The sequence below is a fragment of the Haliotis cracherodii genome, unplaced genomic scaffold (assembly GCF_022045235.1).
Source record: "Haliotis cracherodii isolate W230 unplaced genomic scaffold, xgHalCrac1.p SCAF_1, whole genome shotgun sequence".
NCBI classification, from domain to species: Eukaryota; Metazoa; Mollusca; class Gastropoda; order Lepetellida; family Haliotidae; genus Haliotis; species Haliotis cracherodii.
The window spans coordinates 39269406-39335976 of NW_027266264.1; the positions used below are offsets into that span (position 1 = coordinate 39269406).

General features: G+C 40.4%; 1 protein-coding gene across 16 annotated transcripts; it reads left to right on the forward strand.

Moving 5' to 3' along the window:
• The first annotated feature begins 21550 nt into the window (after window positions 1–21550).
• Window positions 21551–53746, forward strand: LOC139477707 (tropomyosin). Of its 16 annotated transcripts, none has more exons than XM_071260203.1 (9): window positions 21551–21847; window positions 22745–22870; window positions 34233–34366; window positions 38596–38713; window positions 40821–40891; window positions 45141–45216; window positions 47241–47303; window positions 47793–47862; window positions 52521–53746. In XM_071260203.1, exons 1-9 carry the CDS (start codon window positions 21734–21736, stop codon window positions 52601–52603), a joined length of 855 nt encoding a protein of 284 aa, XP_071116304.1. In that variant the 5' UTR covers window positions 21551–21733; the 3' UTR covers window positions 52604–53746. The 16 variants fall into 16 exon arrangements, with proteins under 16 accessions (XP_071116304.1, XP_071116297.1, XP_071116288.1 ...); XM_071260196.1 differs by lacking the exon at window positions 38596–38713 and adding an exon at window positions 38131–38248 and having other exon boundaries at window positions 21557–21847; XM_071260187.1 differs by lacking the exon at window positions 45141–45216 and adding an exon at window positions 45290–45365 and having other exon boundaries at window positions 21557–21847.
• The last annotated feature ends 12825 nt before the right edge of the window (window positions 53747–66571 follow it).

The window sequence follows — 66571 nt, forward strand, 5'->3', positions numbered from 1 at the left end:
TGAGGCTCCGCACAGTGATTGATATCTCACACTCACGTCAACAATTTCGAAGGATATTAGAGACTCTGTTTCGTTGGATTTCGTTGACACTCCTGACTAACATTAATGGTGACCAAACTTGAAGCGTGTGTATTATTCCAGGTACCGATCTGCATGGCTCGGTGCAACAAGTCCCCCACCTCCCCCCCTCACCCCCCAACCCCCCACCACCACCACCCCTCCCCCGTCACCACCCCCATCCCACCCAAACTCAACCCCCCTCCCCCAGTGGGTGTGAGTATCGAGGGGTTGGTGGATGGTCGCTGCATGGACAGTATGTTGAGCAGTTCTACTCAGTTAAGCGTGCTACAGTCGCGACCGGCAACCTTCTGCGGTCACCAGCGTGCAGTTACTCCGCGCTCCGTGTGATTAGCCTTGTGCATGCACTACTTTCAATGCGAGCACCACGCTGATCTATGAACACATAGACGACTCGTGTTTTCAATACTCACTACCTGGGATGTGCAATATAACCAGCGAGACTATACAAAGACCCTCTATATAGACTCCCTGGAGAGAGAGAGGGGGGCGGGGGGGTTGGGGGGGGGATGCTGTGATTGAACAGCGCATCCCGAATGCTGTTGTGTATGGCTTGTTTGGCAATTGTTTCACTGACGGAAAAGTATGCTACCTCTCATTGCAAAGAGTTGTGTCCCCTCTTATGCCAGGGAGACAAAGCGAAACCATGTAGGAGAACAATCCGTGTCGTGTGATTATTTTGTGAGTTTACATATCTATGCCGAGATGCAGCCTCCGTCTGTTCATGATGTTTATATGCGTCTTCTAGCTGTACCTGGTACATTCTGTAGGCGCACTAGCAGGGCGTCGGGAGCAACTTAGTGCATGTGACATTGCCAACACAATGTGATGTTGTGTGATGCTGTGTGATGTGTGATGTTGTGTGATGTGTGATGCTATGTGTTGTGTGATGCTATGTGTTGTCTGATGTTGTGTGTTGTGTGATGCTGTGTGTTGTGTGACGCTGTGTGTTGTGTGATGCTGTGTGTTGTGTGATGCTGTGTGATGTGTGATGCTGTGTGATGTGTGATGCTATGTGTTGTGTGATGCTGTGTGTTGTGTGATGCTGTGTTGTGTGATGCTGTGTGTTGTGTGATGCTGTGTGTTGTGTGATGCTGTGTGTTGGTGATGCTGCGTCATGATTTGCAACGCTGTGTGATGATGTGAGATCCTGTGTGATGTGTGTTTATGTGTGATGCTGTGTGTTGTGTGATACTGTCTGGTGCCGTGTGATGTCTGATGCTGTCTGATGCCGTGTGATGTGTGATGTCTGATGCTGTGTGATGTGTGATGCTGCGTCATGATTTGCAACGCTGTGTGATGATGTGAGATCCTGTGTGATGTGTGTTTATGTGTGATGCTGTGAGATCATGTGTGATGTTTGGTGATGCGTGATGCTGCATCATGATTTGCGATGCTGTGTGATGTGTGTCGATATGTGAAGCTGCGTCATGATTTGCAATGCTGTGTGGTGCTGTGTGATGCTGTGTGATGTGTGATGCTGCGTGATGTGTGATGCTGTCTGACTGGTAATGCTGTGTGACGTGTGGTGATGTGTGATGCTGTCTGATGCTGTCTGATGGGTGATGCTGTGTGGTGCATGCTGTTGTGTGATGCTGTGTGATGTGTGGTGATGCTGTCTGATGGGTGATGCTGTGTGGTGTTGTGTGATGTTTGGTGATGTGTGATGCTGTGTGATATTGTGTGATGTGTGGCGATATGTGATGCTGCGTCATGATTTGCAATGCTGTGTGGTGCTGTGTGATGCTGTGATGATGTGTGATGTGTGATGCTGCGTGATGTGTGATGCTGTCTGATTGGTAATGCTGTGTGACGTGTGGTGATGTGTGATGCTGTCTGATGCTGTCTGATGGGTGATGCTGCGTGATGTGTGCTGTTGTGTGATGCTGTGTGATGTGTGGTGATGTGTGGTGATGCTGTCTGATGGGTGATGCTGTGTGGTGTTGTGTGATGTTTGGTGATGTGTGATGCTGTGTGATATTGTGTGATGAGTGGCGATATGTGATGCTGCGTCATGATTTGCAATGCTGTGTGGTGCTGTGTGATGTGTGATGCTGTGTGATGTGTGATGCTGCGTGATGTGTGATGCTGTCTGATTGGTAATGCTGTGTGACGTGTGGTGATGTGTGATGCTGTCTGATGGGTGATGCTGTGTGGTGTGTGATGCTGTGTGATGTGTGGTGATGTGTGATGTGTGGTGATGCTGTCTGATGGGTGATGCTGTGTGGTGTTGTGTGATGTTTGGTGATGTGTGATGCTGTGTGATATTGTGTGATGTGTGGCGATATGTGATGCTGCGTCATGATTTGCAATGCTGTGTGGTGCTGTTTGATGCTGTGTGATGTGTGATGCTGTCTGATGGGTAATGCTGTCTGATGGGTGGTGTGTGATGCCGCGTGATCAGTGCTGTTGTGTGATTCTGGGTGATGTGTGGTGATGTCTGATGTGTGGTGATACTGTCTGATGGGTGATGCTGTGTGGTGTTGTGTGATGTTTGGTGATGATGTGTGACGCTGCGGGATGTGTGATGTTGTGCGATATGTTATGCTGTTTGATCTGTAATGCTGTGTGACGTGTGATTTTGTGTGATGACGTGTGATGGTGTGTGATGAGTGATGATGTTTTATGCTGTCTGATGATATTTGATGATATGTCATGATGTGTGATCCTGTGTGATGATGTGTGACTATGTGTGATACTGCGGAATGATGTGTGATGTGTGATGATGTGCGATGTGTGATTATGTGTGTCTACTCGAGTACCACACATCCTGAGTACCGACTGAACATTCAACATTCAACGTCTCCTTGTGGAATACATTGTGTCTATGTCGAGAGAAATTCAGCAAGGTCAGCGGCCTGTGGGCGTGGCTGGGCAAAATTATGCGTGCGTGCGTGCATGCGTAAAAGTGGAATCATAATCAAATCAAATTAATGAATCGAATAGATCAAACGAACTGACACAAATTTCTATATGTCCTGCATTGTTGTATCTGGCTATATTTGAAGATACAACGATACAGTAATACAGTATTAACCGCTATAGTTAATAAACAAACAAGGCATACAAGCAAGGTCTTTAAAGGAAAAAAAGACATTTTTCTCTCTCATATCAGCGCACATATACTGAAACAACAAAAGTTCCTGTGACATTGAATAAGATTTAATGCAAAGTTATGTTTTTTACCAAATCTGAAACAATTTCGGTTTGCAACAGATAAAAGATTCCTGGTTTAATTTGCCATACTGACTTCAGAAAATGCGTGATTTCATTAAAAAAAACATGAACATGCCAAAATGTCAATTTACAAATAATTGGCGTGTTTGTCGACCTCTGGTTGCGATGCAAGCAACACATCTTCGTCTCATGGAATGGACCAGGCGTCGCACAAAGTCCTGTGGGATATCTGTCCATATATGCTGGAGCAAGTTTCGAAGTTCCTGGAGTGTCTGTGGAACACGTGGTTGAGGTCGAAGGCGCCGATCCATCTCATCCCACATGTGCTCGATTGGTGAGAGATCAGAGGGGCGAGCGGGCCAGGGGATGACATTCACGTTGTTTTGTTAAAGAGAATCCTGAACAAGTCGAGCAATATGAGGTCGGGCTTTGAAAGGTAATGCCTGGGCCATGACGACGCAAAAACGGTAGAACAACAGGGTCTTCTGTCTTGCTGTAATCCCACCCCATTCCATAACGCTGCTGCCCTCGAACCGATCTTCTTCCGTGACACAATGATTGACGTAACGTTCACCTCGACGTCGGTACACTCGAATCCGTCCATCGCTGTGACTGAGGTGAAAACGAGACTCGTCAGTGAACAGAACTTGTCCCCACTGCATGGCCGTCCAGCGTAGACGCTGTCTGCACCACTGTAGACGTGCTTGATGGTGGTTTCCTGTCAAAATGGGACGTCTGGTGGGTCTTCTGGCGACAATCCCTTAACTCTGAGGCGACGACGTACGGTTTGTGAAGATTCGTCAAAGGCCAGGGATACTTCTTGCAGTCACTGTTTCTGGCTGGAATCGATTTCGTAAGAGTGTTGTTCGAATCCAGTTGTCTTGTCTATTATTGGTTACGCGTGGCCTGCCACTCCGAGGATGGTTTCTGACTGCATTCGTCTGTTGCCAACGTTGCCAACGTGAACGTTAAACTGTCTTGCAACATCACGTTCACTCGATCCTGCTTCAAGCATACCAATGGCTCGCAGACGCTCATTTTCGGATAGGCGTGGCATTTCGTAATGTTGAATAATTACGTAATTTTGTTGTTTTTCTGAGTGGTTGTCAGCACGATGCTAAACAATGCATATGGAATCCCGTTCACGCACATGTTTTTATACCCATTCTTGGGTAGTGAAATGCATGGGGCTTGCATAAAAGTCAACTTTCGCATGGAATGTATGCTTTTCTGTAGCAGTTGTGTTTTTGTGACTTGATTCCATACATGTACTACAATATTGAAAACCAAACTTTACTTGTTTGAAAAGTACACTAAAATATTGGTGTCACAGGAACTTTTGTTGTTGTGTATAAATGGAACTTAACTTCCCTCCGACTTGACCCGGGTGGTCAAATCTAATTAAAACAAACCGGATGTATCATAAAATACAGTATTTAATCTACCCCAATACTACTTTTATAAGACCATAACAAATTGTATTTATAACGAACTCTTTCAATCGTTAAAAGAGAGCCATTTCTGCACTTCACTCGCGACATAGTCCCTATCACAAATGTTTGGTGACTTGGTCCGGGCGGTCAAAATCAACTTAAACTTCACCCAAAAAATATTATCAACTGTTTCTACAGCTGTAGAATTGTTTCATATTTTCATAAATACTACCTTGTAATGTCAAAGTACAAAGTATTTTAAACGAACTCGTCCCTAAAGTGATGCCATTTTCCCCTCTACTCATAATCATAACATAATCTCTTTTAGAAGTTGTGATAATTTTTGTAACCCTCAAGTGGACCCGCTTGTTTTATACTTCCGGAAAAATATTACTAAGTTTCATAAAAATTATAATAAAAATAGATTTATTCTGAAGTTAAATATTACAGCTTCAATAAATATTCATGAATACATCACCTCGACTTTAAGGTGGTGATTCATAATTTGTACGTGCATGTTAGTACATGGCGCAAAATTTGGATGGGAGCATGAAATTCACACCCGGGTTTTTTTTAACGTGAACAGCACACAATGATTGTTTAGTTATCAGATGTTCATAAAACCACTTTTGTTTGACCATATGTAACGCTGACGGAATGCCATGGCCTCCTGAAAATCAACGTGAACGCGCCGTGGCTATGCTGCAAACAGGAAATGCGTAAAACGAAGTTGCCAGGCTTTTAATGTTCATCAAAACACAATATCATCTCTTTGGAGAAGTTATCTACAGAAGGGCAACACTCATGACTCACCACTGACCGGTCGTCCACTATGGAATCGATACCAAATTGCCACATTAACAGCTCGGACTATTCATGGGTTTGGACCAATTAGTTGTGAGTACGGTTTTACGCCGCTTTTAACAATATTCCAGCAATATCACGGCGGGGAACACCAGTAATGGGCTTTACATATTGCACCCGTATCGGGAATCGAACCCTGGTCTTCGGCGTGACGAGCAAACGCTTTAACCACAAGGCTACCCTACCGCCCCATCACCGAAGGAGCACAACATCCGGCCATCGATACGCACAATTTTTGCTTCCACGTCAGTTTGGTTAAGAAAGCATGTGAAGTTAGGAAGACAATTTAAGGATGGGACAAGGATCACAGATGAGTCCGTTTCAATCTGCACAGCTCCGATGGTCTTGCATGGATCTACATGCGTTCAGATGAACATTATAGCGACGCTTGCGTTACTCAACGTTGCCAGTGTGGAGGTGGAAATATCATGGTTAGGGGTGCCACACGACTCATGGGAGAACACAACTCTACACTGTTAATGGCAAGTTGAATGGCGTACGCATTTGGGACGACATCGTTCGAGATCATGTTTTAACCTCTGTGCAATTGTAGTAATATCACGTCACAGCAGAATAATGGCCAAGGACAGGGTGTGTGATTTGGCTGGTTCACCCGGTAGAAACACGGACTGCACAAGCGGCAATCGGGAGATTTCAAATCAGTCTTGACTTGGTCGTAGTTGAGAAAGATAGACTCCGGGAGTAAGGTCGATGACATTATGTCACTGCAGGAGGCTTTATACGAGGGCTGGTCAAAACGTTCTAAACCTAACAAACAAAACCAACAATTGTGAAAGTGTTATTAATTTTAATTTAAAACATAATCTCACTGCTTTCCAATACACCTCTCATATCAGTAGTTAAGCTTTTCAATTCCAGTCAGGAAGGAATTTTCTGAAGCAACCCTGAAAAAACCTTTTTCGGCAGCTCTGAGGTCATCGTCGTCGTCATAGCACTTTCCATGAACGTGTTCTTTTAGCTTAGGAAACAGGTGGATATCACTTGGTGCCAGATCTGGCGGGAATGGAGGGTGAAAATCACCCTTTGCATCCAAGAATACAGTGACCATAACTTTCTTCACTGATCTTGAAGACTTGAATGGTGCCATTCCATGGATTAACGTTTTGACTCGGGATCATAGTGGTTGACCAATGATTCATCTACAGTTACTAATCACCTCCCCAACTTGTCTCTGGCAATGTCAGTTCTTTTTTCCTTAAGATCAAAATTTAGAAACTTTGGCTCTCAAGGAGCAGATATCTTATTCATCTGTAAATGTTCATAATAGTTTCAATGGATCAAGGCTTGTTCTCCCAGTATTAAATATAGCTGTCCAACGCTTAACACTGGAATAGCTCGGGAACCTAACCCCATACACTTGCGGCACAAAGTTGAAAGTTAGACAGGCTTAGAACTTACTTTTCGACCAGCCCTCGTATTGATAGGGAGGTTTAAGGTGAATTATGTTTAGTTTCTGCCCCTACTAGGTTGTAATAATTATAGTACTAATTATGTATAGTTTCAGATCCCAGTAGGTTATAGTAGATCTAGTATTGATAATGTATAGTTTCTGATGCAAATAGGTTGTAGTAGATCTAGTATTGATAATGTATAGTTTCTGATGCCGGTAGGTTGTAGTAGATCTAGTATTGATAATGTATAGTTTCTGATGCCGGTAGGTTGTAGTAGATCTAGTATTGATAATGTATAGTTTCTGATGCAAATAGGTTGTAGTAGATCTAGTATTGATAATGTAAAGTTTCTGATGCCGGTAGGTTGTAATAGATCTAGTATTGATCATGTATAGTTTCTGATGCCGGTAGGTTGTAATAGATCTAGTATTGATAATGTATAGTTTTTGATGCAAATAGGTTGTAATAGATATAGTATTGATAATGTATAGTTTCTGATGCAAATAGGTTGTAGTAGATCTAGTATTGATAATGTAAAGTTTCTGATGCCGGTAGGTTGTAATAGATCTAGTATTGATCATGTATAGTTTCTGATGCCGGTAGGTTGTAATAGATCTAGTATTGATAATGTAAAGTTTCTGATGCCGGTACGTTGTAATAGATCTAGTATTGATCATGTATAGTTTCTGATGCCGGTAGGTTGTAGTAGATCTAGTATTGATAATGTATAGTTTCTGATGCAAATAGGTTGTAGTAGATCTAGTATTGATAATGTATAGTTTCTGATGCAAATAGGTTGTAGTAGATCTAGTATTGATAATGTATAGTTTCTGATTCCAGAAGGTTGTAATAGATCTAGTATTGATAATGTATAGTTTCTGATGCCGATAGGTTGTAATAGATCTAGTATTGATAATGTAAAGTTTCTGATGCAAATATGTTGTAGTAGATCTAGTATTGATAATGGATAGTGTCTGATGCCGGTAGGTTGTAGTAGATCTAGTATTGATAATGTAAAGTTTCTGATGCCGGTACGTTGTAATAGATCTAGTATTGATAATGTATAGTTTCTGATGTCTGTAGGTTGTAATAGATCTAGTATTGATAATATATAGTTTCTGACCCCAGTGGGTTGTAATTCGATAATGTATTAATCAATTGATATTGTTGGATTTCTGACACAGATCATGGAAGGTGTTTTGATATAGTAGTAGCATATCCGCTTGTTAAAGTGAGGCCCTTTTCGTCCATGCTTGGTCTCTCCAAGGAGTGTTTGTCAGAGACACCAGAAACAGTTAAGGTAAGAGAGACATACGGTAGTATCAGTCCAGTGACACCAGAAACAGTTAAGGTAAGAGAGACATACGGTAGTATCATTCACGTGACACCAGAAAAAGTCAGTGTAAGAGAGATGTGCGGTAGTATCAGTCACGTGATACCAGAAACAGTAAGCCTAAGAGAGATATATGGTAGTATCAGTCACGTGACACCAGAAACAGTCAGTGTAAGAGAGATATGCAGTAGTATCAGTCACGTGACACCAAAAACAGTGAGGGTAAGAGAGATATGTGGTACAATCAGTCACGTGACGCCAGAAACAGTCAGTGTAAGAGAGATATACGGTAGTATCAGTCACGTGACACCAGAAACAGTCAGTGTAAGAGATATATACGGTAGTATCAGTCACGTGACACCAGAAACATTTAGGGTAAGAGAGACATACGGTAGTATCAGTCACGTGACATTAGAACAAAGTCAGATATACGGTAGTGTAAGTCACGTGACATCAGAACTTCGTCATATATACGGTGGTATAAGTCACGTGACATTAGAACCTAGTCAGATATACGGTAGTTTCAGTCACAGACACAAGAACCGGGGTCAGAGATATACGATATTATCAGTCACGTGACACAAGAGACTTAAGAAGACAGGGTAGTATCAGCCTGGCATTGACTCTGTATGAACCCTTCAGGGTGTTTGACAGTTATAGGATGTAGAATTCATGTCGCATCCACACGGAACCCACATAGACAGTGATGGGCGATGGGGAACGTGCCGCAGATATCTTCAATTGTTTTAAAGATATCCTGAATTGAATTGAATAATAAATGTGAAAAAGGCTTGCGATAAGGACGTCTTAAATCATTCGCTACGCCATATGCTTGAAACAGTTATATCTTGGGAACATATTTGTGTGGATTTCACATACTTCATTACTGTTGGCATCGTGATCGGATCCCCGGCTGCGTTATACTAAAACACGTTAAAAGATGTCACTTGTTGTTACCCTGCCTGAAACTCGGCATGAAGGGGCTAAAACAAGGACTGTAAGGCGCCTGCACGCACGCACGTACACACAAATACATAGACACGCACACGTCGCTACGTGCAATGATCATAAACGAGGAGTTTAGAGCCATTTCATCTCACCTTTGACCTCGGCTCGCACTTTGGTTGTCAGAGAAACCCTGGATTGCTGACAGTGAAAGTTTTCATAAATGTTTGAAATTAGTGTTAGGAATACAAATGTTGCATTAGTACCAAACACTAATTTATTTGCTAAACTGTATATTAACAAAGAAGTTGAATGACCAACTGTGTTAAAAATTAAGAGTTTATTCAATGCTTATGTGTTTGCAGACAATTCTTCAGGTGCAGATTCTCGTTGCCCTCAGACATATGGATATTAGGTCATACATTCAAAGACGTTAAAACATACCAAGGACATCAGTAATATCAGTTGCATGATCACAGACACGGTGAGCTCGGTCATCGCATATGCCATCACTTCAGACCGGGGTGCACCTACCAGATGCTGCAATGTGACGTCATCCATGCACCGGAATGGATATGATGGCCATGACGTCAGAGAGAAACGTGCAGCTAGGAGTTGTGCTGTTGCCAGATGGCCGCAGTCATAGAGCTAACCCAATGTTACTTAAAGCACTGCGCATTTGGCAGTCGAGACTTGGGGGAAGTACAAGCGACTACCTTCGCCAATAAGGTTAAATTCCTTCCAAAACAATAAACCACATCCTTCTTCATCGCCTGTAAAACTTCGTCTTTATACACCAGCGGCAAACTTCAGCAAAGTTTCAGCACAAAATGTCAAGTATGATCTCTACATGTTTCCTCTTTAAAGGTAAGCCTGACAGCCCCCTTGCAGCATTGAACATCCTACCTGTCCTGCACATCTGAATTGTACGCTCCTTATCTTCAGTAATGGGTTATACGCTCTACAGTTCTACGGTACTATGCCACTGTAGCCAAAATGCATGGCTCTTCCCACCTGTATCTGCGATAAATGTTCTTACGCCCTTACACCCATGATGCATGACCCTACGCCTTTGTCTCCGTGAGTCATGTTCCTTCTCTTCATGTGGTGTAGTGGATGGAGGGTCTGCCCGGAGATCGGAAGTTCTGGCGTTCGATCCCCCGATCGCGTCACATCAAAACTCGTTAAAAGATGGTTCCTGTTACCCTGCCTGGCAGTCGGCATTAAGGGGATAAAATAGGGACTGGCCGACTTGGAGTTAGTATTATGTGTCTAAGTGGGGTATATATGTTAAACTGTAGCATGGTATCAGAGATGTACAAGCGCACGCACGCGCGCACACAGAGACACACACGTGTCACCTTTTCGATAGGTAATCAATCATTTCCAGTTTCTTCATTTGTGGAATTTCATGCCTTTTGTCTAAATGTCCAGTCCTAGACTAACGTTTAGTCTTTGAAAATATGCTACTGGAAATTATTTATGCACCACCAACATGTTCATGAATGAGCCAATTTACTTGCGTATATAATGCGTTCAAGATAACAGTGTGCAACGGCGTTTACTGCTTACCATTAATCATGAAGACACTAAGGGTTGAAATTGAAACATTGATATTTACTCTGACTTGTTGGCATTTTGAAGGAAGACGTTATATTCATCAAAACCAAAGTAGAAATTACTATTGTCGCACAATAAATACTGAACTTATTCAAACCAGTCTGTATAAATGGAATCCTAAACCAATGTCAGTAGATACAAGAAACAGTTCTCGAGAATACAAGAACGCCAGACGCCTCCTCATTCCTAGTCCTGCACCATGACCGTGAAATATATTTATTTTATGAAAAAATAATAATCTAGAAATGCATACAAAAGCAAGTCTAGCCAGCTCAAGCTCGCTCTATAGCATAGGGAAAAAAATAAATTTTTAGAGTCAAGAAGGATATTGTGTAATATAAGATTTCAGAGACTAAATGTTAGTCTACCTCATTCCATGAATCAGACGTTGCACTTGAGGTAGTCAAGCACATTCCGCATGCAAAGCAACAACAAGTTCACGTAAATTGGGGACAGGTGGGTCTCTGTCGAACTTGACGTCCTAAAAGGTGCTACATATGTTCTATTGGAAATAAGATCTTGTGTTATTGCTGGTCAAGGAAGTGTCTCGGTGGCATTCTGACGTGAGCATACCAAAAAAAAGAGCATGTGACCTGTGGTTTCCAGCATTGTCATCCATGAAGACAGGACTAGTGGGCAACGCATGATATCGTGGTCCGTTCAGGATACCCTGCACAGTGATACCATAACCCACCACCCACCAAACGGAGGGGTCTCTAGTATGTTGTGTGCATAAGCTGCTTTATGGGCCGAACAATAGATTTTTGATTGGTCTTCTGGCTCAGATCCAGCTGCTTTAGACGACTTCTGATGGTTCTAATGAAATCGTTCTGCCTGGTAACCACTGTGCCTTTAAAACTGTACTGTTGTCAAATAGACGACATATAACTAGTAGCCCATATAGTAATCGTGTAAAAGAAAGTAAAAGAAAACAACCACGGCACGAAATATATATACTCTGTGTATCTGTGTTGCTATTTATAGCTTGGAAGACGAAGCACATTCTAACAGGAACTTTCAAAAAGCCATGCAAGCAAACAGATTTAATACGATGGGACTCGCTGTAGTGCTGTAGACATTTGTAACAAAGCTTTTCTTATGGTCTCGCTATAGCGTGTGGTAGAGGACGACAGACAATTTGTTGAACAGATGATTACTTTTCAGTTTTATTACCAATAACCATTTACAGATGGGGCCACGCGAGCGTTATAACGAGGATGTGTAGGCATCTGGTGGTGAAGGTAAGAATGTCGTAGCCTGGTAGGTATGGAAAGGCAGGATGTGGGCGGATCATGGTGGCACAAGGCCTGCCTCATTCAAGACCAGAGTAGTTTTACACATAACGCAAACAGAAAAATGGTACGACCCACCTTTGAAACGATTTTGTGAATCAGAAAAAGTTTAATGGAACTTGAACTACTTGTGCATGTTCGTAAAACAATTGTTTTCTTCAAACATTTGTAAAACGCGGCATATATGATAGTTTACCTACACATACTCTCTCTCTCTCTCTCTCTCTCTCTCTCTCTCTCTCTCTCTCTCTCTCTCTCTCTCTCTCTCTCTCTCTCTCTCTCTCTCTCTCTCTAACGTCCATCCGTGTTATCAGTGTCAACTATGCGGTTAGATAACCTGGCATTGTTTAAAATCCTGAAAGGTTAACATGCGAGAAACAGTCGCACATCCTTCGCCAACACTGACATTTATAGGAGAATGCTCCACGGACAAGCTTGCCTGAATGCCCTACACCCGCTGTACTGCCACCACCCATGGTAGACTGTAAAGAAGTCGACAGTTTTAGGCCAGCTCGCCATTTTACACACATATGTTGTGCAGCATCTAATCTTGCCTCTGGAACAAAAATTAGCTTGAATGTCCGCCATTCGCGCTAGCTTTACGTCACGGGCATCGACCGCTAAGTGCATTTTGACGTCAGAAGCAAACAGTTCGCCTGTTAAGAATAGTTTAGTTTTGAAAAAAACGATAAGCTCGTTTTATTGCATAAATACATTATGACTTATGAATCGACCAAATGTGCAACGCTTGTCAGCAATCCTGGACTTTCCAGTCTTCCCAGCCTCCCTGCTAGAACACATATACCTGCATTCACATTGTTCCAAACATTAATACGACCAGACAGTAACTTAGCTAAGTATCACCGTTCCCTCAGCCAGATAACCAACGTTCTATGTCTAGTTTACTATGTCCTGTCAAATCCACCCACCACTGCCTCACTATTTAAGGTGTATTATATTTCAGACATATCCGGGATTACTACAATGAACTCTGCTGAAACTCGAGCTGGACCGACAGGATTAACTGGTAACTTCAGTAAGATGTCTGTGACGTAACCACGACCGCTGACCCTTCCATCCGCCCGCCCGGGGTAATGACTGCAGCAGGCACCCCACTAGACTAACATATAGTCTCTGAAATGAACATATCATACAGAAAAAAACCTGATACTGCAGTAATCTAGACTTGCCAAACATTATAGACTTGCATGGGCTGTAGTTGATATAAATGTATCAGGGTCTGTAAGACAGACTAGCACCCCACATGTAACCCAGCAGTGACCACACGTCTGACCAGCGGGACGCCCTCATCTACCCATGACGTCATTCGACATAACCCTTCACGTCACTGTCTACTTCAGCTGTGTAAACTGTGTATTGTAAAATCACATTACAGCATCGTCTGATTTGCTGGTTCAATTACTGTATCCCATAGTTCAGATTATGTCTGTCCCATCTGGATCTATGACATGTAGACTATACCGCCTACACGTAAAGTGAGCTTGTTATCATGCTTGCGCATGCTTACAGACATCACGATGAACGTCTGTTTGCTGCCAGACTGTGCCAGGCAGGCAGTATTTCCGTCTCCTAAAGAACAGAATAACATGGCGCCCCGCGGTCAACTTGCAGCCGCGCCTATGAGTAAGTCTAGGTGTGGGCGCGAACTGACGTTCCAGAATGGCCTGACTGCCAAGTTAAACCACAAAGGGAGAACTCATTATGTTACCTTGATTACGGTATAGATTTGGTTTGTGAGAAGAGGTGAGTTTGGCTCGAAACAAGTGTCTGTGCATCTTATCGTAGTGATGACGTCACTGAATACCTTCTGTTGGAGACATTATGTTTTCGAAGAGTTTTTTTTAAAACTTAAGACTTCCAGCTGCATATACATTCACCCCTCCTAATAATCAGGAGATCTGAAGATCTGCATCACGATTAAATGGGGATTTGAACACATGTGTGTTACATGTACTCTAATCTGAAAGCAACTCTGAACGATATGCTCCGTGTGTCCCATTAAACACAAATGCACACTGACCATCTACACACCCTTATGCGTACTGTGCATTCCACTGGTAGGAACACATCAGGACTATATCTACAAGACCATGAACGTGTAACGCGAAGCCACCTCAAGATGGCTCAATGCATGAGCGTGTTCATGTCAAGACAGATGGACGATACCAGTCACCTTGTGAGCAAAGATACCTTACATTGTGAGGCGTACCTAGTTCTCCGGCTCGGGTTTCATTCAAAGACCCATTCCAACCTCAGTACATCTGCGAGTTCTTGACGAGATTGTACAGATGTTGTTCATTACAGTGGTTGATACACAGCAGAGGCCATGTCGGCTCGTAGACACATCAAGGGGGTTACAACCGGGTTCCCTCACACATTGTAACTAATCAATTCTTAACCCTATGCCCGACCAGCCTGTGTACATACGAAATAGTGACTGGGGAGGCCCGATCACCTTTACTCTGTAAGGTGTGACAGTCAGGTAAATGTGAGGCAGCAGTCTGTAAGGTGTGACAGTCAGATAAATGTGAGGCAGCAGTCTGTAAGGTGTGACAGTCAGATAAATGTGAGGCAGCAGTCTGTAAGGTGTGACAGTCAGATAAATGTGAGGCAGCAGTCTGTAAGGTGTGACAGTCAGATAAATGTGAGGCAGCAGTCTGTAAGGTGTGACAGTCAGATAAATGTGAGGCAGCAGTCTGTAAGGTGTGACAGTCAGATAAATGTGAGGCAGCAGTCTGTAAGGTGTGACAGTCAGATAAATGTGAGGCAGCAGTCTGTAAGGTGTGACAGTCAGATAAATGTGAGGCAGCAGTCTGTAAGGTGTGACAGTCAGATAAATGTGAGGCAGCAGTCTGTAAGGTGTGACAGTCAGATAAATGTGAGGCAACGGTCTGTAAGGTGTGACAGTCAGATAAATGTGAGGCAACGGTCTGTATGGTGTGACAGACAAGTAACTGAAAGAAAGCAGTCTGTAAGGTGTAACAGTCATGTAACTGAGAGGAAGCAGTCTGTATGGTGTGACAGTCATGTAACTGTAAGGAAGCAGTCTGTAAGGTGTAACAGTCATGCAACTGATCGAGATGAAGCAGTCTGTAAGGTCTGCCTCAGCAGATTGTCACGGTAACAGACCTCACAGTAACCTCACAGTAACCTGACTATCACACCACACAGACTGTTGCCTCACAGATACCGGACTGTCACACCCTATAGACTGCTTCCTCTCAGTTACTTGACTGCCACACCTTACAGACTGCTTCCTCTCAGTTTCCTGACTGCCACACCTTACAGACTGCTTCATCTCAGTTTCCTGACTGCCACACCTCACAGACTGCTTCATCTCAGTTACATGACTGTTACACCTTACAGACTGCTTCATCTCAGTTACATGACTGTTACACCTTACAGACTGCTTCCTCTCAGTTACATGACTGTTACACCTTACAGACTGCTTCCTCTCAGATACATGACTGCCACACCTTACAAACTGCTTCCTCTCAGATACATGACTGTCACACCTTACAGACTGCTTCCTCTCAGATACATGACTGTCACACCTTACAGACTGCTTCCTCTCAGATACATGACTGTCACACCTTACAGACTGCTTCCTCTCAGTTACATGACTGTCACACCGTACAGACTGCTTCCTCTCAGTTACATGACTGTCACACCTTACAGACTGCTTCCTCTCAGTTACATGACTGTAACACCCTACAGACTGTAAGGTATCTGTGAGGCAACAGTATGTAAGGTCTGACAGTCAGGTATCTGTGAGGCAACAGACTGTAAGGTGTGACATTCAGGTAACAGTGAGGCAGCAGTCTGTAAGGTCTGACAGTCAGGTAACTGTGAGGAAATAGTCTGAAAGGTGTGACAGTCTTGTAACAGTGAGGAAACAGTCTGTAAGTTATGAGTATGACAGACAGGTAACAGAGAGGCAGCAGTCTGTAAGATGTGACAGACAGGTAACTGTGAGGAAACAGTCTGTCAGGTATGACAGACAGGTAACAGGGAGGCAGCAGTCTGTAAGATGTGACAGACAGGTGACTTTGAGGGAACAGTATGTAAGGTCTGACAGTCAGGTAACTGTGAGGCAGCAGTCTGTAAGGTGTGACAGTCAGGTAACTGTGAGGCAGCAGTCTGTAAGGTGTGACAGTCAGGTAACTGCGAGGAAACAGTCCGTAAGGGGACACACTGTAAAGGCAACATGGAACAGACAGGTAAATAGACCTCTAGATTTTAGAAACCAACTACAAATTTTGCTTTGATGGTTTCTTAAATCGATATATGTTGTTTTCCAAATTGTGACATCCAAGTTTCGAGGCAATGCAGTAAATTGCCGCCATTTGCATTACATCTTTCGCACTCCCAAAATGGCCACCTGACTACCATATCTCCAGTTTGTATATACCACCTGACGTGGCCACCTGACTACCACATCGCCAGTTTGTATATACCATCCGACATGGCCACCTGACTACCATATCTCCAGTTTGTATATGCCACCCGACGTGGCCACCTGACTACCATATCTCCAGTTTGTATATACCACCCGACGTGGCCACCTGACTACCATATCTCCAGTTTGTATATGCCACCCGACGTGGCCACCTGACTACCACATCGCCAGTTTGTATATGCCACCCGACGTGGCCACCTGACTACCATATCTCCAGTTTGTATATACCACCCGACATGGCCACCTGACTACCACATCTCCAGTTTGTATATATTATCCGACGTGCCCACCTGACTACCACATCGCCAGTTTGTATATACCACCCGACATGGCCACCTGACTACCATATCTCCAGTTTGTATATACCACCCGACATGGCCACCTGACTACCACATCTCCAGTTTGTATATATTATCCGACGTGCCCACCTGACTACCACATCGCCAGTTTGTATATGCCACCCGACGTGGCCACCTGACTACCACATCTCCAGTTTGTATATATTATCCGACGTGCCCACCTGACTACCACATCGCCAGTTTGTATATACCACCCGACATGGCCACCTGACTACCATATCTCCAGTTTGTATATACCACCCGACGTGGCCACCTCACTACGACAACCCTGGTGTGTACAACACCAACACCACCCGACGTGGCCACCTCTCTACGACATCGGTGCTGTGTAACACCTACACCACCTGACACTGATCATCACTACGACATCGGTGCTGTGTAACACCTACACCACCTGACACTGATCATCACTACGACGTCTCCGGGGTGTAACACCTACACCACCTGACACTGATTATCACTACGACGTCTCCGGGGTGTAACACCTACACCACCTGACACTGATCATCACTACGACGTCTCCGGGGTGTAACACCTACACCACCTGACACTGATCACCACTACGACGTCTCCGGGGTGTAACACCTACACCACCTGACACTGATCACCACTACGACGTCTCCGGTGCGTTTACACCACACATCGTGACCTCACTTCGCAACTTCGACAAATACTATGCGCACGATCAAGATATATGAGATTGTATTACACTTACCAATTGTATTATCTCAGTGCAGTTCTGCCATGAATAGCAACTTAGCGTTTATATTGCATGCTGTATAACATATAGTTTCATTACACGTTCACCTCTTTCATAGCGGATTATGCTCATTTGTTAGTTCGTGTCACACAGTTCCAAGCATATACCATTTTATGTTATCATTGCCCTTTTAAACAAGCACACAACATGTCCTCCATGTGGATGTACAAGACAAGTTACTGACCCTGGCGTCCCCGCACTTCCCCTGGCGTCCCCCGTCAAACGTGCGCCAGGCAACCATTGCAGAATCCAGATGTGCTGCACGTGAATTCGGATATTAGAGATTAATACACATTAGATAAAAGAAACGTGAAGGGCGGAGTGCGTTTAGTCCCTAGGCAGCAGTTTGTTTGTATGTTGTTTAACGCCGCACTCAGTAATATTCCAGCTATATGACGGAGGTCGGAAAATAATCGAGTCTGGACCAGACAATCTAGTGACTGACATCTAGAGCATCGATCTACGCAATTTACTTCATGCATATAACTGGTATTCATACTTGAGACAACTACACCGGTATTCAGAGTCATTCCTGATATATAACTACACCGGTATTCAGTGTTATTCCTGATACAACTACACCGGTAAACAGTGTCATTCTTGAGACAACTACACCGGTATTCAGTGTTATTGATGAGACAACTACACCGGTAAACAGTGTCATTCCTGATACAACTACACCGGTATACAGTGTTATTGATGAGACAACTATACCGGTATTCAGTGTCATTCCTAATAAAACTATACCGGTATACAGTGTCATTCCTGATACAACTATACCGGTATACAGTGTTATTCCTGATACAACTACATCGGTATACAGTGTCATTCGTGATACAACTACATCGGTATTCAGTGTTATTGATGAGACAACTATACCGGTATGCAGTGTTATTCCTGATACAACTACACCGGTATTTAGTGTTATTCCTGATACAACTACATCGGTATTCAGTGTTATTCCTGATACAACTATACTAGTATTCAGTGTTATTCCTGATACAACTATACCGGTATACAGTGTTATTCCTGATACAACTACACCGGTATTCAGTGTTATTCCTGATACAACTACATCGGTATTCAGTGTTATTCCTGATACAATTATACCAGTATTCAGTGTTATTCCTGATACAATTATACCGGTATTCAGTGTTTTTCCTGATACAACTATACCGGTATTCAGTGTTATTCCTGATACAACTATACCGGTATTCAGTGTTATTTCTGATACAACTATACCGGTATACAGTGTCATTCCTGATACAACTACATCGGTATACAGTGTCATTCCTGATACAACTACATCGGTATACAGTGTCATTCCTGATACAACTATACCGGTATTCAGTGTTATTTCTGATACAACTATACCGGTATACAGTGTCATTCCTGATACAACTACACCGGTGTACAGTGTCATTCCTGATAGAACTATACCAGTATACAGTGTCATTCCTGATAGAACTATACCGGTATACAGTGTCATTCCTGATACAACTACACCGGTATACAGTGTCATTCCTGATAGAACTATACCAGTATACAGTGTCATTCCTGATAGAACTATACCGGTATACAGTGTCATTCCTGAGACAACTATACCGGTATTCAGTGTTATTGATGAGACAACTATACCGGTATTCAGTGTTATTGATGAGACAACTACACCGGTATTCAGTGTAATTCCTGGGACAATAATACCGGGATTTAGTGTTATTCCTGATACAACTATACCACATGTATGTAGCTGGTGTCTGATTAGCATTCAGTGTTATTCCTGAGACAATGTTAACGGTATTTGTTCTTATTCCTAATACATATACTAAATGGTTATCGGTGATGTTGCCATACGTATGTTTCCATCGTTGATTTTGAAGTGTCAGAATATATCAGTTCTGAAGCCATTGTTGAGTGTGAGGCGTCTAAATATATCAGTTCTGATGCCATTGTGGAGTGTGAGGCGTCTAAATATATCAGTTCTGATGCCATTGTGGAGTGTGGGGCGTCTAAATATATCAGTTCTGATGCCATTGTGGAATGTGAGGCGTCTAAATATATCAGTTCTGATGCCATTGTTGAGTGTGAGGCGTCTAAATATATCATTTCTGACGCCATTGTTGAGTGTGAGGCGTCTAAATATATCATTTCTGATGCCATTGTGGAGTGTGAGGCGTCTAAATATATCAGTTCTGATGCCATTGTTGAGTGTGAGGCGTCTAAATATATCAGTTCTGATGGCATTGTGGAGTGTGAGGCGTCTAAATATATCAGTTCTGATGCCATTGTTGAGTGTGAGGCATCTAAATATATCAGTTCTGATGCCATTGTTGAGTGTGAGGCATCTAAATATATCAGTTCTGATGCCATTGTTGAGTGTGAGGCGTCTAAATATATCAGTTCTGATGCCATTATTTATTTTGGGGTGTCTGAACATATTCGTTATACCCGAAGGATAACGACAGTAACAGTCCGACAATGAGAGTCAATGCCATCCTGTCACACAGCACATTCCATTTACGAGAGTATCCATATTGACCTATTACCCTATTGACTTCAGTTCCCTAGAAGTTCGTATCTCATGGCGGCATTTTTCATTTTCTGGTACTGAGGGCAGTAATACTCCATAAACTAGACAGGGTATACACATTTCGCAGGACCCGTGAAGATCCGGCGTAGAATAGGTCATCAGCAATCCATGCTTGTCGTAAAAGGCGACTATGCTTGTCGTAAAAGGCGACTATGCTTGTCGTAAGAGGCGACCAGCGGGATCGGATGGTCAGGCTCGCTGATTTGTATCCCAATTGCGTAGATCGATGCTCATGATGTCAATCACTGGATTGTCTGGTCCAGACTCGATCATTTACAGGCCGCCGTCATATTGCTGGAATATTGCTGAGTGCGGTGTTAAACAACAACAAACAACATTTCGAAGAAAGGCCAGTTCCATAACACTTCACGTCTGAATCCACAGAGGACATTTGTCGAACACAATACGAATAGTGGTTGCTTCTGAAATGTTGTTACACAATTCGTAGCGCATATCTAATCAAGATAACAATTACTCCGACATAAATGAAACGGCAGCTTGTGCGAGTACAATGCAAACAGTAAGGATACCGATGCCTGTTGATGAAAGTACTGCAGCATCCCGAGTACAGTATTAGATGACAGGTGTCATGTTTCACCTACCCACACCTCCTAACACAGCAGCTGCACCAGCACCATGGCGTAAGTGATGTAGTGTCGGCGTCTCACTGCCGTCACATGCACAACCATACAATCACACTAAAGCGTCACGTCTTGAGATAACACCGACCCTTCTATGTCAGCACCATACTTCAGTCACCATGGCAACCAAACCTTTGGTTCAGATCAGGCGCACATGCATACTCTCACCTACTGGTTTCAGTTTACGAAACATGGCGGATATCGCGCACAGATGTTCCATAGAAAACGTTATTAAAGGGTTTACAAACATATTGATAAAAATAACACGAAACCGAAACATAGAATCAAGTTTTTCTCGATCCATTTGCTGGAATTGTTTGGCCAATTAAGTTCCTCGAGTAGACAGTACCAGTCAGGTAAAAGTTGCCAAGTTGCAGGATTGTCCCTCACCCCTGCAATACCAGATGGGATCGTCTACACATCCACCGTTCGAGGTCTTGCCAAACAAGGCAGTAACCCTATCGCTGTGGATGCCGCCAGGAGGGCCCTGCTTGTACTATAATTGCCCCTACAGCCTCTGATAGGCTATCTTGTGCATTCCTCCTGTTTTGGCCCACTGTCAAATCATTCGCCAGAAACCTCGCTACAGTTCTGAGATCTCTCTTTCGGAGTCTAAGTCCAAGCACAGACGCTCTCAGTTCAGTTGTTGAGGCACTCTCGTCTGCAGTTGCGATCATTCCCTTCTGCTTGGAATTCCCTTTCTTTTATACTTTTGTATTTGTTAGCGCTCCACTACACAAACTACAGCCATGGATGCCATCAAGAAGAAGATGTTGGCCATGAAGATGGAGAAGGAAAATGCTGTGGACAGGGCCGAACAGAACGAGCAAAAACTAAGGGATACCGAAGAGCAGAAGGCCAAGGTAAGACCCCCTTTCTGGCATCAACGGACAGTCACATTATCCTCAGTATGGAGTGGACCTCGTCTCGCGAAAACGCGCTTTCTTAAAGTTTCTGCAAAATTGCGATTATTTGCCATCGAAAAACATGCATATTCGGCACGTTTGAATACGGAACAATATGAGAACTATCCAAAATTTTAAGTGGGTTTTTCTTACCCCGTAATACACTGCCAGAAAACCTTTACTAACACACCTTTTCCTTTTCCAAATTTTACTGTATACTCTCAAAGTTTTCACCTTCTTCCCCTTAAGACATCCCCTTGATACAGAGTCGGCCATCTTGAAACCTGATCCATCACCCGAACATCCTCGTCTGCTGCTATTTTCGCTGTACCAGCACTCATCCTGTTGTTGGCTAATGCTTTATTTGGCTGCTCCTAATGTCTTGTTAACAATCATGAACTGTATTCCCCTACGCACCAATAATTACCCAAATTAAACCCGACGTATATACTAATTGAGGGTGCTTCTAGATGTTGCCGCTATATATTATATATAAATGTTAGTTCATTAAAAACAATACAAAAATATGTATTCAACAACTGCATGTTTATTTCTTACCAATCACGAACATAAAAAAGTTACAAATTGACAAGATAGCATTTCTCTTTAAGGTTTACATCTACCTGGACAGTATATGTCTTACCCATACTTACATCAGAAGATTTTAATAGTCATTTATACTCTTTAGTGGTTTTGGTTGTTACTTCTTAGAGCGACCAACATTAAACTAATGGTCATGCACAAATCAGTTATATATAATGAAAACTCATATGATCTTTAGGTCTACACTCATATTCAAGGTTACAGGGTATACATCTGGGTTATGTATACTTACATGTTACATAATCTTTGCAGATTGAAGAAGATCTGAACAACCTGCAAAAGAAATGCGCAAATTTGGAGAACGACTTCGACAATGTAAACGAGCAACTGCAGGAAGCCATGGCCAAGTTGGAAACTTCCGAGAAGAGAGTGACAGAGGTAGGTGTCGGGGTGGTCATGACGTGACCTTGCACGGCGACATCAATGACACAAGCTGCTACAGAGAAGCAACGTTGCTGCAGTTGCACGCTTTTAACACCATATCAGTTGCTGCAATAAAATTAACAATAAGTGATGCGTAGTTTTACCTAAAACAAAATAACCCCATAAATGTATGTAAATGGAAAAAGACAACACATACAAAGTAAAAAATATATTAAACAACAGATCAAATTAAATACACCAGTTACAATAACCATGCCCAAGAATAATCACCTATATAGGAAGTCCTGGGGCCCATAGTAAGGCCCACGTCGTAGCGTTCTTTTCAGAAGTGGTTCCATAGTGTGTCTGAATAATTACTGACCGTAGATCTGGTACAAATGTGTATGTTGTGCATCAGAATGCTGTATGTACAAGTGTGTCATTATCGTTGATTAATAACGTTTGCTACACATGGCTAACCCCTTAGCTTCTGTCTTTCTTGTGTAATAAGTTCGCAGTCTGACATAATCGCCAGTATATGTATTACGTGATATGCGAATGGCTTACTATGTGTCCGCTCAGTATCAGATTACATGCATTAACCGTGCTGAAATATGATAATCCTAAGTCCTAATTTGGGGAGGCTTACAGCAAGTTAATTCGTCTCAATGACCTTTGTCTCTGGCGATCAGTCTGTGACCAAGTGTCCATGTTAGGCTATTTAGAACCTATTTGCAGCTGGCGTCTGACAGTCACACGACCTATGGCGCTGTTGTGAATCTGGTGTTTAACTCAAAGGTATTTCTGTCTCTTTCATCAAGTCAATCAGTTTAGTAGTGTGCTGTGGAACAACATCTCTTGTTTTCGTTGTGGGAAACTTGTCAAATATTTACCGCCGGCAGGAAAGGTCATTTGGAATGGCCTGCCATTGAAAGAAGACTGTGTATTAATATTAATGTCAGCTTAGCCACGCCTCCTGCTCGTTGAGACCGTGATATCAATAGTTCGGGGGTACACCCTCGTCCGTCTCAGCTCGTTATGATACGAGCCTGGTGATTCATTCCAGGACCGTGACGTCATGAAGCCATAAATGGAATGCAACGCGAGGAATGTTTGTAAAGCCCAAGCGGCAAGATTGAAGTGGGAAATAGCGGCTGTGTTGGCAGCCGCGCTTCACCCCTCTGGACGGAATAGCTATTTTTAGCGTGTGGTTGCCATCTCTTGTGTTGTAGACTCACTTATACAAGTTGTGCCCTGTACCTAATGTTTATGTAAACTCTACACGTGTCTACATCGGACTTTAGGGTCCAAATGAAGAGACAGTTCAACGTCTCTAAACTTCAGAAAACTCCGCACAAAGTTCAGTCAGTATGGGAGAAAGTTTACTCTCAGTCGAACCGGAGTATAGTGGCTGTGTGGAGCTCTCGCAGGAGTCTCAAATTTCCACACAGGATCTCTCACAAGGATCTACCGATATTCAACTGACAACAGACGGTGCTAAACCTAAAAAGAAGAAGTCTAGCAAAAAGGTTAAAAAGAAGAAAGATAAGGACAAAGACAAATCATCCAAGGACAAAAGTGAGAAAAGTTCCAAATCCAAGTCCGGACGTTCGTCAAGCAGACGACCCGAGCCTGAGGGAGGCAACGCGCCCGCCTCCTACGTAGATGACTATGAGAGGATTATTTATAGTAACGATGCTCTGTTCTCAGACGTGGAGCTCACTGATGAGGACTATGCCAACTTCAATAAAGACTGCCGAAGGCCTCATAGAGCCAACAGGCAGGGAAGGGACGGTGCAATACTTATACCGTGCACACAACTCGGGATCAATTCCAACACTATGATAAAGTTTGCAATAATTGGAACAGAATTGCAGAATGTGATACAAGTATCTCTTAAAAGGGTAGGCATTGCAGATATTGGTGTGCATATAACACGAGTCCATGTGGTGCTCATAAGGTTGTTTCAGTTTATTTATTTTTCTTGTAAACAAATCACATTATGTAGGTAAGTTGTTATTTCCACAGCTCTGTACCAAGAGTTCATCAATAATAACTGTCTCCCAGTCCTTGGTCGGACCGGAAGTTATTACGTTGACCTTTCAAAATGATTGCAGGGGAAACTGTTTTCGTCGTATAAGTGATAACCATGTAGAGTTTACTAGTACTGTTTTGTGGATGGGAATTCATCTCTATTCGTGCCTCGTATTTGCGTGGTGCAAATTGATCAATCTTATGGTTTGTCTTAGGAAAGTGTGGAGAACTTTTCCTCCCTTGCCCCTATTTGCACAATAGCTTAAGACAACAGGTCGATGACACCTCAACGACTTTTGCAACATTATCTAAAGATGACGTTTTGTTTCTTCGTTGGTAATGAACATGAAAATGCATACACATGCAGCAGTTCCTCGTAGCATTTTGTTCTCTGCAGTCACTACCCTTCAATCAGCTTTTACCTTTTCGAGCACAAATATCCCACAGCTCCTGACTTGACGCGTCTTGTGGCCAGCGCGACTGTAGAGTAGGAGATTCTTTTAGGTCAATCATTTGTACGATCCAGGTTGGCAAGGTCGACTGCTCGTGTACATACATTCTTTCTGTCATATATATTGTGGATATCGAGGGGAGCGCCCGCTCTCAGGTATGTCACTTTTCTTCTGAAAAAACACTTGTTTACCATAAAATGTCACATACTTCAAACTATACGTCAGGGATCCTCTAACTTAATGTTTTAGGAAGTTAGGTTGAGTCAATAGAATAGTGATAACCAATAGATATACATGAATTACTGACAGTACAACACTACTTCTTGGCCCATGTGACATAGTTCTTGGTTCGTTCGGGTGTTATTGTCAAGCAGTCCGTATCACATGAGTGGTTATGTAGAGGCAGGTTGGATTACTTGATCTAACAGCACATAGTAGTTACCCTTGCGGCAATTTGCCTGCAAATCTCACTGAGGTCAGGTGGTCAAACCAGTTTTTACTGACCTTATAAGGAAGTGACACGATTGTATTCGATATAATGTACTTCTAGTAAAGAACACGCTAAACCAACCATGTAAATAGTCACCTGCTTAAACATCTCACTGAAAATATAACACTATTGTTAACAGCTGTCTCTTATAGAGCCAACTTTTCTTCGCCTTATTCGGTGGCTGTGGGGTATAGCCTGGTGGTTAAAGCGTTCGCTCAACACGCCAAAGACCCGGGTTCGATTCCCCACATGGGTAAAATGTGTGAAGCCCATTTATGGTGTCCCCCAATAGTTGTTACATTAATTCCCCGATGTGGGAAATCAAACCGTGTGACGGGTCAGAGCTTTAACTATCAGGCTACCCCACTGCCCCCCTATTCACATTAGTACACACACACACACACAAACACACACACACACACACACACACACACACACACATACATATATCTTTATTTATTTATTTACCATGTACATGTGAGTGGTAGTATTTCAGAATAAACATCATACCGAATAATACTGTTCGGCTGATTAGTATGCCAGTACTTATGTTTGATATTGAAGTACCTTTTTGAAGACATAAAACTTCGTTGGATGACTTATTTAATGTTTTAACGACGTTCCTTATGAACTTCTTGTCCCTTCGTGTGGAGATTTATTAAAGGCGACTAAGATTCCTAGTTATGATAATTACTGGAGTTTTTTCACGCGTATTGATGGGCACATCGTAGGGCACCTGTTCAAAGAAGGGGGATAACTCTAACAGCCCGTTACTTGATGCTTGTCGAAATAAAGTGCATGCATTAACGTGTGTGCTACTGGGTCCGCCTTGGAAATACATCTTTACTGAAATATATAGCCGACCTCGATTTTAGAAGAGTTTATAACTAGTTTTCAGATTTTAAGCTACATACTTCAGCGGGTACAAACCATTAGCCTATTAAAATGAGACAACATACATTAGTTTTACATTGTCTTCAAGTAGAAATACATCGGTACTGAACGTATGCAAAGCAGGCTCACTTCTTACTTGGATTCAATTTGGCAACGATTTATTTTCTTCAAACAGACACTACGATCTGCAATTACTTTAGACTTAGCACTACCCTCATTTAGTTGTGTGTTCGTTTCCTCGTCGATATAGTTCCGGGTGAATGCTATGTTGTTTTGAAAGTCTAGCCACCGCAAATCATTGCTGCTGCTAAGTTACCATGATGAGACTAGTAATCGTGTTTTAATCGCCATTATGATCAAACCGATATTGACTTGTTTTTGTTTTTCTTACAATAGATCAGCGAGAAAATGGAAGTTATATTAAATGGATTAGACGGTAAAAAATGTAGTACTCACGTTTAGTATTTTAGTGGTCGCTGGATGCACTCCATCTCGCTAAAACGAATCTAGTTGCCCCTCATTTCAAGATTATGTATTTCAGACGCTACTGTCTCTGACAATTACACACACACCAAGGCCGTAGTTAACTTTTTTTGACAGGGGGGCAAATATTTGTACAAGTATCACTTGTCCCCAACTTGATTCAAATAAAACTGTTCCCCCCCCCCCCCCCCCCCCCCCGGCTGGCTACCGCACTGCACACCCCTCTTTATCGTATGGCGGGATTCCCGTATTGAACTTTGCTATTGCCTTAAAAGGAAGTAAAGTTTGTAGAGGGAGTAACATATTTCAATGGAACAGCCAGGTGTCCCCTGTCACGTGACAGTATACACCTAACGCAGACCATATCGCTTTTCCGGAGCTAGTGTGACACGGTTGAAATTTGACGAAATATTTGTCGTAGTCATTCAGCTTGGACCTTTCTGCAAGTGGAAGACCATATGATCCACAGTTACACGAGACAAACGTATTGACCCAATAGACCGGAGTCACTACACCAGAAGGGACTATATTTGTAGTGCAGGGTCACAGGCAGAGTGGTGGTTCGGTCTGCCCGGCTAGGAGTTGATTGTCTATTCTAAAGCATAGAAGTTGGAGCTGGACACCAGGCAAAATGAGTCAAATCCAAATGCAGCAAAATTCTGGGGGTATTTTGGCAGCTCTAAAGAGCAAAATGAACACACTACGGGAAGAAAGTGACAATTTGAAGGACGAAAGGGATATGTTAAAACGTGAATTGGCTGAAAAGGACGAGAAAATTTACAAGGTAGGTGTAAAATTGTCAGATATTCTTGCGATTGGAGGTGGAATGAAGCTGTTGTTTGCATTTTTCTGACAATTGCAAGTACGATTACCTTTGCCAAGGCACTACGAACAGATGCAACGTCACATAATGTCAAGATAAACATGTAACACGATCTCGTGTACGTCTCGGTAACCTCACAACGATACATAGAAATTTAGGTAAGATGGCGGACCTCAGGATATTTCCGGAAACAGCACATTTCTCGCGAAGTTTTTTTTACAATTATAACACCGTTTTATATAACAAGGACATACATCTCATCAGTAAACCTGTCTATTCCGGAGAGACTGTATCTATTCTCTATGTTGTTTCCAGTAGGGCAACATGACCTTGTGCCGGCAAACCCAAATTGGGCCTCAGTGACAGGATGCACTGTTCTTTACGCTGTAGGGAGTAATTTAAGTTTCAGAATAATAGTGACTGTATAGGCCTATACTACTCACGCGATAGATCAGTTTAATCCACAGTCTTCCACACTTCATATTGTCGTTAATCATTTCTCTTTTTAGATAACATCAATTTTGTTGAGGTCTTTTTTCAGGGTAAATTGTGCACCCCTTCTCATTTCCTAATGAGTCTGGAAAGAAATGTAGTAGATCTAATGGGGATCAGGTCTGACCTATCTAAAATTAATCAGACCATGGTTGGTTGGTTGGTTTGTTGTTTAATTCCGTACTCGGCAATATTCCAGCTTTATGAGGGCGGTCTGTAAATAATAGTCTGGACCAGACAACCAACCCAGTGATTAATATCATGAGCATCAATCCACGCAATTGGGATCAATGACATGTATCAACCAATTCGGCGAGTCTGACCACCTGATCATTGCTGATCCCATTAGTCACCTTTTACAGCAAGCATTGGTTGCTGAAGACCCATTCTAACCCAGATCTTCATGGGTCAAATTTGTTCATTGAAAACTTGTGGTGAGAAATGAATTTGCAACCACATGACCCCTACCATGTTTGAAATACTGTTAATTTATGTTGAAAAATAGCATATTTATTGATTTTCAAAGACAAGATGTCTAGGTTTGGTTTTTTAACGCTGCACTCGTCAATATTACAGCTATGATGGCTAATCTGACCTTAACAATATGAATTTTAAAAAACAACAGTTTAATCATGATCATAGGAATCCTTACTTTTTCGGGCGTTTTGAAAGGCATGTATGTTATCGATCCATATTCTTGTTTATAATTACCCATAAATTAGTGATAATGTCCAAAATGGTAATAACTTTTATTTAGGCTTCGGTTTGATTCTGAAAGTTGTTCAAAATCCACTTAGTCCACAGTATCTACTTTTGTTATGTCTTTCAATCTAGCAGTAATGACAACCCTAATTACACACAGAAATTGTCTTAGTTTGACGCTTAAGTCATTAATTGCATTAACTAGATAAGAAGTGTGCCTGGGACCAATGAGCAAAGACATCTGAATATGTTTAAATATTTTAGTATTGGACAGTATGTATACAGTATCTACAGCTTTTCAGCTTGGAATGGTGGCGAAATAATACATTTACTACTTCTAACTTCAGTGCTATAGAATAGCTGTTAAGTAAGACACAGTAACATTAGATGTCCTACCATATAAGGCCAGTGTTTCGCATGAAGGAGGGTATGCATTAGGATAGGCTAAGTGTTGGTATCCTGCTGTATTGTGGACCACTGAGTGATTCTATTGTAATGTCACACCCAACCACTGTTGACTCACAACAGGAACTTGATGAAGGGTTCACAACTTTCAAACATGTACGCCCATCTTTGGAAAATTTATGGGTACGGGTAACTTGTTTCATTTATGACCTCTTAATAAATGCAGTGTTTGCTTTGACAGGCTGAGGATGGGCGCATTGCTGTCCTGTCTAAATGTGTCTGTAAATGAAGAATCTCCACAAGTTGTAAAGATAAACATAACCTGATAAAGGTCACGCTAGCTATGTGGGTCAAAGCAGGAATGCAACTTACCTCTCTCCCTTTAGACACTTGAAGCAACTATTTTCTCTTCAGGACTACCACAACATTAAAAGATTAGTCAATCTGTTATCAGGATCATTATCAGGATTGTTAAGTTAATTGTACACATTGATAAGAAGAATTAATTCATGTTCCAACATGTCATACTTTTAGGGATTTCTTTTTTTTATGCAAATCTTATTCCATGCCTTATAGTATCTGATCTACTAGAGTTTTACACAGTCACTGTTAGTATCCTTGTCCCAAAATTTAAGTGAAAATCTGGAATGACAAATTGCTTTCTTCCAAAATAGTTATCCCAGATGCAGCACTAATTGAGCTGCAGATTAGTTGTATTTAACTCCTGTTGTGTACACCTGATCAGTGTACATGGCATTACATTAAGTATTTGGTACTGGTGTTGTAGGTTATGGTTAATAAGAAGGCCGTCTTAGGATTTATGTTAATGATATGTCCACAGATAAACCAGTCATAACTGTTTAGCAGTATACATTGTATATGTATTGATTTTTTAACATTGTAGTATAAGAATCCATTACATTTGTGTTCATTATCAACTGTCGCAGTGTCAAGAGTAGCAAGTGTGGGTGGTAAATACAGCATTGGCAGTAGTAGCATATCTCATGACATGAGAGTACATGTCAATTGGAGCTACAGTCCCTAAACCGCACAATTATCGCAGTCAGAAGATGGATGGTACAAATTTACTTGTTGCCTTTTTTAACCTGTTCTTTGCAAAATGAATATCTCTTCAGAAACAACATGACATTTATCATACTTATATGTTTATCTTAAATTAGAAGAGAATCAAATCGGGCAAATTTGCAGTTATGATAACTTTGACGCGTCATGCTCATAAACAGATGTCAGCATATCATGCATATGGCTATTCAATATCATTCATCTGATAATTGAGACAATTTACATTTCAAACTATTGCCAATACTGTAAATTTTATGTTCTTTCTCAATCAATTGTGGCAGAGTTTTGTATGTATACTCAACATGCTCTATGGTCAGTTAAAAGTCTTTGACATATAACATGTGTTGTAGGAGGATGATTGATTAATCCACTGGCTAGAACATTAGCAGGACAGATATTTCTGATGTAATAATGTACTGTTATCAGTCAATTTATGAAATGGAGGTTATTTTTTGTTTGATACCATACACATTTATTTTAAGACCTTTGGGTGAGATTAAGATAATTCAGAGTATCCTCAGATAAACTAGGGGCTTTCTGTATTTGGCCTATGCAAGTATTCTGATGTGATTGGTCAGTACATTGAGTAATGCCTCATGTTGCATGAAGCAGTACTTTCACCTTGTGCCCCACCAAGTCATGCGCGAGTATGGTCCTTGAATTGCAAGGAATGCGAGGGTAGTGTTCCTGGTCTCTCAAGCACAGCAAAACACACTGGTGTTTGCTCAGCCAGATTTAATGATTAAGTTTCAGTTGAAAAGATAAGGTTGCTAATTTCTTTGCAGTAAGAAAGCTAGACATTATGGTATGTGAATAGGCAGGCTGCAGCAAGACTACAGGACTGACCTGGTTACCCCTGGTGTAGAGCCAGCAAGCTAAGCAGTGGCTGTGCTACATAACACTGCATTATGCCAGATTACTAAAAATATCCTACTGTTTATTAAGCCACATAGATCTGAGCATTCATACACATAATTTGATACAAAGATGTGTATTCAGGCCATTGCCTAAAGAATTAAAAGTTAATAATATGCATACATTATACCAAGACCAGTAAGACAAGCTTCACAAATACTGCACACTTGGCAACATACTCAAATGAGTACTTGCGAGGGGTTGCTGAAAAGTGCTGAGCAGCAGAACAACTGTACACCATCAGGGCACGCTTTTTTAATTTCATGATTCACTGATGTATTCCAGCTTTTCCACACAAGGTCACAAGACATTATTTTTGCTGTGGGGGTCTTTTTACACCACTAGTAGGAGCTTTCTGTGCCAGTGGGATCTAGGTACTCGGAAGTATATGGACCTCTGAGGGGATAATGTTAAAAAATAATTAACAACCAAATACTCTAATGCAGTACATCATAGTTAAGTTCCGAGAACTTTTCAGCCAAACCTCAAGTTATTTCTATTGTTTTTGTTTATAAACATATCAGACCATCAGATCAGGATTGTTTTCTAAAAAACAATGCAAGTCTAGAAAATGTTTACCCCAGGTGCAAAGTGTGAACTGGTATGCAATACAACTTACAAGGAGTTTCTGCTGAATGTTTATTACATAGATAGGACAGGTGCATGATATGACTTGTACTGTAGTGTACATGTAGGTTAGATGCACAACACTCAGCTGAGTATCATTGATAGAATTTGGATCCTCATCAGATCTCTTTTAAAAACAGTAGATAGGAGAAATGTCTCTTCACAAGAAACCTAAACAGAACTAGTTAATTATGTAAGCACTGATAAGTCATTGATTATATTTATTTAGGAATTAATATATTCATTTGTGAGGTATATGTATACCTTGCAAAAGAATAAGCATGAATTTGCAAGTTTGTAATATTGTTGACAGTAACGATCTGAAACTGGCTGTACATGATCAATAATCCAACGTGTACAATACTGGACATGAACATGCAAAATTACAGAATCCAGGTAAGACCTGCTCATGCGTTGATGAATGAGCTCCTGCACCGCAGTCCATTCAGGCTGATTGTAGGCAGTAAAACCAGCCAAGCTGAAGTAGGGTTTTGTAGGTCACATCGAAACTTAATGATTATATAAGGCTATTGCAATGAATCTTGTCTATCAGCTTATGTAATAGACTACTTGGTAGATATATTTCTTAGACTTACTGCATTTTGAATGGTATGTGATTAGTAAATGTAGAATATAGCCATAAAAAATGAGAGTTTATGTTAAGTTATTGCAGCATGTTATAAAGAAGTTCTGTGTTGAGTGCCAGGCATTCTGGCGAGACCAGGAAGGCTGTGTTCACTCTGGTATTAGCATGATTAGGTAAAAGGAAAGTCAAACTACACTGGGAAGTGATCACATCCTGCTCATAAATATATGTGGTAGGCTGCCCTTCAATGCGAGTTCATATTTTCTGCTGCTAGCACCTTACTACCTGCTTTACTGTACTTGCAATGTGCTGTTACAGTGATCTAAGAAAGAAGCAGTGCAGATGAGTCATAGTTTGATCACGTAACTTGTGTCAGCAAGCATTCTGAGCCAGGTGGTACACAATCACCAAGGTCTTTCCCATAGTACACTTTTAAACCAATAACATCATTTGGTGGATTATTTATTACCAGTCCCAAGTTGTAAGCATGATGCCATTGATTCCTGTGTATCTGGTCCACTTTCATGGCTAAAGATGTTTCTCTGCTGTAAGTAATGAGATTTATATTACTGATAAAAATAAACCAATGTTATTGTTATTTCACATATATAGTGCATGATTCTGTAAGTGCTGGTAATGTAAAACATAATGTCACACTCATTATTTGGGGTTGGAAATAAAGCATAAAGTCAAAAGGTCCTTGTCATGACCATAATGTTAACATCTAAACCATAATGTTAACAATTGAAGCATAATTTTAACAGGTAAACATTTAAAGTGTCCCTGGATTCAAATACATAACCAGAAAACCATCAGAACCCCAGGATTCCCTTAATATTGAACACGCAATTGTAGTCTTATTGAATGGAAATAACAAGATTGAAGTACAGTATGTTGGAGACAAAATCATACTTACACTTGCGGTTCATAATTCAGGATTTTCTGTCTCAGGATCCACTGTTAATGCTAATACTGTTCTAAATTAACATAGCATAGGACCATTTAATACAACATAACATGCCACCATGCTGACCAAAATCAAAATGATCACACTTTCGTATTGCACTTAAAGGACTGATCATGCTGATAGTATGTCTCAATTGCATACATGATACATGAGCATGATGAGAGATATTGTATTTTATTTTTTGGAATATAAAAATATAAGATAAAGTTAATTAATTAATTTTTCCTTATTTTTATTAAAGAACATGTATCATCTATATCCCTGTCCAACACTTCCAAATTAATATGTGGTATGTACAGCTCCTTATTGCTTTTGTATGACATAAGTAATAAATTATTGCTTCTAGTAAAATAGTATGGTCACAGTGGTATCCTTGGCTTAGTTGTTTGTGCTATATGTGACTAAATGTAAGGTTATCTTGTAGATGGAACAAGAGGTGAGTGGAACCACCAGAAAGATCACACTGCTGGAGGAAGACCTGGAGAGGAACGAGGAGAGGCTTCAGACTGCCACAGAGAGACTCGAGGAGGCATCCAAAGCTGCAGATGAGAGTGAGAGGTCAGTCAACAACCATGTAGTGAGCCATGTGACTTTGTGAGGCTGGGATATGGGTGCATATCAGAGAGTAAACTGGCATGTGTCTAGCTGGTATTTATGTCAAGGTTATTGTTTATGTCGTTCATATATCATACATAACGTAACAAGTGTTATTTACTGAAAAGTTCAATATGACAGGAATGGAAGTTGGGTCGTTGTTTAGATTTAAGATGTGGATTTTTGTTATCACCAGACAATCACTAGATATTTCTCCCCAAAAACATCATCCCTCATCAAGCATGTGTAGATTATGGGGACAATAGTTAAAGAATAAGAATTTGCAGAAATCAAATGAAAAGTCCGGATCAGAACTCTTAAAAATGCCAATTGGTGTAAAAAACGTGAATATATCTTTGGGTATTGGTCAGTCTGATTTTTCTTTTATCTATAACTGTTTTTTTTATGTAGAATGCAACACTCTTAGTGTGAAAGTCCTTACTTTTGTTAATGTTGGGAATATGGGTTCCTAGAAATGCCTTTCAAGAAAGACATGTTTTCTTGATCAGAAATATGTGTAATCTGGAACAGTAGTGCTTGGCTTAACAGGAATTCTTTTTATAAGAAATTAATTCATTTTTTCTTTCAGCATGTTCAGTGTTTGTTTTTATGTCTATTGATGAATAAAACCATAAGCATTTATGGGATGTCTGATATCCTTGAGTCTCTTTGAAGAACGTATGTACCCTCAAGAAAATATTTGCAAATTGTTAGTCCTGGTTTTGAAAGGCAATCTTGATTTAATGACAAAACATAGAAGTAAAATAATAAACAGATTGCTTGTAATATGTCCAGTTGGTAGTGGTTGTTGGTGGAAACAATGGTCGATGTTGTGCTGCTGCCAGAGCCTTTCATGTGACCCCTACGGATCTCCCACTGTTTACATGGCATCATTTAACCCCAGTCAAACACTGATTCTCACTCCACAGAAAAATGCTTAAAGATTCCCAATCTGACCTGTGTACACATTCAGTGTTAGTGTTCAGTGACCGGATCACCTCTCCAGTGAGCCAATTAAGTACAAACGCCCAAGAACTTAGGTACCGTATATCACTGTGTATGAGGCGACCCCCATGTATAAGACAACCCCCCTGTACACACCTTCAAAATCAACCCAAAATCCTATACTCCGTGCATAAGGCGACCTGGAATGAAGCACATCACAAGTACTTACTTACTTACTTTGGAGATTTAACGTGCGCTTTCCGACTGATGCGTATTTCGCACACGGGCCCGGCCAGGCCATTTAATGTGTTTCCGAAAGGGGCGAAGGTGGCCTGTGCAACCCTAAGAGGGGGCTTTAGGGGTTGCCCATATATAATTTGGGAATTTTGAGATTTGGAATAACATCACAAGTGCGCACACAAACCTTATATATGCAATAAAAATATGTTTATCTTGCGTTGTTTTTTCTGCGATGATTGGTCGCGTGTTTAACTCCAGCACATGTTGCCATTTTGTGTTTACACGGTACGACACCAAATTGGTGCCCGTAAAATAAAATTCATTTATTAAGTAATAACATATAAGAGACAATGGTGAGTAATTTTATGGCCAATTAACTATGTTGTAACTAACTAGGCTTATGTTTGCTTCACATTCAGCGTGTTTATTCCACAATCACTTATACACGCTGTCTCCAACAGTTGTTAATACAACTGTAAAAACAGCGGGAATTGATTTCAGCTTCACCGGTTATCACATGTTAGGTCACATGTGCAATATGCAAATGTTTACCGGTACTTCCGGCTCTCTACTCACGGATGTTGATTGTTTTACCATTTTAGCTGGTTTGACAATCTGCATAGAGGCGAGGGTCATTTCAACTTTATTTGCAGAAATTATTAAACTTTATTCAAAGAAAAGCGATACAAATCATGTTTATGTATGGAAATAGTTATGGGAACAGTTATTTAGGACGAAATGCGAAGTTTTATTGTCAAATGCTGGGCTGGCTATCGGATGCCGGTTGACATCGCCAGTGGAAGAAAATGTGAGATCTTCCACTCCGTGTATGACGACCCCCCCTTCTTAACCCCCTCATTTTAGGTACGAAAACCTCGCCTTATACACAGCGATATACGGTATATATAGAGGTGCTTCAGCTCTTCCCACCACCCCCCTCACCGGTAATGAGCTTCTTAAAGCTCTTTTCCTTCATGAGAAATATGAATCCTTATGCTGACCTTTGTGGATGCATCAAGTATCTGTGTCCTGTAGTAAAAGATGAGAGGCGCAGTGTATTATGTCGAGAATAAGGGTATGGACAAGAAATAGCCTCAAAATACACCGCTAGTTTAAGTAGGACCTTGATGTGGTGCAGCATTTGATCAATTCATACCAAACAGGGTACAGCCAGAGACTCCTGGATGTCAAGTTGTCATCCGTTTTTGTTGGCATGCAGCGGTTAGCATGTTTAAGACAATGTGTGATTATAACATGTAAGTTATGATTTGTTTCATTGCTGTTATGATTTGTTCATATATGTGTCTGTGTATGTATATGTATTGTGAAATAAATGAAAACTGAAGACGTTCCTAACGTGTTTCATGCCTATGAGGGAATCGGGGGAATCTCCATTGTTTCCATGATGATACAAATGAAACATGTTGGGACTGTCTTCGCTGCATTCTTTTGTTTAAATTTTTTAGTGTAACAGTCTGTATTCAAGGATTTGCACATATACAGTTGGAGTAGGTCTATTTTCTTGACGGAAAAGTTGCAATCTGGACTGGCAACATTCTATCTGGTCTGGTAACTTTGTAATTTGCCAGTCCGGTTGTCTGACTGAAATTCTGGTTAATTTTATACATTGACATATTGATATACCCTATTATTAATGGCAGTCTGATCTATTACAGATAATGGCTTATATTGCTTTATCATTATTTATTAAGTATTTGTTTTCTTTATTTTCTTTATTTTTTCTTTATTGTTTTTATTGTTTTATAAGCAACCTATTTGTTATGTTCATGTTTTGATATGATACAAGTATATAAAAAAGTTACTAATTTTAAATTACCATGAAGCATATTGTTACTCTTGACATTTGGCTGATCAGTCCATGGTTAGTGTTAATGCAAAAGTGCAGTTAAGAGATCAGTTGAAGTTGTTAGAGCATGAGATTTGCATGGTGTGTTGTGATGTCTTCTACAGGGCTAGGCGGAGTTTAGAAAGTAAACTGTTTGCTACTGAGGAACGAGCTGAGGCATTTGAGGAACAGTTGAAGACTGCTCAGATAGTGGCCCAGGAGGCTGAAATGAAATATGATGAGGTAGGTCGGCCCTCCCTGTATAACTAACTACATATTTCTTCATTTTTTCAGGTTGCAGATGAAAGCAGGCAATACATGTCTGGCTTGCTAAGCCTTGTGCTCAGTACTTGTCTTGCTGTTGTAGTCACAGATGGGGGTCATGTACGCATCAAAGATCAGAATTTATTGATCACAAAAAGGGATGAAGAGATGCTGGCATGACTGAACTCATGCCTTACAGTAGCAGCATTAAGTGAAAACTGATCATGCTGATGGGACTATTTTCTTCTATGAAAAAAGAGTATTGTGAGTTACAATGATAGGAACGCAGTACTAGCACAATGGCTGCTTCAATGGTTGATGTATGTTGACTAATTGACTTTTTTTTAAAGAGTTTGTAGGTGATGCAGAGAAAGAGGTGTGTAGGAATTTGTTGTGCTGGTTATGACTGTGTAGTTACCCTGTCTTCCCACAGAGGGCGCAAGGTGCTTGAGAGCAGGAGTCTTGCTGATGATGAAAGGATAGATCAGTTGGAAGCTCAACTTAAAGAGGCTAAATACATTGCAGAAGATGCTGAGCGCAAATATGATGAGGTGATTCCCGTGTCTGCCGCCAGATGTTGCTATATGGAATACTACGGCATGACTCGTGCTAACATCCCTCATTGTACAAAAGCGCTTAACAATGTCTTACAAGTCTCAAATGATCTCTTCTTCAACCAGCTATCTAATTTGTTTCTCGTAAATCCATCATTTTGAGGTAACAGAAAAAAACCTCTGTTTACTGGTTTGAGGGAGGGATCAGACAGTAGTATTAATATAGTATTAATATTTTTGTTTCTTCATCTTTGATAACAGCAAGTTGAGAAGTTATACTAAACTGTGCTTGTTGTGGTATCTAACCCCACTGACCTGACAATCTCTGTCTATTACACCACTAGAGCACGTAAGGTACTGGAGAACAGGAGCCAGTCAGATGAGGAGCGAATCGAGTTCCTTGAGAAACAGTTAGATGAAGCCAAATGGATTGCTGAAGATGCAGATCGTAAATATGATGAGGTGACAGTCCCAAAGTACACCCATCCATCTGAGTGTTTGAATCAGTCAGCATTGTCACAGTAGGCATGGGCACATGGGCATCTTGCCATCCATGACCAACAATTCCGTCAGCAGTCACTGCACTGCTCTAGTTTTGGGGATCTCATCAGTCTGGTTGTGTTTTGTGCTGTGCTCCCAGTATGTCGTTGGCAACTTTCACTGCACAACATCATGGGTTATTCTCACATTGTTAAACCAATTTGATTCACTTTTGCACACCAGCTCAATTTGTTGGTGACATTTGGAAGATCACGCAGAATCAGTTAACGCAGTGAAAGATTGCAAGTGACTTCAGTTATGTTCGCATTTACTAACCTCTATTACAAGCAAATTCAAGACCATAAAAAACTTTTTTTATTTGATTATTTAATACTTTTTATCATTTGATTTCTTTATCACGAAATATTTTTGTTTCTTATGGTTACATAATTTTTTTTTAATATCTACTTTCACTTTTCATACTTGTAAAGTTTGAACTGAAGCTCCTAGCTTCCTTTTTACAATGGCCTCGGAATATGTGACAAATTTCCTCTCTTCCTGGTTATATAAGGAAATGAGAAATGCTTTCAGTCTCAGGTTTGGTACACTGAAACAGTTGCAAAACGGCTCTGTATAAATATTTCCAGTATTTTTTCAACTTGAACTGAATAACAGAATTATCTTCACTGATATTCCCCCCTTTTATGCATTAAACTATTTTTATTTTTTCTTCGTTTTTGCCATGAACCTATATATTAAGGAAGGTCAAGAGACAGTTGTGTGCCTACTAACTATGAGAAATGTGCTGCTAGGACCACAGGCTTTGCTGCAATATTCAGTCTGTCTGTGTCTAGCAGAGTTACACTTGTATGCAAATGACTGCTTTGATGTTTGTGTTTCTTTCAGATGCATGTTGAATGTACAGAATTTGCTGTTTGATGAATGTCATGAACAGTAACGATACTTGTGTTTTTGTAAATGTTTCTGTGGATTTCAAAGTTTTTTCATGAACAAGATTGTCATTGATTGGTAACTTATTTTTGATCACTAACACAGAATTTGAAATTTTGTTGGTTTAATCAATTTACTGTTAGCTATATTGGAATGTGAGTGTGTTTGTGACGTTAGTTGGGTTAAGGTCCATCTGCAAGTGACTATATCAGCTATTTCCCCACCAGTGAAGGAGGACGCCTTCCTCTTAACTGACCCTCACACTTCCAGGCCATAGTCTATTGTCAAAGTGGAAATAGTTTACATACATAACCAGCAGGGTTATAGTGCCTTGCGTAGTGTTTTGCTAATTAGGATTCTTTCAACTTCAAGATTAACAGTGATATCGATACTACATAGCAAAAGTTTACTTGGAAATTCTGATGACTTGTTCACTTGCAGTTGTTCAGTTTGTTAATTTCAAGTTTCGCGAAGTGTTGCTAGATTAACCATTCATGTAACTTGTCTACCTTGAACTTTTATTTGGTCTGACAAGTGCCATGTTAGACAATGTTAGTACTAGTACAGATGTTGTCCCACCAACATCGGCCTGTGCAGTATCTGTGCCAGTGCTACTTGATGCTGTGTGGAGGAGCACCTGGCATGTCCAATAGTCCATTAACTGTCCTCAACAGACCCTCAGCCCAATCTCGCTCGTACAGGGAGGAGCAGAGGAACCCTGTGGTCAGTAGCCTGCATTTTGAGTGCTACTAACGGATGTTCAACAAAAGCATGCATGTTTTGAAACATTGGCATTTCCATCCAAAGAAACTTGGTGTTTGATTACAAAGAAAAGCATGGTGCATGTTCCGTCAGTGTTCAAATAACCTATATGTAGAGGTCTTGGGACATAATGATTGATTGATTAACTAAAGACTAATGGTTAAGATCCTCATCATTGAAGATGATGTAAAGAACAGTTCTATTCTTTACTACAGTTCAGGACGAAAATTCCACTAAATAGTTCAGGAAGAGAACTTGGCTAAATTGAATGTGACTAAATGTATGTAATTGATGAATAACACTTTTTGAAATGTCCCAAGACCTGTTATGAACTGGACATTTATGGAATTGACCAATGGCATTAATCTCAATGCAGGCTGCCCGTAAACTCGCAATCACAGAGGTTGACCTTGAGCGTGCAGAGGCTCGTCTTGAAGCCGCAGAAGCGTGAGTATTTTTTTAGCATTTCATAAAACTCAAGCTCTGATTAGTGAACATGTCTTGTATTCTCAGACTGCTCGCAAGTTGAAATTATCTGAGGATCAAATCGAACGCTTGGAGGAGATGAGCGAGGACTACGGGAGGTTGGTGAGATCGTTGGTGGCAGCTACTTCATGCTTATCAGCTCACTAGGCTCAGAGGGCTTGGTTGACTCTGTATGGTGTGTTGTCCACTGTTCATTCTAATTATTGGCACACCGTTTCAAGGTCAGTTTGCAATGGAAATAGTTAGAGATTCTTTTATTACAACTCAAATAATGACATGATGAGGTGTCTGATGTCTTTCTAATATTTGTCTTCTTTCTTTCTTGTCAAAAAAAGATGCTGGAGTAAGGCAACTTGGTATGTAAGTTAGGTCAATGAAGTGGTTAATCATTCTGTGCCAGGAACTTTGAGTGTACTAGGCCAAAGTTGGCTCTCAGCATCATTTTTTATATATTTTAGTGTTGTAAATAAATCGAAAAGTATTTGACTAGTCTCAGACTTGGGACATGTATCTAAAGTCATGTGGTTAATGCTGTTTATCTTACTATATGGTGTTTGTGGCCCATCTGATGATGTGTAATGCATATATATGTAAAGATCATGGATGGAGTTATGCCCTTTCATAAGGATGATGATGTTTGAGACTGTCTTGTTCTTCATGTCTGCAAGTTATTTCATATTTATGAGATTTGGGTTAGTACACACCTTCTTACCGACTTGATGTCCCGTAAGGTTACCAAGACCTTTTTTTGTTGTGAATACCAAACTTTTTGCTTTGACTTCTGTTATTAGTAGAGGTGAGCTCCTGAGCTTTTGGTGCTGCTTTTCTTCTTATCTTTCACTCTCACACACCTCACCTAGCTTGTTTTATTTTATTGAAGACCCAATCTAACCACAAGGTTAGATGGAAACCACGTGGTTGTCTTCTCAGTGTTCTTTGTATATTCTCTGCGCTTCACTTCATAGTTCTAAACAAGTAAAAAGGCTGTAAATTCATGCTTTTGACATATCTTCTTCTTTTCTCTTTTTGTTTTTGTGTGTTTGGGGGGGCTGGGGGGGGGGGGGGAGAGTATTTTTTAATAGTTTTTTTTATCAATGATGTACTCTCTATTTTTTTCTCTTATTATTTTTGGAAGATACTATTTACCAGGTGTAAAGACATAAATTTCAAGCTTGTGTAGACTAGCAGAGGTATTCAGTTAACTTTCTTTATTGTATTCAGTGACATAATGATTATGTAAGATGCATGGCACCGTTGCATGAGTCTTACCATTGGTAAGAATATTGATGTGAGAAGTCTCTTCAAGTAGCTATTCAAACTAAGCTGACTAGTGTTCCTCAATATTTCTGTTAGTCTTTAGACATTACTAACATGACCTATTGAAGGTGAAGAATGTTTATCTGTGTCCACTTAATCATTCTCCCTATTCCTTTTTCCTTTATGTAGCACTCAGGGGTCCGGAAAATTTTAAATCCCAATCGGACATTTTCATTTATGCCACGCCCCCTTCAAACAGCGTGTTTTAGTACGACTTTTTACACACAAATTACAAGTTGTTACGTATTCATAATATGATGAATTATGAATTGTTTCAATTTAAATTGTTTAATTCACAGGACAATTAATAACAAATAATATCATTTTAGATATACATGGAAAACATACGTTTGTTTCTGTTATAATAACGATCTGTCAACGTTGTGAACGGTCTAATTAATATTCATGAGTCTGCTCAAGTGTACGCGTTGTAACATTTGGATCGAGATTATTATCCCATATTTGGTTATCACGTGACCTCACGGGAAAGGTTTTTTTTTAAAACTAAAGATTATTTAAAAACAAGACAGATAATATAATCATAAATCCTAAACTATCGTTAATAGCAATAGTTATTTGAATAAATTTTCATCTGTACTTAATTATTGACCATAAAAAATTTGATATCGATCGTCACAGAAAGCAAAATGGCGGTCAATCAAGATTCAATATACGACTAGCTACTGAAAACAATAAAATCTGCAAATCCTCATTGTATGTCAACCAAGTGAAAGTCGTTAGCCACGACTTACAAAATGATCATTCAGACTTTGAGGGTTTGGCAGATCCGCTCGACTGATCTGCATTGGTCGACTGGCTGTCGTCACGCTTTCGCTTCTTGTCTGAGGTTACGTATCGTAGCATTGTGAGGATAATGAGGTACATCGATGATGCAAGGTATTTATGTACAGTTGTAAACACATTTTACTCAAATTAACAAGATGTTCTCAGTAATAAATCCTCGATTAATCAGTGTCAACTCAGTTTATTGCCTATTACAGTGATTGACCGATTGGACTATCATTCTAGGTACGATGTATTTACAGCAATCAAAACAAACAAAGCTTGTCAGTGTAGATAATCTTCATTGTGTTACAACTGCAGCCAGAAATTGCTCAGTCCTAACTGTTGATCATGTCCGGTCAAAATTTAAGCATGTCCGGACAATACTTTTTAAAATGTCCGGACAGAAAAATTTAAATGTCCGGTAAGCAATATTTTAAACCGGACATTTGAGATTCCCAATCGGACATGTCCGGCGCATATGACGGTTTCCGGACCCCTGGTAGCACTGCTGCAGACACACCTGTCCTTCAATCTCACCCGTGAAACTGCAACTGCATGTGGTGTTAGTAGCACGGGATGGAGTCAGTCTTGTTTTGTGCATCCACCTGTCACATACAATGAATCTTTCAAAGACCAGTTTCAAAGATCTAGTTTGATGCACTTTGCTTAAACCCTGCCATAGTTTTGGTTGTTTCATTCCAAATTAATTCTTTAAGAAATGAAAACTTTGAAACTGGTTGACTACCAGCATTCTTTCCATGATACTTCACTCATACAAAATTCAATCCAGATAAAATTCTTTCCATGATACTTCACTCATACAAAATTCAATCCAGTTGATATGTCATTTGTAATTAAGATTTTATTGACATTAAGAAATTAAGTTGACAATTCGTAGTTATAAATTATCCAAATTTGCCTGTATTTTCCCTGTACTTGATAAAGAGATGCTGAAAACTGGGTTTTAAATCATATGTTCTGTTGCCTTGAAAGACGCATCCAGTTTCTTATTGTCTGATTCTTACCGTGTTTCAGTCTTTTTTTGGCTAGAGAAGTCCATCTGTGTTTAAAAGTACACATTCTAGAATGTCTCCTTAAACCTCATTTCAATGGACACAGAAAAAAATTGCTGAACAAGTTAAATGTAAAAACAAATTAGTAAACCACTATGCCCAGATTTCAACGTCGAGTGGTCTTGTTACTGACTTACCTTAAATGTCATCACATATGCCTGACTTGACTTATAATGTTCAATAAGTTTGAGAACAGATTTAACAAATTTATTTAGATATAGGTTGCATGACTAATTTGTGTGTGTGTTTGCTGTTTGCTTTTGCAGGAAGTACAAGCATTATGAAGCTGAAGTTTCCTCTCTAACCACAAACATTAGATCGTTTGAAATTAATGAAGAGCAGGTAAGATTAGCCCTCTCCAGCTAGATGGCTTGCACATTGGTTACATCATGATGCATTAGTTTTTTTCCATGCATCAGTCCCTATATTGCTGATCATCCGACTACCATGATCTGCGAAAGAAGTGCACTGCGTTTTTGTTGCTGTTAAATTTGTTATATTATGGTTGTCTTCAAATTGGCATGTCTGTTTGGACAGCAACATGCAATAGTGATTTCAACTTTGTTTCTCTTTATCTGCGTTTGTACTTTGCTCTTTTTTTTTCGTTTGTCAAGAAAGTTCTAATTTTGGAGAATTTGCAGCAGCTGTGTTGGAGATACTCAAGTTTGGAAGGATTCGTTAATGCCCCCTGCCTTGCACCATGCTCGATACTTTGACACTGCCGTCAGCAGCCGCATCATAGGTATAGGAATTGTCAGTATAGGGACTGACTGCTATATGGGTGGATATCGTAACAAACTGCAAACCACCCTAGCTCACTGTGTTTGTTGGACAAGGCTGGGTTTGAGTGTTGCCCGCTGTGTGACCCATGACTTGATGATCAGTTGGTCGCATGTTTCTGGTCTGCGCCCCGTACATCCATATGTGCGTCCCTGTTCCCACTGTGTTCGTGCGTCCGTATGACGTCTGCCGTACGTACACACTCACCTTCATCTAACACACCCAGTAACAACCCCTTTTTTATCCCATTCCAGCCAAATTTATGAGCTTGACGAGGAGCTTCACATAGTGGGTAACAATCTCAAAACCATCCAGGTCCAACTTGATCAGGTAAGCTGGAGCTAGGGCTGGTGCCAGGGAGGCAGTTTGTACTCGAAATCTAATGTTGAGCTCTGTATTTCAGGAAGATTCTCGAGCTTGAGGAGGAGTTGAAGGTTGTGGGCAACAATATGAAATCACTTGAAATCAGTGAACAAGAGGTATCACCATAGTTGCATGGTGTCCAACCGTCTGCCTGCTTACAGGCATCAACGCATGTGTTTACATACCAGCAGAGTGCTAGATATCTGCTGACCGCAGTCAATCATGCAACTTTGCTGCACCCCATTCATACCCAGTAATTTATTCATTTATGTCGAGGACAGAGGTTTCGTCTGCAAGAACTTTCGACTTGCTATTTTCATGACCAAATGACCGGTTGTTGAAAAAATTGCTCTTGATCGCCTAGTGTCTGGTGTGAACGGGTGCTCGATGACGACCCACAGGTGTGGAATTATGTACTGCATGTATAGAAATGTTTCCCTGATAAATAATTTCAGGATCTTGCCCTTATCACCCATTTGCTTAAGAATAGCTGAGTAGATATTGCTGTCCTACTAACTTGGTTTTAATATTTCTTCGTGGTACTTAATTTTGAAGCTTCATGACGCAAAGCCCTTGATGTTACCTTGAAATCAGTTGGGTTTCACAATATATATCAATGATCAGAAGTAGTGCCTTTTTCTGTACCATTAGGTGACTACCATCACTAACAGAAGATGTGGAGTTTCTATGTTGGCTTGTTAGCCACATGGTCAGCCGTGATATTGCTGGAATATTGCTAAAAGCGGCGTAAAACCGTACTCACTCACGCACTGTTAGCCACATGGAGGTCACACAGACACTAGGACGAACTGAGGAAATCTACACAGAAATTGACAAAAAGGTTGGTGTAGGTGCCAGCTGACTACAAGTAGGCAAGCGTTTAGATCTCCTCAGACTGCATGCTAGCTGAGTCAACTATTTTGATATTTAACTGAAATATGTGAAGATGACACCCAGCCAGATGAACACTATACCTATAAACTGCCCTTCCAACATTGCCCCCTTTTTCTAATTGCATGTGTGTTCAAATTAACTTCATTTGAAAGCCACTTCAACAATACATTAAGATATTTGTCAGTTTATAATAGCCAATTCCCTATGTAGATCTAACCGTGTGGATTTTGCATGGAAGTGAATTACTAATGTTGTCAAGTGTAAAGTTACTGAATCTATAATGGTACAAATCCCATCCAACCTGCCTGGCAAGCATGCAGCAGGATATAGGGCAGTCATGTTTGGCTTGGGACTAAAGCAGCTACACATTTGCCATCTGTGTCAAGTGAGGGCTGGCTAAGGCACAACTTCCCAGATGACCATCTCACACGAATGTTTCATGTATTAACCTGGCCCTCTCCATACAACTCACTGCAGCTTCACTATTATTATCTTCACATATTTCAGCCAAAGAGTTGCAGCAAATTTATCAGTTAGCAAAGGAAATTGTTTATTTTCACATCAAATTTCTGAGTGTTCAACACACTAAATGTATGGATTTCCTGAGTTCGTTGTATCTGGTTATTTTCCTATAGTTTCTGAATCACATTCAATCGTCTAATGCTGCCCAGTCAGTGTGGGCTAAAATGTTAGGGATGTCTCTGACAGAGGACCACGAAAGGTGCCCTGGTCAATCTCCCTCTCTCAGTTGACCCTCCCCATCCGTGTGGTAATTGAACAGGAGGAGTGTGCTGTGCCTCCTAACTCATCATGATGTCGGGTGTTGGGGGAGAATGTTTAACATGCTCACCATTTACAGATTCTGATCATCTTCATCTTTAATGGTTCCAAATGGCTGCTTATCTTTTGTAACAGTAATTCCAGCATATATGTCTATTTATTTATCTTAAGTTACTATTCACATACCTTATTCTACTGATTTTATCAATGTAGAGGTGTGAATGTATATATTGTATAGTGTCTGTGTGGTCTATGTATGCTGGCTGCCAACCCATTGGAGGGAGGTTGTGCTCTGAGACCATGTGTGTGTGTTTCAGGCATCTCAGAGGGAGGACAGCTACGAGGAGACCATCCGGGACCTGACACAGAGACTCAAGGACGTGAGTACCTGCCTCGCTTACACACCTATAACCTTTTTATGGCATATTTTACAGAATGTAATCTAGAATTATTTTTTCTCAAAGAGAAGTGCCTGTAATGCGTTTAAAATAAAACTATTTAAAAAGAAAATTGTAACATTCATTCTTTGTAATTTTGAAAACAAAACAAAACATGATTCTAATTTTATGCAAGTGAATGTAACAGGTGTTTGATAAATGTTTTCTTTTATACCCCATAACCTTGTCTTTCCATGGTGGTGGGACGTTGAATGTCACTTTGTGATTTAAATGAACCCCCAAACCTGCCCATATGAATACCGTTGGAGCTGGGATGAGTATGCCCCTGGAAAGTGAATGCAATAGATTGAGCCACATGCTTAGAAGCATTTGTCATCAGGTGTGGAAACCTTTGGGGATGGGCAAAGAACCCTTGTTGGGTAGTGTGTAAGCATAGTAATGAAGCAAGCACTCCCCATTCTCTTCTGCTAGGCTGAGAACCGGGCAACTGAGGCTGAAAGAACTGTTTCCAAATTGCAAAAGGAAGTCGACAGACTTGAAGGTATGGCTGCAGCCCTGCATCTTGCCCCCAGACTAATAAGAACAAATGTTTGTCCCTCTACTAATCTATTGGTTTCAGCATGCTGGCCTGTATACCATCATAGTATCATTTCATCGTGCCCCTCATAGCCTGTAGCAGACAGTGGACCAGCATATGCAAGGAATGGGTGGCGGATCTGGCTAGCCCTTGCTAGCAGCATGTGACAGCAGCAGAAAGTCATACCTGACATCTAACCTCCCCAAACTCCCCAAACTCCCCATCTACCCTCCAGGCCCTACAGCCAGGCTATCTTGGCAGCCTATACACACCTGGCTCACCAACAACTCACAGCACCGTCTAGTTCATTTTTTTTTTTTTCATTTTTTTTTTTTACCATATCTTATTTTGCATGTGTTGATATTCTTGTTTTTGGCTGGTTTGATGTGACAGGCGGAAGCAACCTTGGAATTGACTGTGCGTGAGAATCAATCTCTTCAACATACGGTAGATGCAATGGAAGGTATGTCTCCTTCGTGGCCATCGCTTCCACTCTCGTACCTGCTCACTCAACATTCTAATAGAAAGGCATTGTTCACTGCCACAGTTGTAATCAGGCTAATACTTACTTACAAGTAACTCATAGGTCATTCTAAAATATGCATAAGCGCTTCATCAGCTTGTCTTGTCCAAAATATTAGGAATGTTTAGTGCCATCTGTGAAAAGGTCTTATTTTCTTTTCGATGGTTTGATTTGTGTCAAGCAGTTACCTTGGTGTGACACATGAATGTAGGACTAAATTCATTTATCCATTCACGTGTTGTGGTAATGTGAACTTGTGGTTTTGACAATGTAATTGGCTGAAGAGCACATCAGTTCAGCTCGAGATTTTGTACTAGAGCTTGTACCCTTGAGAGGAGGCCTGTTAAGGATTGATCAACCCCTTCACTTTTCTTGAAATGTCTTCCTCACTTTTCTCTTACTTTGCTCTTCATCAGTAGTTGCTAATGGTAGCTAACCCTATGTTTTCCACCTGTCTCTCCTGATATCAGGTATGCCTTTCTCTCCAACACTTAAACCCCCCTCCCGTGACCAGAATGCTCATGACTCCATCAAAAGATAGACAAATCATGACAGTTTAATTCCAGTAACCCTTTGTATTCACATTGTAGTAATCACATTTACATACCATGTACATACAAATGTTTAATGTTTTGTTCCAGTGTTAGTGTCTAAATGAAGCATGGATGTTTGCAAGGTTTCTTGTTTTGATAGAACATGTTTCATTATTAAGATACTGATTACTACTTCCAATTATTATTTAGTATAGATAACCAAGACTGCATGGTTGTTTAGTAGCTTTGACATCATGAAAACACTGAGAACTTGCTCCATGAAATGGTGTGATATTTGCATTTTTGTGACATCCTTTCAGTCTGAATAATTGATTTACAGTGTATGCTTTGAAGTTTGATAACCTGTGTGAAGTATTTTATTACCTTTATCATGGCACATTAGATTTCCACCAGACTGGTGACATTCATTTTCATGATGCTGCAAGTTGTATCATCTTCTAAAGACTGAGTTGCAATGTCCAGTGGAATTGCTAATTTCATGAGATTTACTAATGGTAAATGAAAATCTTTGTGTTTTGGTGAAAGGTGCTGATTATTTTTAATGTAAAGTAAATATATATTTTCTACTTTTGAGACTTTAAAGACATGTTAGATAGACATGTTTTAGAAAATGTACAAAACAAAAATCATCAGCACCCTTCAGTAAAGTCTGAAGTGAATACTTTTGAATGTAGAACTGGGGGATTGGAACATATTTAATTGGATGATCCAGCAGAACGATTTCTTCACTTCATTTGAAATGAACAGAAAATACCTCGAGACCCTTTGTTAATTAACACAGGAAAGTGTCAGTAAGTGTGGAATTTGAAGGGAATTCTTGTGTCGTTAGTTGTGTGTTACACCCCTCTGAACAGTTTGTGACAGGCGAGGTAGCTGAATCCTCCAGTTCTGACTAACCCCACCTGCGATTAGTCAACCATGCAAATGGTGGCTGTTTGTGCATGATGTGCATGTGTCTGTGTGTGTGTTACAGACGAGCTAGGTCAGCAGACGGAAAAATACCAGAGTCTGAAGCTGGAGATGCAGCAGACACTCGCCGACCTGCAGGACATGTACTGACACCCTCCATTATTTTCTCAAGTATTGCCATGTACCTCAAACCCACTCACCAACATACTGCTCCGTCTTTGTAATTTGTTAGTGATAGAAAGCTACTATCTATGGAAACTGAAGAATTGTCAGGAACTCCTCTTGAGGTGAAAGTAACAATGGCAGTGTAGACAAGGATATACTGGTCACTGTGACATCACACTCTATTGCCTCTCACTGATTCTTATTGTTTAGGTAACTCTTGTATCTTCAGTAAATAAGAAAGGATCTTTAGATATTATTCATATTTGGATGTGGATGTAACACTGAAGACAAAATATACATTCATAATCATTTATATCTAATGAATGTGCTTGAAGAAGACATGAAATGTGGTCTCTCCATTACTACTAGTGCTATGTATTTGAGTAATTTTGGTAATTGATAATGGGTTTGAGGTGCAAATGATATAACTGAGTTTTGATTAAGTGAATGATAATTTGTGTTAAGCCATCATGAATGAAGCAGCATTTAAGTGCATTGCATGAATTTGATGTGTTCAATTTATAGATTAAAAAACTAACCATCCATCATCATAAAGGGGCAGCCCATGCCTTAAAATGATGCTAAATAGGGGTCCGGAAAATTTAAAATCCCAAATGGACATTTGCATTTTGGCCACGCCCCCTTCAAATAGCATATTTTTTGTAAGACTTTTCACACACATTACAAGTTGTTATGTACAGTGTTCCCTCATTATTTCGCGCTTCGGTTATAGCACGTGGTAAAGCATAGCTCCCAAAATTTACCTAACATTTTTAATAAACTCAAGTTTCCCAATGACACAATGTTTTCCCCCATCTCAGAAAACATTATCACCTGATCACGTAACACCAGAAATACCAGTCAACAAATCCAAACTGAAGTACGCAATTTAATCCTATCATTATAATATCTGGTGATAAAAAAAAATTGTTCATTGTTTATCTGGACTAGAGTTTTCAATATATTTGATTAATTTTATTCCATATTTCATTCAATAATTATGACGATGTTTACAATAATTTTAGCGAAATCTTGTGCGTCATTGATCGGTAGATCGCAAAACTCACCGTTATTTACAGCAACAAGAAGTTGTATCATTGGGTACATTTTAACTGAATCACCGGTAGATTGGGAGGAAACGTGTGCACAGCTGATTGCTATTTCCGGCTTAGTTTACGAGAGAATACACACGGTAATCTTAATCTCTGCATATAAAACAATGTCTTGGAGAGCAGGAAATACATTTTAAATGGTAAATCATCATAACTAGTGATGTTTTATGTCAAATTTCATACTTTAATTGACCAAGTTTGTTATACCTGTTTATTCACCTGAATTCGCTGAAGGGACACGCTCATCAATTATTTGGACCCTGAAGGTAGAGTTGTTTGTTTTTTAAAATGTCCGGACAGAAAAATTTAAATATCAGGTTAGCAATATTTTAAACTGGACATTTGAGATTCCCAATCGGACATGTCAGGTGCATATGACCCTTTCCGGACCCCTGATGCCAAGTAAATGCGATTGCAATTACATTTAGCCACCATTTTGTAACTGTTTTTGTCTAAGATAAGAGGAAAGTATCTATCTTCTGCATAAATCTGATATACAGGCAAAGATGCTGACTAATGATCGTTAGAGAAGCCATGTGTCTTGTGATGTTGCAGAAGTTAAGTGTCTGAGAAGTGATGGTTATGAAGGTGTAATGTTGGACTAGTGATCATTATAAGGGTCATGTGTATAACAAGTGATGGTTATGAAGGTGTAATGTCGGTCTTGTGATCATTATAAGGGTTATGTGTACAACAAGTGATGGTTATGAAGGTGTAATGTCGGACTAGTGATCATTGCAAGGGTTATGTGTATAACAAGTGATGGTTATGAAGGTGTAATGTCGGACTAGTGATCATTGCAAGGGTTATGTGTATTACAAGTGATGGTTATGAAGGGGTAATGTCGGACTAGTGATCATTGCAAGGAGTATGTGTGTAACAAGTGATGGTTATGAAGGTGTAATGTCGGACTAGTGGTCATTGCAAGGGTTATGTGTATAACAATTGATGGTTATGATAATTCCTGAGGTGTCTATCTGATGGGTGACAGTTGTAGAAGTCCAGTTTGAGACCAATTGTTTTAAGATGTGACAGAACCATTTTGTTTTATTCAAGGTTTGGATTACCAGTATTATTTAGAGAGGGGCACTTGAATGGCTTGATAAGTAGTTTTCTTTTCTTGATCATTTTACGGGTGCTTCAATTAATTATCATTCATTTTTCATTTGCGTTTGCTGTAGAATAATTTGTTCAAGATGAATGTGTGTTTTAATCCCCTCATTCAAGTAAAGTTAACAAGTTAAGCACAGTACATACTATTGCAGACAGTTTGACAAACAAAATAGCATATAACTATGATGGAAAACCTATACCAACTTCCGCAACGCTCCTGAAATATTATTGCCTACTTTTTTTCAGATGAGCTGCTTGCCGAGAAGGAGAAGTACAAGGCCATTAGTGACGAGCTCGACCAGACTTTCGCGGAGTTGGCTGGTTATTAAAAGTGTTTTCTTCCCTCTATCAACCGGCCATATGGATTTTGTAGGCTATTCAAAAATTTGTCAATTTTTGGAATCATGTTGTAAAGTTATCTCTCGGTGCCTCTTCTCTTCTGCCTGTTATTTTGAGTGCGTGAAGCGAAAAAATGATGACCAACGTAAGACGTGTATACATATTTCTTGCTTTCACTTACACCTATCATGAATTGTACAGAGTTACTAGCATACATGTTGGGGCCCTGCCAAAGGTATTGGGGGGACATTATGGGAGATTTGCAGTTGTCTTGATACTTCGATTCATTTTTCGAATCACCCTCCTCCACTAGACCATGTTGACTGGGTATCTGCTCGAGCTGCCATGTATACACGACTAGCGTAACCATCTAAGCAGAAGGGAAGGTAACTCAGAACTGCCGATGTCTGGATATGTCTGCACTGCATGTACTTCTACTATAGTGTCCCTATATATGTTTGGCGAGGCTTGTGTAAGTAGAAGTGGGACAATATGGACTTGATATTTCGCCGCTGGTTAGGCTCTGAAGGCCACGTCATAGCAAGCTAGGTCTCCCAAGTCCAAAGATGAGAAGAATGTGGCGTGTGCAATCTCATGACCATGTCTCATTCGACTACTGGCCACCGAGGGCTGCGACACAAACTTGTCAAATTTTGTCTTGTACATTTAAGAAACAACCAAATCCACCATGTTTGATAGATACATTAGAGTAGTAAATTTGCATGCGATCAAAGATCACGAAAAAATTGTATATGTATTTATTTTGACCTAGATAAATTAATGATTTTCTTTATTTCCCGCAAATGCTCTTCTTTCCTGGGCTAGTATCTCTCAGCCATCTTCTAAGATCCAGATCTGCTGAAAATGCAAATAATTTTCCATGCTGTATTGTAACTTTATTTCGTACAGAGTAAAATTGTGCATTTAATCCAAGAAATGTGTACTTATTGACTTGTCATAATGTATATTGAACTATCCTGAAAACAAAAGAAAATTTTGTACTTTGCTTGTAGTGGACTTCCACATAACACATACAACAATTGTATCAAGTTACACATAGAACCCTAGCCATGGCTTGCTGCATTTCCTGGGTATTGCCATTGTTTTTTAACAATAAAAAATCATCTACTTCCCACCAGGCGTCAGTGGTTTTTTTAAAACACTGGTATTCATTCTAAGGACTCTGGCTATTGTGACTTTGAGGCAGAAATCCCTTTTCTTTCTTTAACTACGAAGATCAGGTATATTACGTTTTTGTCCAATATAGTACCTATATTGCTTTTCAAGTGGAATAGAAGTGTATTCTGACAATGAGGAATTTGCCTAAAATGGACCGGAATCTTTTGACGTTCATATTTTTGTTAACTTTCATTTTCTGAAAGTATTTTTACAGTTTTACCTTTATAATCAGGATGAGCATTACAACTTCCAACAGTTATTTTGTATTCGTGATATTGTGTTTGGGAAAAGGAAATCTGGGTTTTTTTTCGATTTACTGGTCCAAATTGCTAGTGCTAAAGTGTCGTAACCGTGATGGGAAGGAAATCAGATTGTAACCAGAACCTTTGGATTAATTACCTTTATGTAAAATCGAAGATTGTGTGGAGCTAAGCAGTATACCCAGCAAATAAATCCTTAGGAATGGTTTTGTGGTTGTAAGACCCAGCAAGTTGTCACAGGGATCGGGCGCTTCACTGTCACAACTCCCATGTTGAAGATCTGTAATAATTGAAAAGGGGTCCAGACGAGTTCTGGTGAATAGAGACATGAAACCCTTTTCACGGTAAGTGTTTTTTTCCTGAAGTACTAATGAAAGAAGGGTACCTTACAGTGGTCACTACCATTCCGTCATGTATAAAGCTTGGTGGAGGCCATTGTCTGGTTCCTTTACACTGGTATTTCAAAACTAAACGCGACGTATAAAATACGTTTAAGTGAACACATGACATGGAATAGGAGCACACGGCAAGAATATAAACCTCGTAAAGTCAATGTGTGATCACCATTTGCGAAATATTCGGCAAAGACTGACAGAATTAAAGATCGCACAAACTGATTTATTTACACTTTCATTTTATGGAAAATGAAGTGCATATTTCGCAAATTATTTTCACGTGAAATTATGTTCTGGCGTTCTTTCTTTCAACTGGCATGATCTCAGAGAACAGGAGTGTTCTAAACAATAAAAAAACGCGTGACGAGCAAAGTTTTTTTTTAAAGTGTCACGAGCGATACTACTATCATTTTCTAACTTTATGGAGTAGCTTAGCTAGGTTGAACAAGAGACCAGTAAAATACAGATTTATTTGCAACATGTATATACATGTATATAAAACAATGGTGTGCATACATCGACATCCCAGGAACTGGACGTAATCGTTGAAATGCGAGAATAAGTCTTTGCTACACATGTATATATACAACAAACGCTGTGTGCCAGGTCGGCACAGACCGGCATTGTCCTAGCTAGGTTCGTGTTTAAAGACGCCAATAAGTGCCGGTAGACCCCTGAATGTCTGATTGCTAAGCCTATTTACAAGAGGGCGAACCTAGAGAACGGCACAGCCAGTGGGAGCCTACAGGAACTAAATAGTGTCTTGAAACAACTGGGGTCTGGATGGGGTGGAACCTCTTGGCTATAGGTTAGACCTTATTTTTCTTCTCTGAACCAAGGCTTATATCCAAGGTCATCTGACACGGATTAAATCACAAACACCAGTAATAATGGGAAGTGGCATAGTTGCACATCCCGTTCAGGATGGCTGACAGTCACTGTTCAATACAATTGCGATGGTTTACATCTTATGAATAATCCCAGTTAAGTGATTCTAGACCTACATACACAGGGTAAGTAACCTTATGAATCAAGCACTCTCTTGGACAAAGGTTGTCTCAAATCGGTGCTATTGAACAACGCGCATAGCACCCATATCTGGCGGTGTTATTCTACAAGACAACTATTATACATGTGGATTTCTTTCGCGTATAGAGAGCTCAGCGAACGGGCTATCACTCAGTCTGTGAGGAGCTTGTCGCCCGGCGAGACCTTGCTAAATGTTACAGTGCACCGAGTTCCCGTTATAATTTCTAGTTCGCATTTGTGTCAATGCTTAAGTCTTTATTTTCGCAATTTATAAAAGTATGTCAATCTTACATACTTAAAGAAAACCATAAAGGTTTCGCATAATTTATCTAAAATCGTGTGGGACGAGCGGTTTTAACAATTTAATTTTAACTATACACTGTAGTATTTTTTGACTTAACAAGGAAATACATGTGATGAAATATTTGGGTGGTATATTTAATATATTTCTAGCAAAAGTAATTGTATTTTGTTTCGTTTTTAGTACAATCTCTAGGCTTTCTATACTATTGAAAGACAAATATTTGATAACAAGTGATTAAAAACTCTGTTGAACAATTGCATTCTTTGAAAACAGGTGATAACGGCATATAGATGTATTCCATTTAATATAACAATTTAATTATTATACAAGTTATTGACAGCAAAGGTTATAAGCACACATTTTCGTTTCGAAAAGTCAAATAAAAAAATGGGTTCCCATGCTTGTTCTGGTTTAAAATGTCAAAAAGTAGAATAGTTTGAACATCGTCCTAAATTCACTTTCCAATATATGTTTCGTACGGTTTTCAATATTTGCTCCAGAAACGAGACCACCGCCATTTTCTGTTTAAGTGAAAGTCGTTGCCATGGAAACTGGAAAAATAATTATTCTAAAAATCCCAAACTATCAAAAGGCAACAGTTCACCACTAGACCTATCTATGTGCCACGTTAGGTGAAGAAATATGGTACGGTTTTCAAGATCTGCTCCGGAAACGAGGACTACCGCCATTTTCAGTTTAAATCAAAGTCGTTGCCTTGAAAACTCGAAAAATATTTATTTTTTTAAATCCCAAACTATCAAAAGGCACCAGTTCCAACACTAGACCTAACTGTGTGCCAAGTTTGGTAAAGATATCTCTCATGTTTTTTTGTTCTGCTTCGGAAACGAAATGTGACGGACGGACGGAAGGACGGAAAGACAGCACCCATTCCTATATCTCTCTTCCACTTTGTGGCGGGGGATGATAAATGGGTAAATGAGTGAGTGAATTTATTCCACCAATATCACGGCGTGGGACACCAGAAATCAAACAATAGTTATCATTGTGTAGAATTCAAAGAGTAATACCTCTACTATATCATTGCCATAAATTCCTGTTTGGCTGTCAATCACACTATAAATTTTAATTTAAAATTTCAACAGACGTCCTGTTCACTGCAAACATATCCAATACAGTAGTTGTTAGGGTAAATCTATGCCTGACACTCAGCGCAACTGCGAATGCGCAAGGCGGGAAAACATCACTTCTTTCCACCCATAACCTCATGTACCAGATGTAGATAATTTAGGGAGGTGGGAGGGACAATTTCCTGGTGTAATAGTTGTAGTATTCTTAGAATTAAACACAATGATAACCGCATCATCGGTGGTTCGGGAAAGGAGCTAACTCCGTTTGCCTAATCGAAAGTTCGAGGTTGGCCCACATTCGAAACTAAACGCACTTTTTGTTGAGAATATGTACTGCGTAAACAAACCCGCATTACGAACTGCTATTTTGTCTATTTAAAATAAGTATTATGACTTATAATTAGATTAAAATGTACAAATGCGATGGCAATACAGCAGAACTCACTTCTACCAAAGACGTATATATACGTCTTTGCTTCTACGAACATCGCCAAACTAGGTCGTGGGGTCATTAATATTCATGAGTTATTCCTTTAATGGAACAAGTTCTCGGAAATGTTTGAGGCTTGTGCCATGTCCGAGATCAATTCAAGTGTAGACATACTTTCGGGCTTATATCGCCATCAACACTTATGATTAGATTGATGTGTTATACTGGAAAAAGTAGAATGAGTGGTATTGCCTCTGTAAATAAAATTTGAAGTAGGCCCCCCCCCCCCCCCAGATCTAAGTTTCTTTCTTTGTAACTATTTTTGTAAAACTAGTGTGGTCAGCTATGATAACGTTATTCAAACTTCAAAGAGTTTTGAGCCTTTCGTGGAATTAACATCACACGAAATGATTTATAAATAGAGAATCTTACCCGAGTGTCTTTTGATATCAAATATATCAACACGAGTTGATAAAAGTGGAATAAATTTCGAAGCTTGCCGAGGATTTTTGTCACTTTATTCAACGAGTGTTGATATATTTGATATCAAAAGACACGAGGGTGAGATTTTGTTTATCATCCAACATCATTCTTCCAACTTTTTCAATTTGTAGACAGTAATTAGCAGTGTCTTCAGTGTAAAAAGTACTGCTAACAGCTTCAGTAGCAGAGCCATTAGTGATGTCATTTGATTGTGACGTCATGGTAACCAGTGACGTCACAATGGTCTGCAAAGCATTGTGATGTAATTTCATTGCAGCGATATCTACAGTGTAGATCGCTTGATCTCATCCAAGCGATATCTCCTGTGGGAGCCAGTTTTGGATAGTAAAGATATTTCCCATCCATGCAAAGTAATGACATGGGCCCAGTAGCCTAAATGACTTCGTCAACCAAATGAAACCCAGCGATTTACAAATGTGGGCCCACCTGTTTCGATCACAATGGCGGAAGAACGTCTACCCACTAGGCGATATACAAATGTGGGTCCACTTGTTTCGATCACCATATATGACGGGAACAATGTGGGCCCACATTTAAGAAGATTCTTATCAATATTTAAGTAGAATTTCGCGATTGATAAATGTGGTCCCTCATGTTGCAATCAATATGACGGAAGAACGCCTGCCCACATTTAGGAATTGATTATCAGAACTAGAAGCATTTGTGTATGACGTCATTTGTATAACGTCATGTGTATGACGTCACAACTTTCGGGTGTTCCGCCACAGTTTGTCACCAATTATTTTGGGTGAGATTATCACACTACCACCTCTCTGAAGAAAAGGAAGCTGTTTCCTACCCTGGTTGTAGTATTGAACTGCCTTGTACTTGAGGTTTCTCATCTTTTCAGTAGTTCTTGAAACAGTCTCCGGAATCAGCAGATTTTTAGAGATAGGTAATGTTAAGTGTTTGATGCTACCAGACTCCATAACTACCAAGTTATAACAGATAGAAGTGGTTGGTGGTTGGTCATTCTTCCCCGCCTTAAGTATACGGGAGAGGTTAATTTTATAGCATGTAAGTCGACATGTTTTTTTCTTTTAAATTTCAAGCCACACAGTTACCGAAACGAAACATACAAATCATGTGAAATGTGCGTGAAATGTTGATGTTTATCTTTTCCAGCAATAAGAGATACTTCAAAATCGTCTTGCTATTCTGAGACTTAGTCACTTTTCGTAATGCTGATAACCCATAAAATTTGTTCATTTTGTTTTTAAAATAGCTAAAAATGATCCCATTTCGCTAAAGTTAACCGGTCTATATTTTGTAAGAATAAACTATTGCGCATTGAGCGATTATCTCCTTTAGCTATAGGCGTAGTATAGAAGTGATAAATCACGCACTGACCTTGCATTGCTGTACATCGTATCTTATTCAAGCTGTATCACTGAGAGTGAGTGATTATCTCCCTTACCCGAACAGCCCAATTGCGCACTACCTTTGCAATGTATCGTGTGTTATTCAGGCAGCCATCGAGAAACTTTCCAGGAAGGAATTTAGGCCAAGCATGTCACGCGCACTCAATTTTCACACTGCTAATGCAACATATTGTTCAACACGATTAACTACCAGGCTTCTATAAAGTATGACTTTGTTCAATAAACAACACACGTAAAACAACGGGTTTGATATGAGAAAATTTGTATTAGTTGTCTTCATAATCATAGTTGAGCACAGCATTGTTTTAAATACTTCACTGTATGTAATGTATGGTACATACCGTTTCATGCGGCGGTTTACGTTTCTGCATGGTTTATTGCTTTGACAAAACATTTTTTAACTTCCAGCAGAGATCATACACCCGTATATGTTCTTTGCTCCTAGATACATATGAAATCAACAGGTTGGTCTGTAGTTTGCGATTATTTTCCAAAAAGATAATACGGTTGCGTGATATCTTCACGATGTTTGGGTTGAACATAGTAACATTCTTCTAAACAAATTTCAAATCTAAGCCGGAAGCAATCACAACACAAACCCAGTTAACCAAACGGAACCATACACAAGAGTAAGTGAGGGAGTTGGGTTTAACGCCGTTGAATAGTATTCCGTGTCATCTTGATGTGAATTTTTACATTTGAACTGAAGTATATTTAGAGTGGATTCATTACATTTTTTGTGTATACTATTATAAAAGATTGCTTTATTAAACCCAACCAACATTTTGACCAGAAATATTGATATTTGCTGCAAAAGCATGCTTTAGAATGACATTTGTTGTGTTATCTATATAGGATTTTTTTATTGGTACTAATAGTGGGTATATATCAAGTTTTGCCTGACAGGCCCAGTTTTCTTGCCTGGGTTTTCTTTGTGCTGACCAATTAAAGACACTGTTTCTTTTATTGTGCTTTTCAAAGATAACTACATTAATAACAACCAATTTGTACTTTACACCAATTCTCTCCTCCCATAGTTTACACTTCCTTCCTCTGCACATAACATTATATTGCGGGGAGCTATTGATGCTCTGCAGCAATCTCTACTTGTTGGATTTACTTCTCAGCTTCCAGAACGCCATCAGACAACGCTGACAGTGACGTGTGCATATGTGCGTACAGTAAGGAAGGTAACTCTCAAGCCATCAATACGTAACATGTCCCCTTTTAACCCTCTGGCTGCCACCTAAAAATAGCCTGTGTACTATCGCTATGTCGAGTTTATTTGCGAGTGACGTTCTGGAAACTGCACACCTTCGTCTAAAAATGACGTAACGTAACAACGGTAAAACCCACAATTTTAAAATTTCACACTATAACAGTACAACCATTTCCCTAATTGTCTATGTAAATATTGTAAAGCATTAACGTGATTACCAGTAGTTTAAGGCGATGTTGCAGTTGCTATGGGCTTGGGGTAATCCAAAAATATTTTATTTCAATTCTTTTAACATGACTGCGTTTTGTGTAGGGACATATATGTCCAAATGGCATCCAGAGGGTTAAGGGTGAACTTTAAAGTCTTGAAACATTAATGGAATACTAATGTTAAAACAAGTCTTTGTCCTTAACAGCTCAGTTTGTGACACAACACAAAAACAGTTATGAATTGATTTCGTCCTTAGTAAGGCAAATAGTTCATAACATAAAACTAAACAGTTCTTCGTCCTTTTAAAAAGGCTCACAGTCCATAACACAATTTTACTGCAAAACATGCAGCTTTACTTTAAAGTTCTTAATTTTTAAGATAGCCTCTGAATCTGGGCGGTTGTTTGATCACACGACCACGAGAAGTTCTCTTCTCAGTTGTCTCACTTGACTGTCTAGTTGTCTGTGCAGGAATCTGAATGCTCTCTGTAGTTTTGCTTGATGTTTGGTCTACAGGATTGTCAGTACAGTTGCTCATGGGAGTTTCAGCGGATGTTCTTTCCACATTCAGATCTGGTTCTAACAGGTTCCTTTCAGCCATATCTGTATCCACAAACAATGGAGGAGTTTCACGAGACTTTCTCAATTAAATGTCTGTTTCTGCGCAAGTTACTGCCATATTCAGTACGCAGTTCCTACGACCTCACATCCACCTGTTGTTCTATAACAGCTTTCTTACACTGTTTGTCAAACTTAGTAGGCTTGACTCTTACCACATGTCCCTCCTTCAGAACAGAAAGTTCGGTGGTGCCTCTATTGAAGTAGTAAGCTTGTTTAGATTTTTTACAAGCTTTCTTGTCTGACACACCATCAACGGTCTTCGGTTGTAAAAGTGTACTTGCTGTTGGGAGTTTGGTCTTTGTTCTCCTGCTAAAGAGTCGCTGTACCGGAGAAAATCCTATTCCCTCCGTCGGAACATTTTGCCAGTCCAGGAGAGATAAGTAAGGATCAGTTTGGGCATGTAGTGATTTTGTCATTAGCTTCTTAGCTATCTTCACTGCACTTTCAACTTCCCCGTTGGATTGTGGGTAACGAGGTGATGACGTAACATGCTCAAATTTATAGTTATTTATAGAACTATCGAAAAACTTCAGAGTTGAACGGTGGACCGTTATCGGAGATAATCTGATCCAGAATCCCATGTCTAGCTAGATGTGACTTAAGCTTCTTGATGATTTCAGGAGCTTTCTTGCTGTGGAGCCTGTCAACTTCGAAGAAGTCGGAATAATAGTCCACAGTAATCAAAAAGTCTTTCTGATCAAACTTGAACAAATCGCATCCCAGTTTCTCCCAGGGACGAGTAGGAATTTGATGACTGATCAAAGGCTCCTTGCTTTGTTCTTGTTGTAGGGTGTTGCAGGTTTCACACTTGCTTACAAGATCTTTTATCTCATGTCCCATGTTCGGCCAGTAGACAAGTTCTTTTGCTCGTCGTATACACCCTTGCACACCGATGTGGCTTGAATGAATTCTCTCCATGATGTTGCCACGAATACTTGCAGGTACAACAACTTGCTCACCCTTGAATACTACGCCATTCTGCATAGAGAGTTCATCCTGAAAGCTAAAGTACTCACGTAGTGAGTGTGGTACATCTTCCTTTGACGGTGGCCAGCCTTGCTGTATGAGCTGCATCAGTTTGCTCATGCAGGTATCTTGACTTGTGGCTTGTTTCAGTTCAGCTAGTCTCTGTTGAGATATGGATAAATGCTCGACCATTTGAATTGTCTCAATGTCAATAGCTGTTGCAGCCTTTTAGGTGCGCTCAGGAGGCTCTTTCTCAAGATGGACTCTAAAGGTTTGTGGTCTGTCTCTATGGTCACCTTGCGTCCATACACATACTGTTCAAAACGTTCCAGTCCAAAGACTATTGCAAGCATTTCCTTTTCTATCTGAGCGTAATGTTGCTCTGTGCTTGTCATTGATCTGGACGCATAAGACATGCTCCGAGGCCACTTTTTGAAGCATCACAATGGAGATATGTGACAGCTTCGTTTTCAAAATATTTCAGAACAGGAGGTTCTGACAGAATGTGCTTAATCCTCTCCAAGCACTGTCCAAGTACAGTGTTGTCCCATCGAAAGTTCACATCACCTTTCAGCAGATCTCTCAGTGGAGCGGTGATTTCAGAGAGATTGGGTACAAACTTTTGCACATAGTTGACCATCCCCAATATGGGTTGCACACCTTGTTTGGCATTTTCTTGATAGCCTCAACCTTGGTCTCATCAATTTGGAGTCCATCAGCAGTAAGTACATGACCCATATAGGGCACTTTTGGCAGTTTCAACTTCAGTTTAGACTCATTCAGTTTGATGTCCTTCGTTCGACAACAATCAAAAAGGGCGATCAATTTCTTGTCATGATCGACCTCAGCATCCTGATCAGTTTCTCCCACGTCGTAAACTAAGATATCGTCATTAATCATATGAACAGCATCCAGTCCAGATATGGCATCATTCAGTCGTCGTTGGAACTCTTCAGGAGCTGGTGAGATGCCAAATGGCATACGGAGCCAAGGGTACTTTCCCCAGGGAGTTTCAAACGTTGTCAGGTAACTGCTCTGTTGATCCAGCTGAACATGCCAGAACCCATTTTTGGCATCCACCAAAGAGAAACATTTGGCCTTGGCCAACTTAGGCAACACATCATCTATAGTCATTATCGGATAATGGTTTCTCTTAAGTGCCTTGTTTAACGGTTTCGGGTCGATACAGATCCTGATTTTGTTTGTCCTCGGTTTCTGCACCACAACTAAAGCTGACACCCAGTCTGTTGGTATGTCCACAGGAGTAATAATCTTCTGCTCTGTCAGTCTTTCCAGTTCAGATTTCAGCTGGGATTGTACAGCAACAGGAATCTTGCGACATGGTAACTGCACTGGGGTTACAGTATTGTCAACCTCCAAGTGTAGAAAACCTTCCAGAGTTCGCTCACCATCAAACAAATCCTGATAATCTTGTTTGATATCAGTCATTTCCAGTTTCCCAGGCTCAAGTGAAGAGTCAGCAGTTAGATTCACCTCAGGTGATTCCATCAACAGAATATTGTCAAAGTTTACAGTGATCAGTTGCATCTGTTGGACAGCTCGTGCAACCTAATATTGGTTTGCAACTCTTCTCAGACACAATTAGAAACTCAACACGTTACCTGCGGCCATTCTTGGGGTTTTGTAGTGACACACGTCTCGTTCCCAGAGGTTTTGTCTCAGCACCGTTGTACATTCGCAGTGTGGAAATCAGATTAGTTACCAATTTACTGAAGTTGTCATCCCTGAACACTTGAGTATACACAGAAGAAGGCAGACTGTTAACAGTTGACCCACAGTCAAGTTGAAATTCAACTTCCTCTCTATTCACAACCAATGTTGCAAATATCTTTTTGGGGTAATTCTGATTGACCAAGTTCATTTCATCAACTTGTACAGAATTGACACAGTCAGAAGTTACTGACATTACAAACTCTTCAGACTCACTATCTTCAGTATCACTATCCAACATGTAAACCCTGTCTTTGCACTTTCCAAGACACAAAGCAGCAAAGTGATTTCTTATTTTGCATAAGTCTTACCCCATGCCGGACATTCTTTCTTTTGAAACTCATGCCTCTTTCCACAGAACTTACATTTTAGCTGTTCAGATGTTTTGAGCTGTTGCTTAGCATTAGGTTTCTGTGACTTGTTGGGTTTCCTTTGACTTACAAACTGAACATCTTCAGCTTGAGATAGTGTTTCAGACGTCTCGTCGCACTTTCATGCAACCTACAAATATCTATGCAGTCCTTTAAAGACAGTTTTGATGATAGTAACAATCTCTTTCTTGTTGCATTATCGCGGATGCCCATTACCATCCTGTCCTGGATCAATGATTCCGCTAAATCCCCATAGTTGCAACTTTTTGCAAGAGTTCTTAATACTGCAACATAAGAATCAATGGACTCGAATTGTTCCTGGTCCCTTCTGTTGAAATTGTATCTTTCCCAAGTTTCATTTGTTTCCCCTGTACAATAATAATCCAGTTTTTCCAGTATTTCGTCCACCTTTTGTCTATCTGCTTCATTTTCAAATTCTAATCCATCTACAATGTCTAAGACATCTGGACCAATACATGTCAATAGGGTAGCCGATCGATATTCCTCACTATCAGTCCTTGTGCGACAAGCAAGCTCATAATTTTCCCACATTCGTTTGAATTTCTTGAAATTTCTAGACAGATCACCTTTCAGATCTAATCTAGTAGGCAGTGGAACATTAACTGGTATGTAAACAACTTGGGGTGCAGCCTGATTACCTTCTGCCATTATCAGTCGAAAACAGTAATCAAGCAATATGGGACCCTTTGTCGGTGTGTTACGAAAGTTCAGTATGGCCAAGCAAGGGTCACTCTTGGCCTGTTTGGCTTTCTTCAGTAATTGTTTTGCAGTTTTCACTGCCTGTTCTGCCTTTCCGTTGCTCTTAGGGTAGGCTTGAGACGATGTTACATGATTAAATCCCCAGTCATGAGCAAATTCCTTGAATTCCTCTGATGAGAACTGTGGATCGTTGTCAGATATGCAAGTGTCTGGTATGCCATGTCGTGCGTACTGTCCCTTTAGCTTGTTCACTACTGTGGTTGACCTGGTATCTGTAAGGTAATCAATTTCCCAATAGTTTGAGAAGTAATCTACAGTGATGACAACAATTCCTTCTCGATTGGGGCATACCTGGTGTTGGCGTCTGTCAATGCCCTTCTAGCATAGGCCACAGGTTGACCATCATGGAGAAGAGCTGCGCCCAAACCTGACATAGATGCATCGCACTGAATCGTGACCTGACTCTGTGTGTCGAAGAACTTGAGCACAGGGGACTTGCTTACAAGCCTCTTGATATCATCGATGGCATCATCATGAATCTGTTCCCAACACACTCAACATCCTTCAGAGTCAGCTTCCTTAGCGGTTCACAGGCACAGCTCAGATGTGGGAGGAACTTGCTTAGATAGTTCACGAATCCAACGAAGCGAAACACACCTTGTACATCTGTTGGTTTTGGAATAACAGCTTTGGTCTTTCCTGGGTCAGGCTCTAGGCCATTGGATGTAAGATGATGTCTTCCTGTACTTTGAAGGTTATCTTGATGGGGTTGATCCGCAGGTTGCAAGCTCTGCAGCGTTCCATGCACGCTCTGAAGTTTGCATCATAATCTACAGATGCTTCTTCAATGGAGTCTCCTGCGCCATAGATGAGAACATCATCTGCAACTCCTCGTACACCCTTGAGCCCTTCTATGACCTGATCTTGCCGTCGCTGGAATTCCGCTGGAGCGGAAGATATACCAAACGGCATACGTAACCAACGAAAACGTCCAAACGGGGTGAGGTATGAACTGCTGTCTGCCATAGCCACATGCCAAAACCCATTCTTTGCGTCTACAACGCTAAACACTTTAGCTTTGCCAAGGTCCAGTAAGATATCCTCAATAGTTGGAAGCGGGTAGTGACTGTGGAGAATTGCCCGATTTACGTCTTTTGGATCGATGCAAATCCTAAGTTTATTGGGTTTCTCCACGATGACGAGACTAGATACCCAAGGTGTTGGTTCAGTAACAGGAGCGAATATTTTAAGATTCACGAGACGCTCTAGTTCAGCCTTGAGCTTCGGCTTTAGTGCTAGTGGCACTTTCCTTGGAAGGTGAATGCCACCAAAGTGTCAAGTCGGATCTTGTACACTCCTTCAAACTCTCCTGTTCCCGTGAAGACATCTTTGAATTCTTCTTTTACTCTCTTCAATGTTAGATTCTGAGGAATATTAATTGAGTGCATGGATGCTGTCATTACTGTATCAACCATAGTAATGTGTTCGTGATCCACTCTTATCAACTTCATACTCATAGAGGTGTGATTGCCTAATATTGGCATAGCACA

Bases quoted from the DNA above. Each gene is read 5' to 3' on its own strand.
- LOC139477707 (XM_071260173.1), top strand. From the start codon at position 24,226: ATGGGAGAAAGTTTACTCTCAGTCGAACCGGAGTATAGTGGCTGTGTG. The intron at 44,449-47,240 runs GTAAGATTAGCC...TGTGTGTTTCAG, and splicing joins TTGAAATTAATGAAGAGCAG to GCATCTCAGAGGGAGGACAG. The intron at 47,304-48,291 runs GTGAGTACCTGC...TTGATGTGACAG, and splicing joins TGACACAGAGACTCAAGGAC to GCGGAAGCAACCTTGGAATT.